At 40.3% G+C, this 72089-nt stretch overlaps 1 long non-coding RNA gene across 2 annotated transcripts; it reads left to right on the plus strand.

Moving 5' to 3' along the window:
* Nucleotides 1-973: 973 nt before the first annotated feature.
* Nucleotides 974-36320, plus strand: LOC143818002 (uncharacterized). Of its 2 annotated transcripts, none has more exons than XR_013224252.1 (7): nt 974-988; nt 4940-4965; nt 28316-28416; nt 32277-32456; nt 33298-33558; nt 34871-35131; nt 36113-36320. It is a non-coding gene; the product is annotated as an uncharacterized LOC143818002 (long non-coding RNA). The 2 variants fall into 2 exon arrangements; XR_013224253.1 differs by having other exon boundaries at nt 28316-28367; nt 32303-32456; nt 36113-36318.
* Nucleotides 36321-72089: the final 35769 nt, after the last annotated feature.

A 72089-nucleotide genomic window follows, 5' to 3' on the forward strand; every position in this document is an offset into this window, starting at 1 on the left:
TGCGCATACGCAGGCCCCCTTTTGTTTCGGACAGATGGGGTTCCAGCAGTGGACCTGTGCCTATTGAATATTTCCTGTAAAGAACCCCTTTAAATAGAGATGCACGAGTCCAGCGGGGGCTACAGGGCTCCTGCCAGTGTGCGTGCCCCCAATGAGAAAGCAAAAGCCTTTACTATTCTGATGCGGCAAGTGCTTGTTCCGCTAACCCATATCCCCCAAGAACAAAACGACTGGACACGCTGAAAGATAACTGTCAGGGGAAATCAAGAAGCCCCCAAACATATCGGGTGGTCCGCCAATCAGGATCAAACCTGAAAACAACATGTCCGGCTATACTCCCTATAATATTTCCATCAGAGTCTTCCTCCGGTGGGCCCCGCCCCTGCCTCCGGTGGGCCCCGCCCCTGCCTCCGGTGGGCCCCGCCCCTGCCTCTTTCATTTGTCCCTGACCAAGCGGTGCACACTTTATTCTATAGCCGGCTCACAGGCTGGACGGAAAAAATGATGCGACGTGCAGCTCCTTCACCACGTGATCATCACCTGCTGGCTACTGCTGCCCACGCCCACTGTGCTATTGCTGGCCCGTGCGCAGCGTGCGTGTGTGCCGACCTCACTTCCGCCAGCACAGCCAGAGGAACAGCTGCCTGTGTGAGGCTGACTCGCCTGAGTCAGAGAGGAGACAGATAGACACACGCACGCACTGCACACAACAGCCTCAGCAGACCCACCACAGTCAGCTGTTTCTTGTTGCATTGCATCTTCTCTGCCTCTTCGTCATCAAAACTGTGGACTAAAGTGTTCTAATGCTGATTGGTTGACATGCAGCCAATCAGCATTAGTTTTCTTTGTGTGACCTCACAGCACACCTCAGGCAATGAGCTGTGCTGTGATTGGTCGGCTGTCCTGGCCAAGCAGCACGGGCACACAGCAGTATCATAAAGTCGGAGGCTGGAGCTGAGGGACATTGGATGATTGCAGACAGTAATGTGTAAGTAAAATATGCCTTCAGGCAGCCTGCAGCATAGTTCTCCAGCCACTGAGGCAGTCATGGGAGCCCCCCCCCCCTGCAATCTAAAGGTGACACAAGGCGGGGGTCCCCCATAGAAAATGTCTAATTTCCTGTGGTCCCCCTTTCCCACTGTCTCCTAATTTACTGTGGGTCACCTTTCCCACCATTTCACCTCTGGGGAAGGGGGCCCTCAAGAAATTAGGTGACACAGTGGGTAAAGGGTCCTCAGGAAATCAGGTGACACAGTGAGGAAGGGAGCCCTCAGGAAATTATGTGATAATGTGACACAGTGGGGAAGGGGTCCTCAGGAAATCAGGTGACACAGTGAGGAAGGGAGCCCTCTGGAAATTATGTGATAATGTGACACAGTGGGGAAGGGGTCCTCAGGAAATTAGGTGACACAGTGAGGAAGGGGTCCTCAGGAAATTAGGTGACACAGTGAGGAAGGGGTCCTCAGGAAATTAGGTGACACAGTGAGGAAGGGGTCCTCAGGAAATGAGGTGACACAGTGAGGAAGGGACCCTCAGGAAAGTATGTGACACAGTGGGGAAGGGGTCCTCAGGAAATTAGGTGACAGTGAGGAAGGGGGCCCTCAGGTAATTATGTGACAGTGGGGAAGGGGGCCCTCAGGAAATTAGGTGAAACTGGAGAAGGGGGCCCTCAGGAAATTAGGTAACGCTGCGGAGAAAGGGGCACACAGGAAATTAGGTGATGCTGTGGTGAAGGGGGCCCACAGGAAATTAGGTGACACAGTGGGGAAGGCGCCCTCAGATATTTGACCCCTTCTCGACATCCGCCTTACATGTATGGCGCATGTTAAATGCCACTGTAATCTCTGACAGCTGCATTTAACATGTGTCGCCGACATGCGTGTGCATCATTCTTTTTGCCCAATGGAGCACCTGTTACTTGATCGCGGGTCGCCGATGGGTTGCCATGACACCAAAGGGTCAGCTGTTGACCCCTGTGCCTGTCATTACGGAGCTCCTTTGAAACACCACAGGAGATTGTGATTCCTGCAATATACGGCGATGCTTTGGCATCACTAATAAAGCTGCTGCAAGAAATGACATAAGGCATTTTGCAAAACCTATGCCTTTGTACAAAATAGCGAGGACAAAAAAAAACAAGCTGTGTGCATGAGATTTCTGAAATCTCATAGACTTTGCTGCTACTGTTAAACACAGCTGAAAATTTGCATTAAAAAGCGAAGAAAAACTCAACGTGTGAACGTAGCCTATACAGCAAAAAAATCAAGAATGTGAAATTTCCTTTTTTCTGGTTGGCACAATTCCACAAAAAATCTGTATCAAGCGATCAAAAATTCACATCTATCCTAAAATTGTACTAATAAATCGTTATCTAGCCCTGCAAAAAATAAGCTATCACGCAGCTCCATCGGCCGAAAAATAAAAACGTTACTGGTCTCATAAGGTGACACAAAATCTTTTTTATCCTCAAATTTCTATTTTTTTTTTTCACTACTAAAATAATAAAAAAAGACGTTTGGTATCGCCGTTATCATACTGATGAGCCGAATGATATTGCAAGGTTATTTTTATCACAAAATGCTCAATTAAAAACAAAAAATCCAAATTTATTTATTTATTTTTTCCTCACAATTTCACTGAACTTGGAACTTGTTTCCCTTTTGCAAGTACACTATGTGTAAAAATCAATGGTGTCATTCAAAAGTACAACTCATCCTGCCAAAAACAAGCCCTCATATGTCTATTTTAGACCTGGGCAAAGTGTGGCCCGCGGGCCACATCTGGCCCTCTGGCTGTCTCAGTCCATCCCGCGGACCAAGTCAGCCGTGGGGCTGGAAATCAGAGGTCCATGAGCCGCACAGTGCCCGCCCGCTCGCTGTCTCTCCATCTGTGGCTCTGCGCTGCGCCGCTGATTCCTTTTGTGGAGGAGGGGCCTCCTGCCAATTCCTCCACCAATCAGCGTGTGAAACAGCTGATGCGATGACGTCACTTCATTACGTCAGCTGTGTACCCCGAAGAGTCAGCGCACTGGAGGCAGGGAGAGAAGCAGAGCGCCAGGGAACGGGACCGAGGGGAGTATGTGGTGTTCATTTTTTTTCCTCATGTGTATGGGCTATTTGGGTGGGCATGGGGAGGCTATGGGGGTGTGACATGGAGCTGCATAAGGGGGTGACATGCTGTACATCGTGCTGCCTTTGGAGGAGACATGCTGCACATGAGGAAGTTATGGGGGCGACATGCTGCACATGGGGAGGTTATGGGGGCGACATGCTGCACATGGGGAGGCTATGGGGGCAACATGCTGCACATGGGGAGGCTATGGGGACAACATGCTGCACATGGGGAGGCTATGGGGCAACATGCTGCACATGGGGAGGCTATGGAGATGATATGCTGCACATGGGGAGGCTATGGGGGCAACATGATGCACATGGGAGGCTATGGGGATGACATGCTGCACATGGGGAGGCTATGGGGGCAACATGATGCACATGGGGAGGCTATGGAGATGATATGCTGCACATGGGGAGGCTATGGGGCGACATGCTGCACATGGGGAGGCTATGGGGATGACATTCTGCACATGGGGAGGCTATGGGGGCAACATGATGCACATGGGGAGGCTATGGGGGCAACATGATACACATGGGGAGGCTATGGGGATGACATGCTGCACATGGAGAGGCTATGGGAGCAACATGATGCACATGGAGAGGCTATGGGGGTGACATACTGCACATGGGGAGGATATGGGGGCGACATGCAGTGTATATGGGGAGGCTGTGTGGGGCTCATGCCGCATATGGGGGAGGCTCATACGATATACAAGATATATAAGGGGCTGTGCTCAGGTTCAAATGATATATAGGGGGATGTCAACATACTTAATTCTGCTAATTAGTTTTGACCTATTGGTTCGGCCCTCCACAGCAGCCACAGTCTCATGTGGCCCCTTGAGAAAATTGCCCACCCCTGGTCTATATGGACATAAAAATAAAAATGATGGCTCTTGAAAAAAGGAAGCACAAAACTAGAGCTCAAAGCTGGAAAATTTCCCCATCATGTAAGGGTTAACAAAATAAATAATAATAAAGGGGATGGGGGAACTACAATACCCAGAGAGATTAGCAAAATTAGGATTATTTAGTCTAGAAAAAAGACGACTGAGGGGCGATCTAATAACCATGTATAAGTATATAAGGGGACAATACAAATATCTCTCCGAGGATCTGTTTATACCAAGGAAGGTGACGGGCACAAGGAGGCATTCTCTGCGTCTGCAGGAGAGAAGGTTTTTCCACCATCATAGAAGAAGATGAAGAATGGCCCAACTATCTATGTATGGGGTGGTGTATGAGATGGTACAAAGATAGCGGGGCCATTCTTCATCAATGGAAACCTAAATGCCACTGGATATCTGAAATAGCTACATGATGATGTGTTGCCCTCTTTATGCACTGAAGATGGCACAATCCCTGAGTTTTTCCAGCAAGATGGTGCACCACATTATGGGTGTCAGGTCCGAACATTCCTACATCAATAGTTTCCTGGAAAGTGGATTGGTCGTCGTGGGCTAGTTGAATTGCCACCAAGGTCTCCCTATCTGACCCTGTTAGACTTTTCTCTTTGGGGTCATCTAAAGGCAATTGTCTATGCTGTGAAGATACGAGATGTGCAGCATCTGAAACAACGGATACTGGAAGCCTGTGCTAGCATTTCCTCTGCGGTGTGCTACCAGTGTGTCAAGAGTGGGAGAAAAGTTTCCCCCTCCCATATACTAATGTGCCACAAACAGGATGTTGATATCACCAACCATTCCCATTTTATTTATGTGTATCCATATAAATGGCCCTCCCTGTATAGGAAGCCTAATGTCATTATGTCAGGAGCTTGACCTGTATTTTGTTTTCTGCTCACATCTATCTTTTTCTTGCCATAGTGAGCCGACACCAGACAATCTAACAGGTGAGTTCAATTTTGAGATCTCAGCCTCAGAATTGTAAGTAGTGCCCCTGTTTCCATTATTAATAATGATCATTCATGTTTTTATAGATGGGATGTCATTGTTTTCTTGATGTTCACATTTAGGATCAGGGTTTTCTACATCTTCAATCATGTACAATATACTAGCGAAAAAGGGAGCACAGACACCAAAGCGTATAAAAATTGTATAGATATTTTATTTTATTCCCGAAATCAAAAATAACATACAAACAGATAAATACATGACAGAATACATAAAAAATTCCAACATTTGGGGAGGAGGAAAAACCAACCAGTACACTTACGGTAGGGCACACATCCACAGTACGACCTGGGTAAGTATCAAGGGTCACTGAATTACCAAGGCGTCATTATGCAGCGCACATGTGGGCGAAATATCACCTATGGTACCTAATATCCATCCGCGCTGCATATATTTTAGACACAATAAGAATTAGGCAGTGTTGGGTAAGTTAAAGTGCGCATGCGCGCTACTCGCGGTCACGTTCCCGGAACCACACAGCAATCTGAACCGGAACTAGTTCGGCCATGATCAAAATCACAGTGCACATGCGTATGGCCAAAATATCCCCTCTCTGGAGCCGCACTGGTACTCCAACGCCATGGTAATCTCGATCGCAGTGCGCACAATCAACTACAGTACCGCCGAACTAGAAACATGGGTTAGTAGGTAATAGCATTACATAAATTACTTACACATATGCGTACTATGCAAGATCCAAACATCAAAAAAAGTGCCATGAGCTACATACAATCCACCGTTGTGCATCAATATATTATAAGTAACCAGAAAATAAAAAATCTATGTCGGCAGTTTGTCTAAATGACATATGAGTCATCTCGCCCATGTATTAATGCACAATATTAAAGGGCCACTGTCACCCCCTCCAGCCGTTATAAACTAAAATAGCCACCTTGTGCAGCAGTAATGCTGCAGTCTAACAAGGTGGCTCTTTTAGTTTTTGCTTCTGTTATTCCCTCAATAAAGCGTTTTATAATTTTCCCTAAATCTTTGTACCTGGAGGCAGGTCTGAAGCCTCCTCTGTGAAGCGCCCAACTGCCGTCACTCATCTCTTCTGGGGTGATGGTCGCCGCCCCCTGCGCGCTGTTTTTCTTAAATCCGGCGCCTGCGCTGTGCGTGCCTGCCTGGGGCAGGCGCAGTGTTCATTGGCCGTCATAGCTCAGATGCCGGGTGCCTGAATGCGCCTGCGCGGGCAGTGCGGCCACCCTGTTACTGAATCCCCGCCCCGCACTGTGTTATGCATTATGCACAGTGCGGGGCTGGGATTCCTGGGCAGATTCCTCCAGAGACCGACGCTGGAAGGCGGGGAACCTGGGGGAGCGTCTGACAAGCGCAGTGCGCATGCCCAGGAATCCCAGCCCCGCACTGTGCATAATGCATAACAGTGCGGGGCGGAGATTCAGTAACAGGGTGGCCGCACTGCCCGCGCAGTCAGGCACCCGGCATCTGAGCTATGACGGCCAATGAACACTGCGCCTGCCCCAGGCAGGCACGCACCGGATTTAAGAAAAACAGCGCGCAGGGGGCGGCGACCATCACCCCAGAAGAGATGAGTGACGGCAGTTGGGCGCTTCACAGAGGAGGCTTCAGACCTGCCTCCAGGTACAAAGATAGGTATTTAGGGAAAATTATAAAACGCTTTATTGAGGGAATAACAGAAGCAAAAACTAAAAGAGCCACCTTGTTAGACTGCAGCATTACTGCTGCACAAGGTGGCTCTTTTAGTTTATAACGGCTGGAGGGGGTGACAGTGGCCCTTTAAAGATTCAATCAGGAGGGGAGGGGGAGAGGGAAAGGAGAAAGAGAACCACAGTGGGGATCTATTGAGATATATACAGTTAGGTCCATATATATTTGGACAGAGACAACATTTTTCTAATTTTGGTTATAGACATTACCGCAATGAATTTTAAACAAAACAATTCAGATGCAGTTGAAGTTCAGACTTTCAGCTTTCATTTGAGGGTATCCACATTAAAATTGGATGAAGGGTTTAGGAGTCTCAGCTCCTTAACATGTGCCACCCTGTTTTTAAAGGGACCAAAAGTAATTGGACAGATTAAATAGTTTTAAATAAAATGTTCATTTCTAGTACTTGGTTGAAAACCCTTTGTTGGCAATGACTGCCTGAAGTCTTGAACTCATGGACATCACCAGACGCTGTGTTTCCTCCTTTTTGATGCTCTGCCAGGCCTTCACTGCGGTGGTTTTCAGTTGCTGTTTGTTTGTGGGCCTTTCTGTCTGAAGTTTAGTCTTTAACAAGTGAAATGCATGCTCAATTGGGTTGAGATCAGGTGACTGACTTGGCCATTCAAGAATATTCCACTTCTTTGCTTTAATAAACTCCTGGGTTGCTTTGCCTTTATGTTTTGGGTCATTGTCCATCTGTAGTATGAAGCAACGACCAATCAGTTTGGCTGCATTTGGCTGTATCTGAGCACACAGTATGGCTCTGAATACCTCAGAATTCATTCGGCTGCTTCTGTCCTGTGTCATATCATCAATAAACACTAGTGACCCAGTGCCACTGGCAGCCATGCATGCCCAAGCCATCACACTGCCTCCGCCGGGTTTTACAGATGATGTGGTATGCTTTGGATCATGAGCTGTATGACGCCTTCGCCATACTTTTCTCTTTCCATCATTCTGGTAGAGGTTGATCTTGGTTTCATCTGTCCAAAGAATGTTCTTCCAGAACTGTGGTAGCTTTTTTAGATGTTTTTTAGCAAAGTCCAGTCTAGCCTTTTTATTCTTGATGCTTATGAGTGGCTTGCACCGTGCAGTGAACCGTCTGTATTTACTTTCATGCAGTCTTCTCTTTATGGTAGATTTGGATATTGATACTCCTACCTCCTGGAGAGTGCTGTTCACTTGGTTGGCTGTTGTGAAGGGGTTTCTCTTCGCCATGGAGATTATTCTGCGATCATCCACCACTGTTGTCTTCCGTGGGCGCCCAGGTCTTTTTGCATTGATGAGTTCACCAGTGCTTTCTTTCTTTCTCAGGATGTACCAAACTGTAGATTTTGCCACTCCTAATATTGTAGCAATTTCTCGGATGGATTTTTTTCTGTTTTCACAGCTTTAGGGTGGCTTGTTTCACCTGCATGGAGTACTCCTTTGACCGTATGTTTACTTCACAGCAAAACCTTCCAAATACAAGCACCACACCTCAAATCAACTCCAGGCCTTTTATCTGCTTAATTGAGAATGATATAACGAAGGGATTGCCCACACCCGTCCATGAAATAGCCTTGGAGTCAATTGTCCAATTACTTTTGGTCCCTTTAAAAACAGGGTGGCACACGTTAACCCCTTCCCGACCTGTGACACAGCGTATGCGTCATGAAAGTCGGTGCCAATCTGACCTGTGACGCATATGCTGTGTCACAGAATGATCGCGTCCCTGCAGATCGGGTGAAGGGGTTAACTCCCATTTTACCCGATCTGCAGAGACAGGGGGAGTGGTACTTCAGCCCAGGGGGGGTGGCTTCACCCCCCCGTGGCTACGATCGCTCTGATTGGCTGTTGAAAGTGAAACTGCCAATCAGAGCGATTTGTAATATTTCACCTATGAAAATGGTGAAATATTACAATCCAGCCATGGCCGATGCTGCAATAGCATCTGCCATGGCTGGAGACCCCGATCTGCCCCCACCCCACCCCACCGATCGCCCCCCCAGTCGTCCTTTTTGCCCCGATCTCCGTTCCGCTCCCCTCCTCCCTCCTGTCCGCTCCCCCGGTCCTCCTGTCCGCTCCCCAGGTCCTCCGATCCCCCCCCCCGTGTTCCGGTCCCACCCCCCCATACTTACCTAGCTCCGATGTCCCTCCCGGTGTCCGGCCGTCTGCTTCATGGGCGCCGCCATCTTGGAAAATGGCGGGCGCATGCGCAGTGCGCCCGCCGAATCTGCCAGCCGGCAGATTCGTTCCTGCACATTTTGGTCGCTGTGATAAGTTCTATCACAGCAATCAAAATAAAAAAAATAGTAAATAAATCACCCCCTTTATCACCCCCATAGGTAGGGACAATAATAAAATACAGAAAATATAATTATTTTTGTTTTTCCATTAGGGTTAGGGTTAGGGGTAGGGTTAGGGGTACGGTTACGGGTACGGTTAGGGGTAGCGTTAGGGGTAGGGTTAGGGGTAGGGTTGCACTTAGGGTTGCACTTAGGGCTAGGGTTGCACTTAGGGTTGCACTTAGGGCTAGGGTTGCACTTAGGGTTGCACTTAGGGTTGCACTTAGGGTTGCACTTAGGGCTAGGGTTGCACTTAGGGTTGCACTTAGGGCTAGGGTTGCACTTAGGGTTGCACTTAGGGTTGCACTTAGGGCTAGGGTTGCACTTAGGGCTAGGGTTGCACTTAGGGCTAGGGTTGCACTTAGGGCTAGGGTTGCACTTAGGGCTAGGGTTGCACTTAGGGTTGCACTTAGGGTTGCACTTAGGGCTAGGGTTGCACTTAGGGTTGCACTTAGGGCTAGGGTTGCACTTAGGGTTGCACTTAGGGCTAGGGTTGCACTTAGGGTTGCACTTAGGGTTGCACTTAGGGCTGGGGTTGCACTTAGGGTTGCACTTAGGGTTGCACTTAGGGCTAGGGTTGCACTTAGGGTTGCACTTAGGGCTAGGGTTGCACTTAGGGCTAGGGTTGCACTTAGGGCTAGGGTTGCACTTAGGGTTAGAATTAGGGTTAGAATTAGGGTTAGAATTAGGCTATGTGCACACGGTGCGGATTTGGCTGCGGATCCGCAGCGGATTGGTCGCTGCGGATTCGTATCAGTTTTCCATCACGTTTACAGTACCACGTAAACCTATGGAAAACCAAATCCGCTGTGCCCATGGTGCGGAAAAGGTTGCAAGGTACACAGAAAGCTAGCACTCAATCACTGTGGTTCACGGTGCCAGTGAACAGGGCCTGAAGTCCCATAGACCATGTATAGAAAAAGATCACTGCACTCGTGTAGTTCAAATTGCTTATAAAGAGTTTATTCAGATCAAAAAGTTCATGGAAACTAGGCGATATTATATTTTAACGTTTCGGCCAGCCCGTGGCCTTGTTCACAAAATCGCTGAAACAAGCAGAGAGACAAACAAAATTACAAAAGGAACAATATACATATTTACATATTTACATAGATGAATGCATGTCACAAGCTAGTAGTCGTGGAAAGGCATATCCATCCAGATTCAAGGGCATATCTTATATAAGGTTCATGGAACCAAGGAGGAGCCTGAGATCAATGAGAATGGTTTAAAGAGATGCAGTATATGGTGTTAAGACAAAAAGGCAGGCAGACATACCCCAAAATAACTTCATTACAGTAAGGACACTGTGAGCTTGGTGAGCTTGGTAAAGAACGCAGTTGTGTAACCTGCAAAGAATGATACAATTGTAGTGCATGAATAATGTAACCCAAATAAATGCTAGTCGGGATGCTATCTGACAAATAGCCCCCTAAGACATAGGGTGTCTCTTGCGACTTGTCCCTCTAAAACAACATGTCATGGGATACTATGTACAGAGTTCAAGGAGGCATAGGGATGAGCTATGCCCATTAGAGTCCCACAGACAATTCCCCAAGAGGTAATACTAACCAAACTGGTATGGTATAGGTGCTTGCCAGTACAGTACAAACGTAGTTCCAGCTGGGATCCAGTCTATAGTGGTAAAATGACCAAAAATGTCAGAGAGTTAAGTCAGGTCAGCACGGGGAGCTTATTCCGAACTCTAGATCTGTGGGTGCATGAGAACCAATACCTGGTTTGTGTTTTAGAGTCTGGGGTACAGTTCAAATTGTGCAGTCCCCGTGTGGTCTGGTATTTCCCAGTAGGAGCAGGGAGGAATAGTGCTGTGGACAAGAGGATGGTATAGGACTAAGAAACTGCAGCACAGTATTAAGCTGAGGTCCCAAGAATATAATCAATAGGTAAAAATTACCTGTCTCATGTACAGAGTCAGGGGCACTTTTCAGACTATATAGTCCCTGTAGTATTTGGCATATCACAGAGGGAACAGGGGGTGATAGCACTGTAGGCAAGAGAATATGTATAAGTAGCTAAAAGCGTTGTTTTACTTATCTGTCATATGCGCTGTGGTCTTACATCCAAATCACCTTGTTGTCCTGCACCAGAGGCAAGCGTTGGTGGCCAAGTGGAGGGAGCCGACACTATAATGTGTCCAGGCAGTGGATAGGCTAGTGCTGGTACTGGTTGGGTTTTTTTTTAAAGCTCCACAGTCGGTCATGTGACCGGATATACAGGGAGACGCCGGCGCTTGCGCAGAGGGTGCTGTGCATAAGGCTTCAGCGCGCGCGTGCCGAATATTGAGATCAGGCCAGCGCTTACCTAGTATGCCGGTCATGTGACCGGATTCATGAGGGGACGCCCATATCTGCGCAAAATGTGTTGTGCGCACTACTAGGTCCTGGGATGTCGGCGCCTGCGCACTGAGTGTTGAATTTGGTGCCTGTGCAATGTGTTCATGTTGCCAGCGTTTATCTGTGTGGGAGAATGAAAGGTGTCCCTTATTGTTAGGCTATACTGCGTGTGGACATGTCATTGTCCTCCTGGGTGTACCTGCTAGCTACTGCATCCCCGAGCATGTGCTATTGGTTATGTTATACATATGAGTGTATCATATAGGATATTACACGTCACAGGGTGACCATAAACATAACAAGTTGACCATAAACATAACAAGTTAAGCAATATTCAAATAAAATGGTAGGAGTCCAAACTGAAAACAAATGGTGGAAAAAAAAGAAAACAAGTGAAAATAGAGGCAAAAGGAAAATAATAGATGAAATGAACGAAATGAATGAAAGGATGATGAACTGAATTAATGAGAAAACGAAATAAATGAAAAAAATGAAAAAATGAAAAATGAAAAAACGAAATGAAAAAAATGATGAATGAAAAAAAATTAAATGGGAAGAAAATTAAATGGGGAACAAAACCTGGAGGAATTCCTGATAAAAAATGAAACTTATACAGGAGCTACTGGGGTATATCTGTCTTACCAGCCCGAATGTGCAAGTTGTCGAGGTTGCTAGTGCATACGGTCATTAAATCTACATAGGAAATAAAATTACGTTAGCCAGTCGATCTCACGATTTAAACCACGTGGATGCAAGGTGTCAAGAGTGTAGATCCAAAAAGTCTCACGTTGTTTTAATAGTCTCACATGGTTGCCACCTCTCCTGGGACGGGGGACCTTTTCAATGATCTGGAACCTCAGTTGAGCTACACTATGCTTGGCTTCTTTGAAATGAAGGGGAAGGGGGAGCCACAGTTTCTCACACCGGATTGTGGATTTGTGGCTGGATATACGATCCCTTATTGCCTGGGTGGTCTCTCCTACGTACAATAACCCACAGGGACATTTTACGATGTAGACTACAAAATTAGTCTCGCAGGTGTAGTAATCTTTTATTTTGTACGATTTGCCAGTTCGAGGGTGCACCACTTCATTGCCCTTTATAACGTTTGAGCAGCTCATACAGCTCAAGCATGGAAATGTCCCAGTACGTTTTTGTCCTGAGAGTGTTTTAATTCCTGATGTTCTTTGTGTACCGAGGTCAGCTTTCACGACCCTGTCCCTTATGTTTTTTGGCCTTCTAGTGCACATCAAGGGAGGTTCTTTGAAGATGGGAATGGTTGGGTAGGCTTTATTTAAAAGTGGCCAGTGTGCCCGAATTAAATTATGTATTTTGCGCATTGTGGGATGGTGTCCGTGCACAAATGGAAGTCTCGGATTTTTATGGGAATTAGTCACTTCATCCCCTGCCATCTCAAGTGCTCTAGTTGACTCTGTGTTGAGAAGGTCAGTGGGATAATTACGGGCTTTAAATTTATCCGCCATTTCTTGTAGTCTAGTTGCCTTGATGTTGGGGTTGGAAACAATTCTAGAGACCCTTTTAAATTGTGACCTCGGAAGGCTATCCTTTGTAGATTTTGGATGGCAACTGTTGTAGAGCAGGAGGCTGTTGCAGTCAGTTGGCTTGGAGTAGATGTCGGTATCAAGGTTGCCCAAGTGATCCTTTAGTATCTTAGTATCTAAAAAGGTAACCTCGTTGTTATGGTACAAGAGTGTGAAAGTTAATTCTGGCCTGGTAGTGTTAATGTTGTTGTGAAACTCCTGGAGACTGGTATGGTCCCCTTGCCAGATACAGAATATATCATCTATATATCTGTACCAGGTCAATGCATGTTTCTGAAAAATGGGATTTGGATATACGTGTTCCTTCTCGAAGTGATCCATGTACAGATTTGCATACGCCGGGGCCACATTGGACCCCATGGCGGTCCCACAGGTCTGTACAAAGAAGTCATCCTCAAAGAGGAAGAAGTTCTCCCTTAGTACTAGATTCAATAAGTCTAAACAAAGATCCTGGGTGTTTCTATCCATACCGGCTTCCTGTAAAGTAAGTGAGACAGCTGAAATGCCCCTGTCGTGTGCTATGGATGTATAAAGACTATTCACGTCTAGTGTACATAGAAGGCTATCAGGTGGAATTCTGGAAATGTTGCGGATTTTCGATAGAAAATCACTGGTGTCCAATATGAATGATTTGGTCAATCGAGTGTACGGTGTGAGTACTTTTTCCAGGAACTTGGATAGGGGGTTCAGTATAGAATCGGTTGATGCCACAATGGGGTGGCCAGGTGGATTCTGGAGGTTCTTGTGTATTTTTGGGAGAATATATAGGACCGAGGTTACTGGATGATGGTTCATGAGATACGTTTTAGTTTTGGTGTCAATGGTTCCCAAATCAGTGTGTTTGTTAATCACCATATTAATTTTCCGTTGTATAGAGTAAGTAGGGTCCCCTTGTAATTTTTTGTAAGTGTCCTCATCGGATAACTGTCTCCTAACCTCCATGACATAATGGCTTTTGTTCATGACAACGATGGCTCCTCCCTTGTCCGCTGGTTTAATCACAATGTTTTTGTTCTCACTCAGTGAGTTCAATGCCTGTTTTTCCAAGTGGTTAAGATTATGTCGGACAGGGAGGAGACCAAGACGCTGTTCATGTAAAGTACCTTTGATGTCCCTATCCAGTAGATTAATAAATGTTTCCACTCCATGATTAGATTTTGGTGGAACAAAAGTGCTGGGATTTCTTAGGCCCAATGTTCCTATCGTAATTTTAGTTTCATCTCTCAGAGTTGGTGTTAGGCCCAATCTATTGCCAGTTAGATTGGGGGTCTCCTCAAAGTGTACCTTCAACCTAATGTTCCTGTAAAAACGCTAAAGGTCCCTCTCTAGTTGATACGAATCCCATCTTGGAGTAGGGCAAAAAGATAGACCCATGTTTAAGACTTTAAGTTCTAAAGGAGAGAGGGTATAGTCAGAGATATTTATTACAGAGTTTGGACTCCTACCTGAGATCGTAGTGTCATGTGACGCTCCCCATTGTGCGGAAAATACAGCGCGGAAACGCTGCGTTGTATTTTCCGCAGCATGTCAATTCTTTGTGCAATTCTGCAGCGTTTTACACCTGCTCCATAATAGGAATCCGCAAGTGAAATCCACACAAAAAACACTGGAAATCCGCGGTAAATCCGCAGGTAAAGCGCAGTGCGTTTTACCTGCAGATTTTTCAAAAACTGCGGAAAAATCCACACAAATCCGCAACGTGAGCACATAGCCTTAGGGTTGGAATTAGGGGTAAGACTAGGGTTAGGGGTGTGTTGGGGTTAGGGTTGTGGTTAGGGTTGGGATTAGAGTTAGGGGTGTGTTGGGGTTAGTGTTGGAGTTAGAATTGAGGGGTTTCCACTTTTTAGGCACATCAGGGGGTCTCCAAACGCGACACGGCGCCACCATTGATTCCAGCCAATCTTGCGTTGAAAAAGTAAAATGGTGCTCTCTCCCTTCCGAGCCCCGACGTGTGCCCAATCAGTGCTTTACCCCCACATATGGGGTACCAGCGTACTCAGGAGAAACTGAGCAACAACTTTTGGGGTCCAATTTCTCCTGTAACCCTTGGGAAAATAAAAAATTGCGGGCTAAAAAATTATTTTTGAGGAAAGAAAAATTATTTTTTATTTTCACGGCTCTGCGTTATAAACTTCTGTGAAGCACTTGGGGGTTCAAAGTGCTCACCACACATCTAGATAAGTTCCCTTGGGGGTTTAGTTTCCAAAATGGGGTCACTTGTGGGGAGTTTCTACTGTTTAGGCACATCAGGGGCTCTGCAAACGCAACGTGATGCCCGCAGAGCATTCCATCAAAGTCTGCATTTCAAAACGTCACTACTTCACTTCCGAGCTCCGGCATGTGCCCAAACAGTGGTTTACCCCCACATATGGGGTATCACCGTACTCAGGAGAAACTGGACAACAACTCTTGGGGTCAAATTTCTTCTGTTACCCTTGGGAAAATAAAAAAATCAGGGCTAAAAAAAATTTTTTGAGGAAAGAAAACGTATTTATTATTTTCACGGCTCTGCGTTATAAACTTCTGTGAAGCACTTAGGGGTTCAAAGTGCTCACCACACATCTAGATAAGTTCCCTTGGGGGTTTAGTTTCCAAAATGGGGTCACTTGTGGGGGGTTTCTACTGTTTAGGCACATCAGGGGCTCTGCAAACGCAACGTGATGCCCACAGAGCATTCCATCAAAGTCTGCATTTCAAAACATCACTACTTCACTTCCAAGCCCCAGCATGTGCCCAAACAGTGCTTTACCCCCACATATGGGGTACCAGCGTACTCAGAAGAAACTGATCAACAACTTTTGGGGTCCAATTTCTCCTGTAACCCTTGGGAAAATAAAAAATTGCGGGCTAAAAAATTATTTTTGAGGAAAGTAAAATGATTTTTTATTTTCACGGCTCTGCGTTATAAACTTCTGTGAAGCACTTAGGAGTTCAAAGTGCTCACCACACATCTAGATAAGTTCCCTTGGGGGTTTAGTTTCCAAAATGGGGTCACTTGTGGGGGGTTTCTACTGTTTAGGCACATCAGGGGCTCTGCAAACGCAACGTGATGCCCACAGAGCATTCCATCAAAGTCTGCATTTCAAAACATCACTACTTCACTTCCAAGCCCCGGCATGTGCCCAAACAGTGGTTTACCCCCACATATGGGGTATCAGCATACTCAGGAGAAACTGGACAACAAATCTTGGGGTCAAATTTCTCCTGTTATCCTTGGGAAAATAAAAAAATCAGGGCTAAAAAATTTTTTTTTGAGGAAAGAAAACGTATTTATTATTTTCACGGCTCTGCGTTTAAACTTCTGTGAAGCACTTAGGGGTTCAAAGTGCTCACCACACATCTAGATTAGTTCCTTGGGAGGTCTAGTTTCCAAAATGGGGTCACTTATGGGGAAGCTCCAATGTTTAGGCACACAGGGGCTCTCCAAACGCGACATGGTGTCCGCTAATGATTGGAGCTAATTTTCCATTCAAAAAGCCAAATGGCGTGCCTTCCCTTCCAAGCCCTGCCGTGCACCCAAACAGTGGTTTACCCCCACATATGGGGTATCATCGTACTCAGGACAAACTGGACAACAACATTTGGGGTCCAATTTCTCCTGTTACCCTTGGGAAAATAAAAAATTCTGGGCTAAAAATCATTTTTGAGGAAAGAAATTTTTTTTTTTATTTTCACGGCTCTGCGTTATAAACTTCTGTGAAGCACTTGTTGGTTTAAAGTGCTCACTATGCATCTAGATAAGTTCCTTGGGGGGTCTAGTTTCCAAAATGGGGTCACTTGTGGGGGAGCTCCAATGTTTAGGCACACAGGGGCTCTCCAAACGCGACATGGTGTCCGCTAACGATTGGAGCTACTTTTCCATTCAAAAAGTCAAATGGCGCGCCTTCCCTTCCGAGCCTTGCCATGCGAACAAACAGTGGTTTACCCCCACATATAAGGTATCGGCGTACTCAGGAGAAATTGCCCAACAAATTTTAGGATCCATTTTATCCTGTCGCCCATGTGAAAATTAAAAAATTGAGGCTAAAAGAATTTTTTTGTGAAAAAAAAGTACTTTTTCATTTTTACGGATCAATTTGTGAAGCACCTGAGGGTTTAAAGTGCTCACTATGCATCTAGATAAGTTCCTTGGGGGGTCTCGTTTCCAAAATGGGGTCACTTGTGGGGGAGCTCCAATGTTTAGGCACACGGGGGCTCTCCAAACGCGACATGGTGTCCGCTAAAGATTGGAGCCAATTTTTCATTCAAAAAGTCAAATGGCGCTCCTTCCCTTCCGAGTTCTGCCATGCGCCCAAACAGTGGTTTACCCCCACATATGAGGTATCAGCGTACTCAGAACAAATTGGACAACAACTTTCGTGGTCCAGTTTCTCCTTTTACCCTTGGGAAAATAAAAAAATTGTTGCTAAAAGATCATTTTTGTGACTAAAAAGTTAAATGTTCATTTTTTCCTTCCATGTTGCTTCTGCTGCTGTGAAACACCTGAAGGGTTAATAAACTTCTTGAATGTGGTTTTGAGCACCTTGAGGGGTGCAGTTTTTAGAATGGTGTCACTTTTGGGTATTTTCAGCCATATAGAACCCTCAAATTGACTTCAAATGTGAGGTGGTCCCTAAAAAAAATGGTTTTGTAAATTTTGTTGTAAAAATGAGAAATCACTGGTCAAATTTTAACCCTTATAACTTCCTAGCAAAAAAAAATGTTGTTTCCAAAATTGTGCTGATGTAAAGTAGACATGTGGGAAAAGTTATTTATTAACTATTTTGTGTCACATAACTCTCTGGTTTAACAGAATAAAAATTCAAAATGTGAAAATTGCAAAATTTTCTAAATTTTCGCCAAATTTCCATTTTTTTAACAAATAATCGCAGAAATTATCGACCTAAATTTACCACTAACATGAAGCCCAATATGTCACGAAAAAACAGTCTCAGAATCGCTACGATCCGTTGAAGCGTTCCCGAGTTATTACCTCATAAAGGGACACTGGTCAGAATTGCAAAAAACGGCAAGGTCATTAAGGCCAAAATAGGCTGGGTCATGAAGGGGTTAAGGAGCTGAAACTCCTAAACCCTTCATCCAATTTTAATGTGGATACCCTCAAATGAAAGCTGAAAGTCTGAACTTCAACTGCATCTGAATTGTTTTGTTTAAAATTCATTGCGGTAATGTCTATAACCAAAATTAGAAAAATGTTGTCTCTGTCCAAATATATATGGACCTAACTGTATATATATATATATATATACATATTTTAATACAAGTGAGAAAGTGATAAGATCCTAGACAAAAACCTATACATATAAATAAAACCCAAAATCCAAAAAGCTATAATATAGCATAATACTTCCAAATTATCCACATATAGTGACGACAAACAATGAATATATAGTGAAAACTATAATATACAATAAATTATAGTGTATAATAGGATGCATATACAGCATTAAAAAAAAATCAGCATTATATAAATATCCCCCTAAAATCTTCTTCCCATCCTTCTCCATTCAGTCCAGATCCCAGCAGAATATCACCCAAATAAGGAATTGATAGAATCTTTTGCGTGATGTAGAAAATCTTGATGGCCGGGATCCAAAAGCAGTGCAGAGATTGCGGATCACATGTAGGGAATTCGAAGTATCAATACTAAATACCAAACAGAGACACACATAATTAAAAACGTACCATGATTCCAAATTACATCTGTTATCAGTTACCTATACTCTAAATGCACAAGAGAAAACTCTGTGGGGACAGGACACCCTAGTCCAATAAAGGGGAACATAACACTCAATTTCCAGATTATAAAAATTCACAAAAACGGTACAAACGTTAGTTTTTCATTTAGACCCTTAGGTGATATAGTATCAAGGGTAACGATCCACCTACATTCGCGTTGAGCAAGGACTTGTTTCAGATTACCACCCCTGATACCTCCATGAACACGGTCGATTCCCCTAACTCTCAGGCCCCTGGGATCACATCCATGGCGTTCCTTGAAATGTCTTGGCAAGGTCTTAAGTAGGGTTGAGCGACTTTTACTTTTTTAGGATCGAGTCGGGTTTCGCGAAACCCAACTTTGTCAGAAGTTGGGTCGAGTGAAATCGGCCGATTATCGCGAAAAGTCGGGGGATCGACCGAAACACGAAACCCAATGTAAGTCAATGGAGAATCAAAGTCGGCAGTGAGTGGAGGACAGGAAAACACCTACAGTGCCCATTTTATTGTCAAAAATATCAATTCTTGTCACTTAAGCTTGTGAATCTTAATTTACCTTATAATAATAGTTAGGCATTGAAAATTGGGGGTCATTTGGCTAAAGTTGTGGGGGGGTAGGGCTGGCTCAAGTTTTTCATGGGCCCAGGAAACGCGGACTACGTCATGGCGGTGGAGCAGGGAGAGGTCAGTATTTCAACTTTGCAAGTGCTGTGATCCTGAGCAAGCAGGGGGGGCCCACTCGTTCGCATTGGCACTGGCACAGGGCCCCTGAAAGTACGGCATTGTGTCTGACGGCGGGGGCGCCTCCCACCGGCAGAGACACTTTTGCGTACTATGAGGGGCCCTGTGACAGTGACGTCGCCAACGAGTATGCCCTCCCCACCTGATGAAGGGACCTGCACTCTCATCTGCGCCTTCCTCTTTGTCCCTGTGTAAGGTGGTATAGTATTCAGGAAGGGGAACCTGTTTTTCAGCAGTGTCAGATTCTGGCTGTGTAGAGTGCAAGGGGAATGTAGTGGTCTGGGTCAATGTACCAGCAGACTCATGTAGCACTGGCTGGGCAATGGGCAGGATGAGGAGGAAACACAAATATAGGCCCAAATAATAAAGTGGGCTAAATGCAGTTCAAAATTGGTAACAGGTGTGGAGATTATTTTTGTAAACTCTGCGTGGACTTTTAGTTTTTAATACTGACCGCACAGTGTCCTTTCCTATTCTGTCTATCTAGATTAGTAGTGGCCTCCTTTGCTAAAATCTGTTTTCATTTCTGTGTATGTCATTTCCCTCTCCACTCACAGTCAATATTTGTGGGGGGGGGGGCTATCTTTCCTTTTGGGGAGTTTCTCTGAGGCAAGATAGCTTTCAGTTTCCATTTTTAGGGGTAGTTAGTTCTCAGGCTGTGACGAGGTGTCTAGGGAGGGACAGGAACATCCCACGGCTACTTCTAGTGTTGGTGTTAGGATTTGGAACTGCGGTCAGTACAGATCCCACCTCCTCAGAGCTCGTCCCATGATGCTCCTTAACCACCAGGTCATAACAGGGACCTATTCAAGATTGTCTTCCTAGAGCCCCAACTAGCGGTGTTGGAGCCAAGGGTCAGCAGGGGGAGCAGAGTGTAGGCCGAAGCCTGCACTGTAGTCAGCTTAGTGTCTGTTGTGTCTGCGTTGCGTTTGCATGACACGTTGCCGGCTACACAGCAGGGGAACAGCAGACGTCACTGAACCCCACTGACAGAGTGGCGAGTGTTTATCTCTGTGCAGCCAGCACTTCCGAGCACCAACTGGCGGTGTTAGAGCCCAGGGAATCAAGAAAGAGCAGAGTGTAGGCCGAAGCCTAATTGGAGAAAATTGAAAGGCAGCCTTTAAACCCCCCCAGGCGTTAGTAACTAGAAGAGCCACATTGTGCAGCAGTAATGCTGCACAAGGAAAAGGTGGCTCTTTTAATTATGTTCCTTGCACACGCTGAATGAAACACTTCTAAAATTTTGCCCCTCATATCGTGAAACCGTCTCGGAGGCTGGACTTTCCTTCTTAATGAGACGAAGCACAGCTGTCAAAAATACCCCCTTGGTGCTGGGCCCAGCCTCCTGAGCGTTGCTTTTGTGTGTTCCGGAGTCTGCACTGTTGTGTTATCCCTTGGCCATGCGCTGTTACTGCGCATGCCCATGAATCCCAGCCCCACAGTGTCTTCTGATTTATTCACACTGCAGGGCTGGGATTCAGGGCCTTGCGCAGTAAATATCTTCGCCTCTCACTCATGTCCTTACGCCTGCTTCAGACTGTGCGGCATCAGCTGATCCCTTATCGCATGCCACGGCCGTGAAGCCGCACAGTCTGAAGAAGGCGGAAGGAGATGAGTGAGAGGCAAACAGATGCACTGCGCATGCCCATGAATCCCAGCCCCACAGTGAGAATAAATAAGACACTGCGGGGCGTGATCTCGGGCAGGGCGGTCACACAGGCGCAGCCATCCTGACAACAAATGATGTCAGAAGACGGGCAGCGCTAACTGCGCATGGCCAAGGGATAACATAACAGCGCAGGCTCTGGGACAGGTTCAAACAACGCTAAGGAGGCGGCGCACGGCGCCAAGGGGGTTGCAACGAGTCATTACGAAGGAAAGTCACACCTCCGGGATGGTTAATCGGTATCAGGGGACACATTTTATAAGTGTTTAGTTCTGCGTGTGCAATGAGTATAACAAAAAGAGCCACCTTGTCCAAATGCAGCATTTGTGCTGCACAAGGTGGCTCTTTTAGTTACAAACGCCAGGGGGGGGGCAGGTTCCCTTTAATTTTTGTTGTAGTGTCTGCGTGGCGTTTGCAGGACACGTTGCCGGCTACACAGCAGGGGAACAGCTGGCGTTACTGAACCCCACTGACACAGTGGCGAGTGTTTTTCTCTGTGCAGCCAGCACTTCCGAGCACCAACTGGCGGTGTTAGAGCCCAGGGACAACAGGAGGAGCAGAGTGTAGGCCGAAGCCTGCACTGGAGGCAGCTTATTGTCTGTTGTGTCTGTGTGGCGTTTGCAGGACACGTTGCTGGCTACACAGCAGGGGAACAGCTGGCGTTACTGAACCCCACTGACACAGTGGCGAGTGTTTTACTCTGTGCAACCAGCACTTCCGAGCACCAACTAGCGGTGTTAGAGCCCAGGGACAACAGGAGGAGCAGAGTGTAGGCTGAGGCCTAATTGGAGCAAGTTGAAAGGTAACCTTTAACCCCCCCCAGGCGTTTGTAGCTGAAAGAGCCAACTTGGGCAGCACTAATGCTGCAAAAGTTGTCTCTTTTAATTATGCTCCTTGCAAACGCAGAACTAAACACTTATAAAATGTGTCCCCTGATACAGTGAAACCGTCCCGGAGGTGGGACTTTCCTTCGTAATGGGACACAGCACAGCCGTTATTCCTACCCCCTTGGCGCCGTGCGCCGCCTCCTCAAGCATTGTTTGAATCTGTCCTGGAGCCTGTGCTGTTATGTTCAACCGTGGCCATGCACAGTTAGCCCTGCCCGTCTTCTGACATCATTTGGTGTCAGGCTGGCTGCGCCTGTGCTTCCGCGCTGCCAGAGATCCCGCCTCTCAGTCTCTTCTGATTTAATCATACTGCGGGCCTGGGATCCATGGGCATGCGCAGTGCATATCTTCACCTCAGGCTCTCACTCATCTCCCTCCGCCTTCTTCAAATGGTGCGCCATCAGCTGATCCCTAATAGCATGCCACGGCCGTGACGCCGCACACTCTGAAGAAGCCGAAAGGAGGTGAGTGAGAGGCGAAGATATGCACTGCACATGCCCATGGATCCCAGGCCCGCAGTGTGATTACATTAGTCGACACTGCGAGGCGAGATCCTGGGCAGGGCGGCCGCACAGGCGCAGCTAGCCTGACACCAAATGATGTCAGACGACGGGTATCGCTAACTGCGCATGGCCAAGGTTGAACATAACAGTGCAGGCTCTGGGACAGATTCAAACAACGCTAAGGAGGAGGCGCACGGCGCCAAGGGGGTAACAGCGCATGGCCAAGGTTGAACATAACAGCGCAGGCTAAGGGACAGATTCAAACAACACTAACGTCAATATTTGTGGGGGGCTGTCTATCCTTTGGGGATTTTCTCTGAGGCAAGATAGTTTTCCGTTTCTTTCTCTAGGGGTATTTAGTCCTCCGGCTGTGACGAGGTGTCTAGGGAGTGTCAGGAACATCCCACGGCTACTTCTAGTTGCGGTGTTAAGTTCAGGGTCTGCGGTCAGTACAGGTACCACCTTCTCCAGAGTACGTCTCATGCTGCTCCTAGGCCACCAGATCATAACAGTCCTCCACTGAACAAAGCAATGCCGCCTGTGTAGTCCTGTTACCAATTTTGAACTGCATTTAGCCTACTTTCTTATTTGGGCCTACTAACTGTGTCTGCTACTCATTACAGTTGTCCGCCACTGAACAAAGCAATGCCGCCTGTGTAGTCCTGTTACCAATTTTGAACTGCATTTAGCCTACTTTCTTATTTGGAATAGACTTTAATCCGAAAAGGAAAATATCCCACAATAATAAATAAATAAACTTCAAGCAGATAAACAAACTATTATACAACCAAAAAACTACTTGAAATAATTAAAGAAGAATCATATAAAATTTTAAATATTTTATTTAACACCAATAAAGCAATACACAAGAAAATTTAAAAACAAGAGGGGCAGTTGATGGCACTCAAAAGCAATATGAATAAATCCATAACAAATGTTTCTTTTGTAGCATTAAGTACTGGTAGTAAGAGAAAAATATTTATTTATTCCGCTATAATACCAAATTGGTATATATCCCCAGTGGGGCAAAAATAAAAGAAGGTGCAATTTAATAAATATACCAAGAAAAAATTAGTGGCATTTCAAATGCAGAAACAATCAACTTCAAGAGTAATTAGAAAGTGCATAGTGCTAGTGCATAAAGAAATGTATACTAAGCAGTACTCATAGTAAGCGTGCTGACACTGCCACCTCACACTCCAACGCGCGTTTCACACGTCTTGATCACTCCCTGAGGAAGCAAGACGTGTGAAACGCACGTTGGAGTGTGAGGTGGCAGTGTCAGCACGCTTACTATGAGTACTGCTTAGTATACATTTCTTTATGCACTAGCACTATGCACTTTCTAATTACTCTTGAAGTTGATTGTTTCTGCATTTGAAATGCCACTAATTTTTTCTTGGTATATTTATTAAATTGCACCATCTTTTATTTTTGCCCCACTGGGGATATATACCAATTTGGTATTATAGCGGAATAAATAAATCTTTTTCTCCTACTACCAGTACTTAATGCTACAAAAAGAAACATTTGTTATGGATTTATACATATTGCTTTTGAGTGCCATCAACTGCCCCTCTTGTTTTTAAATTGTCTTGTGTATTGCTTTATTGGTGTTAAATAAAATATTTAAAATTTTATATGATTCTTCTTTAATTATTTCAAGTACCGTAGTTTTTTGGTTGTATAATACTTTCTTATTTGGGCCTATATCTGTGTTTCCTCCTCACCCTGCCCATTGCTCAGCCACTGCTAGATGAGTCTGCTGGTACATTGACCCAGACCACTACATTCCCCTTGCACTCTACACAGCCATAATCTGACCCTGCTGAAAGTCAGGTTCCCCTTCCCGCATACCATACCACCTTACACGGGAACAAAGAGGAAGATGCAGATGAAAGTGCAGGTTCCTTCATCAGGTGGGGGGCCCACTCGTTGCCACTGGCACAGGGCCCCTCATAGTACGCAAAAGTGTCTCTGCCAGTGGGAGGCGCCACCCACCGTCAAACACACCGCCACACTATGAGGGGCCCTGTGCCAGTGCCAACGAGTGGGCCCCCCCTGCTTGCTCAGGATCACAGCACTTGCAAAAGTTGAAATACTTACTCTCCCTGCTCCACCGCCGTGACGTAGTCCGCATTTCCAGGGCCCACGAAAATCTTGAGCCAGCCCTACCCCCCCCCCCACAACTTTAGCCAAATGACCCCCAGTTTTCAATGCCTAACTATTATTATAAAGTAAATTAAGATTGACAAGCTTTAGTAAGAAGAATTGAGGTTTTTGGCATTAAAATGGGCACTGTAGGGTAGGTGTTTTCCTGTCCTCCACTCACTGCCGACTTTGATTCCCCATTGACTTGCATTGGGTTTCGTTTTTCAGTCGGCCCCCGACTTTAAGCAATAATCGGCCGATCTCACCCGAAACGACTTTTGAGAAAGTCGGGTTTTGCGAAACCCGACTCGATCCTAAAAAAGCAAAAGTCGCTCAACTCTACCTGCCACTATAAAGGGGCCCTGGCTTACCCTTATCTCAGGGGTACCTATAATGGTTAGGAAGCCTGAGCCGCCAGCGTATCCCTGTCTCCTGTGCAGGCCCTATCAGTGGCCCCCTCTCCTTCCCCAGGGAGGAGGACTGCACCAGTATATAAATATGACAAGTAAACAGGGTATGCAGACAAGGTAACTAAAAACTCAAACTCACCAAATGCTCAAACAGCCACAGAGGAAACACAGAGAAGGGAAGAGAGGGGAAAAACCTAGGAAGGAAAACAGGTTTAACATGCAACCAAAACAGCAGACAACAATCTCTGTAGATAAACCTCCAAGCTCCTAACACCACGCTCCTTCCCACTTCAAGCCAGGCAGCAGAACTGATCACTGACAACAGTTGTAGTCAAAGCTGAGTCTATATAGGAGAGGAGAGTACAAAAACCATTTCAGCTGAGAGACCAAGCTCTCAGCAACAAGGTTTAACTCCTGCCCTGCTGGCACAAGACAGCCAGGTCAGAATTGAGGAGTAGAGCTTCTGTTCACCGTGTGTGAACGAGGCCCAGAGTGCTGCGGTTCTCTGGAATCTCTCTGTCGCGGTAGCAGCGTGACACTGCCAGACAGCCTGATAGAGAAGTAGAGCAGGGGCCGACACCTTTGTTAGTGAAGTGCTGTGATCTGCATTTCAAAAGCAAAAGGGTTATGTAATCTAATCTGTGTAAGGATATTGCTTTAGAACATTGGCCAAAATTTGCATAACAAACACAGTTATCCCGCATGTAATCAGAGTAAATGAAGGACGGAGGAGTTTCGGTGGAGAAGTGCAGGCTCACAGGCCACTGCAATGCATGATAGAACTTGTAGTATTAGATCACAGGCTGAGGACAGGAAGTGATCGATGTAAACATCAGAGCTGCAGCTGTCAGACACCAAGTGATGCTATCTGCATGACAGGGGCAGCCATACCGCCGATGCAGCTGCATCGGGGCCCGGAGGTGGAGGGGAGCCTTTGCTGGCTTCACCACCCAGCGTGTACTGTGAGCCCCCCATACTTACCTCTTCCTCTTCCCCCGCAGGTGAGATCTCTTCCACGTCTTGTGACTCTCTGACGTCTCAGGGCAGATGGAAGAGAAAGGACTAGGAGACAAAAAGGAGCGCAATAGGGTTTTAGCCGATGATAACGGGAGAATATTAATGTGAGTCCATTCACCTGATGTGGTTGCAAATCGCAACCTGAGATAGGCACGTAAAGCAGCTGCTGCAGGTCACCGGTCACGAATGTGCCCAGAGTAAATGGAAAGTAGGAAGGAGGTGTATTCAACTGTGCTGCTGATAAGGACTGAGTTGCAGAATATCCATTGATGTTTTTATAATTCTTTTCAAATATTTCCACTCATGTTTTCAGTTTTTATTTTTTGGTTTTAATTCTTTTTAATATTTTATCAGTTTGATAATATTTACTGGTAATAAAAATGTGTTAAAAACTTTAAATAATTTCAAAACGTTAGAAATCATACAAATGTTTTAACATCAATACGTATCTGGAGTCACTATTTGAACTTTGACACAGTCATGTGCCCGGTTTGGCGGTTTTATATAAAATAAAGACTGCTTATAAGACAAACACTCTTGATAGTCACTCATAGGGTTTTGTCCTAATGAAGGGGTCATGTGTGACCTTGAAACGTGTTGACCTGTAAAACTTTTAATAAAATGTGTTGATTTTATCCTGCAACTCAGTCCTTATCAGCAGTGCAGTTGAAGACTCCTCAGGCTCGGGGCAGATGGCGCCATGACGTCACTACAGCGTGCCCTCTTCGCTGAGCAGTGCAGGGAGTCAGAAGATGCTGAGGAGACCAGCCCTATAGCGAAAAAGAGGGAGAGATAAGTATTTGATTTTTTTTTTAATTTATGGAGCACAATATGGGCCCATTCTGTGTGGAGCACAGTATGTATGGAGCACAATGTGGGGCCCATTTTGTGCGGAGCACTATCTGGGACTCATTCTGTTTGGAGCACTATATGGGGCCCATTTTGTATGGAACACTGTATAGGGTCCATTCTGTTTGGAGAACTATATGGGGCCCATTTTGTATGGAGCACTGTATGGGGTCCATTATGTATGGAGCTCTATATGGGGCCCATTCTGTATGGAGCATTATATGCGGCCTATTCTGTATGGAGCACAATATGGGGCACATTCTGAATTGAGCAATATATGGGGCTCATTCTGCGTGGAGCATTGTATGTGGCCCATTCTGTATGGAGAAACATGTATGGAGCAATATATGGGGCTCATTCTGTTTGGATCAGTATATGGGGCCCATTTTTTATGGCGCAATATGTGGTTCTCATTCTGTATGGAGCATTATATGGCACCCATTCTGTATGGACAAATATATGGGGCCCATTCTGTATGGATCACAATATGGGGCACATTCTGTATGGAGCAATATTTTGGGCCCATTCTGTATGGAGCATTATATGGGGCTCATTCTATATGGAGCATTATGTGGGGACATTCTGTATGGAGCACAATATGGGGTGCATTCTGTACTAAGCAGTATATGGGGCTCATTCTCCTGTATTGAGCATTATTTAGGACTCATTCTGTATGGAACACTATATGGGACCCATTTTGTATGGAGAATTATATAGGACCCATACTGTATGGATCACAATATGGGGCACATTCTGTATGGAGCAATATATGGGACCCATTCTGTACGTAGCATTGTTTGGAGAGCAATTTGGGACCCATTCTGTATAGAGCACAATATGGGCCACTTTCTGTAGGGAGCACAATATGGAGCACTTTCTGTATGGAGCATTATATGGGCCTATTCTGTATTGTGCTTTAAATGGGGCCTATTCTGTGTTTAGCACTATATGGGGCCCATTTTGTATGGAGCATTAAATGGGGCTCATTATACTTTATGGTTCAATATGTGGAGATCATTGTACTGTATGGAGCATTATATGGGGCTCATTGTACTGTATGGAACATTATATAGGGCTTGTTATACTGTATGGAGCAATATATGAAGCTCACTATACTGTATGGAGTAATATATGGGGCCCATTGTACTGTATGGAACACTATATGGGGTCCATTATACTGTATGGAGCATTATATGGGACTCATTATACTGTATGGAGCAATATATGGAGCTCATTATACTGTATGAATTAATATATGGGGCCCATTATCATGTATGTAGCACTATACGGGGCTCACTATACTGTATGGAGGACTATGTAGGAGGAAATTGACTTTCATAAAGAGTACACTGCTGAGGACAGTTTATACTGGTAGGATACATTTATCAATATCCCGTTTACGTCTAATACTGCAGGAACTGAAATCCTGAAACCTGTGGACCCTCAATCACCTGAATCTCCTTTGCTGTACGGTATTGTAGAATTTACAATAGATGTCACTCATATAATGTAAGATGTAAGTGAAATCGTTGGCATTGTACTATACCTATATTTCTCTGCCATATCAATGCATCATGAATCGTGGTATGTTTTAAAGGGGCCCACAAAAGTCTGTCTGTCTGCGTGTGTGGATGTTTATACATATGTGTGCATGTATGTGTGTGTATGTATGTTTTTATGCATGTGTGTATGTGTGCGTTTGTGTGTGTATGCATATATGTGTGTGGTATATGTTTGTGTGTACGTATGTCTATGTATGTACATGTGTGAGTGTGTATATCTATGTGTATATGAGTGTATGTATGTGTGTGATTTTATGTATTGTGAGGGGGTGACACTCTTAGCTGCTTCTTCAGATAGACACAGGAACACTTTGATGAAACACCTGCTGGTTTATAAACGTCAGCATACACCGAGGCAGAGTTCAGAAAAACAAAAGTAGAGCCGTCCTTTCTCTGCAGGTTCCAACCTGCAGTTAATCTGCACAGCCTTTAGCCCCCCAGGAGCTATCTGGGCGTCCTCCCCCAAGAAACACCACTGACTCTCATGGCCAGGCATTTAACAACCCGTGTGATGATCACATGACCTTGATATCACACAGGTCCTGTCAGGACTGTGCAGGTGGAGATACGGTGGGCCCCCTCATGCCCGCTCTATGGAGGTCCACTAAAACCAGCCCATAACATAGGTTCCTATTAACCCTCTCAGCACTTAGCATGCTGGAGGCAAAAACACTGGTTTTACATCACTGACCCACGTGTGACACGCATCTCCCTTCACATACTATGCCAGTGACTCGGTCACAGTATGTATATACCTACAGTATATGTGTGTGTATCTATGTGTATGTAGGTATATGTGTGTGTATATGTATCTATGGGTGAACATACAGTGATTGAAGGAAATAAGTATTTGATCCCTTGCTGATTTTGTAAGTTTGCCCACTGACCAACACACGAACAGTTTATAATTTTAAGAGTAGGTTAATTTTCACATTGAGAAATAGAATTTGAAAAATAAAATCCGGAAAATCACTGTTAGGTGTCGAGTTCCTGCCTCTGCACAGGGGGAATCTCGAACCATCTCCGCTGCGGTCTCCCATTCTTTTCCAGACGCAGTGGAGTCTGCTCAGCGGAGATGTCAGACCCAGCGTCTTGCTCAGTCTCACTCAGTGCATAGGGTTACTGCTGCTTTTCCAGCTTCTGCCATTGAAGCTAGTGCTGGGCAGCGGCGAGCAGACGCTTTTGGGACCAAGTCCTGCTTTTCCCCTTCTGAGCATGCCCAGGGCAAGATCTCCCATTGGAGATCGAGGGTCACATGCTCAGATACTGCAGCAGGTCCCATTGGTCCTCCAGGAAGGTCCTGAAGGTGCTCAACTTCTGTGGCAGCCTCCCATTCATCCTTCTGGGAAGGTCCTGTACATGCTGCAGCTATAAAAGGTTCGCATCACTGCACGGCCATGCGCTAGTGTAAACATGTGTGTGTGTTGATGTGTGAAAGTCGTTCATTAATTATCCCCTCCCTTGTGTATGACTGCTCGCGTAAGGTGGATGATTGCTATCTAGCGCCCGGCTTAGCCATCAGCACGTAACACACAAAGCAGCGTCTATTGCTGTGACTGCCAGTGCGGCGCCGTGCGCTTTCACAGCGCTTTCCTGACCCAAGCCTGGGTGGTTAGTGGCGTCCGCCAGTGCGGCACCACACGCACTCTCGTGCATCTTTATTAATATTATTTCTTTCACTCTGACACCCCAGTTGCGGTGTCGAGCGCAAGAGGTCAAAATGAACTCAAATACTGTGTCTTGGGATTGAGTTCTGAGACTCCTTGCTTGCGCTCTTGGTGTGGTACCGCGGCCCTGTGACGCAACAGGGTTTGCTTCCTTCACACAGGGTGAAGTTAACCCGTGTGTGTATCCACATTGTACCGCCATATAGTCCGTCATTACTTAGCAGCAGGTTCCATCTCTGCACGGTGGACCCCGGGCTGCGAACGCACCTTATACCATCTCTCTAATTATTTGGTGCGTTCCGCTAGCCATAACAATCACATTGTATAAATTCTAGAAATGTATTTGTATTTTGCAGTGAGAAATAAATATTTGTTCCCTCTGGCAAACAAGACTTACTTGGTGGCAAAACCCTTGTTGGCAAGCACAGCAGTCAGATGATTTTTGTAGTTGATGATGAGGTTTGCGCACATGTCAGGAGGAATTTTGTCCCACCCCTCTTTGCAGATCATCTCTAAATCATTAAGATTTGGAGGTTGTCGCTTGGCAACTCGGAGCTTCAACTCCCTCCATAAGTTTTCTATGGGATTAAGGTCTGGAGATTTGCTAGGCCACTCTATGACTTTAATGTGCTTCTTTTTGAGCCACTCCTTTGTTGCCTTGGCACTATGTTTTGGGTCATTGTCTTGCTGCAAGACCTAGCCACGATTTTTAATGTCCTGGCGGAGGGAAGGAGGTGGTCACTCAGGATTTTACAGTACATGGCTCCATCCATTCTCCAGTTGATGCGGTGAAGTAGTCTTGTGCCCTTAGCAGACAAACACTCCCCAAATAATGTTTCCACCTCCATGCTTGACAGTGGGGACAGTGTTCTTTGGGTCATAGGCAGCATTTATCTTCCTCCAAACAGGGCGAGTTGAGTTAATGCCAAAGACCTCAATTTTTGTCTCATCTGACCACAGCGCCATCTCCCAATCACTCACAGAATCATCCAAGTGTTCATTGGCAAACTTCAGATGGGCCTGCATATGTGCCTTCTTGAGCAGGGGGTCCTTGCGGCCACTGCAGAATTTTAAACCTTTACGGCGCAATGTGTTACAAATGGTTTTCTTGGTGACTGTGTTCCCAGCTGCCTTGAGATCATTAAGTTCCCCCGTGTAGTTTTAGGCTGATCTCTCAACTTCCTCATCATCAAGGATACCGGATGAGGTGAGAGTTTGCATACCCCAGATCGCTGTCGATTGACAGTCATTTTGTATTTCTTCCATTTTCTTACTATTGCACCAACAGTTGTCTCGTTCTCACCCAACGTCTTACTTTGGTTTTGTAGCCCATTCCAGCTTTGTGCAGGGCTATGATCTTGTCCCTGACATCCTTATAAAGCTGTTTGGTCTTGCCCATGTTGTAGAGGTTAGAGTCTGACTGATTGAGTCTGTGGACAGGAGTCTTTTATAAAGGTGACTATGTAATGCTACGTTCACATTTGCGTTGTGCGCCACAGTGTCGGCGATGCAACGCACAACGCAGGAGCAACGCATGCACAACGCTGCGTTTTGCGACGCATGCGTTCTATTTTTGAACGCAAAAAAAAAGCATCATGCTGCGTCCTCTGCGCCATGACACTTGCGCCAAAAAGGACGCATGCGTCCCAAAACGCAACGCAACGCATGTCCATGCGCCCCCATGTTAAATATAGGGGCGCATGACGCATGCGGCGACGCTGCAGCGCCCGACGCTGCGGCGCACAACGCAAATGTGAACGTAGCATAAGACAGCTGTCTTTAATGCAGGTAGCGAGTTGATTAGGAGCATCTAACTGGTCTGTAGGAGCCAGAACTCTTAATGGTTGGTAGGGGATCAAATACGTATTTCTCACTGCAAACTACAAATAAATGTATATAATTTATACAATGTGATTTTCTGGATTTTATTTTTGATAATCTATCTCTCAATGTTAAAATTAACCTACCCTTTTTTATGTCTTTGTCAGTGGGCAAACTTACAAAATCAGCAAGGGATCAAATACTTATTTCCCCCGCTGTACTTGTTTTTGATTCATGTATGATACTGTAATTGTAAAGAATAAGAAAATCAACCAGGCTTTTAAAAGGGTTATTGACCAAATAATCAAGTTCTCTCCAATCCATAGGATCCAACCACTGCCCCTTCCTCCAGAGATTCTGAGAACAGGGGTCTGCAGTCTTGTCCTGGATGGAGCAGATATATATAGAGCTGCAGAGCGCCGTGCTCGCTATTTCCATGAGTTCCATAGACAATGACTAGAGCAGAAGTGAAGCATGTGGCCCTCCAATCTATTCAGACATATACGGTAATTTAATATATAATATATACATTGGGATTCGGTTGGGCTCAGCAGAACTGAATCCTAACATAGATATATATCTCCATCTCAGTAAAAAATTTTTTTTATATTTTTAGAAGTGTGGGGAGGCCCAAATAGAACTTTTGCTATGGTGCCCTGTGAACTTTGCTTGCAGGGTGGTGATAGTGAGGGTAATCTGGCCTGTTGCTCAGAGCCCAAGGCTCTGGGAGTCCCATGGCCAGATTGTCCTCATCATAATCGGCACGCTGGGCAGGGAGAGAGGCCCAGACATGTTTCTTCAATCACTTGTAGGTCCGCCCCCTGGACATGTATGAGTCTGCTCAGCTTCTCTATATTATCATTTCCATAGATCACACTGCCCGTACAACGTGACAGGTTCCCTTTAACGTGTAACTGTCATTTGAGGTGAGCAGGCAGCAGGATGTCTGTGCTGCCTCTAGCTCCTCCCTCCTCCCCGCTCCATAGACTCTCATGAGCAGCAACTATTATCTCATTGGTTATTAACATGGAAATCTGTAGTTACTGAATAAAGAGTTTACCTGTAAATTCAGAGTGAAAGAGCAATCCAGAAGGCGTAAGAAATAGATTTGAATAATTTGATACTGGAAGATCCACAATATTATGTTACACCCCTCATCTGCTGCAGATTATTACTGTATAGATAATAATCACTTTTATTATATAAAATATATATTTTTTCTTATAGTATATACGGTAAGTGTTGCAGCTACATATAGAAAACTGAGCCTTGATTGGATGTTGATCAATGACATCACAAAGGGATGGAATTCTATGCATGACATCACAATGGGATTCTGTTCTTTAGGAGCCTCAGCGCTGAGGTCAGGCCTCTCATTCCTGCCGCAGCTCTACACAGAGAGGAACACGACTCAGACCAGGAGGAGAAACCATCATGAGATGTCACAGGCGGTCCCGATCATCACAAGCAGACCACAAGTCATGACCTTATCAGCCTCCATGTTGTTTGGCACATTTCTTGTAGCCGGACTGAGAACATTTGCTGAAAAGTGGAGAACAATGATTAGGAATTGTACCTTCCAGTACAGGACATCAACCACAGCAAAAGGTTAGTGACTCAGAAGAGAAAAACATAGCGGGGGATTTATGAAGACCGACATGTTATACGCTCGTCTTAAACCAAAACTCTCCTGCGGTGAGGTGGGCAAAATTAATTTGGCCTATCTGTGGGCCATCTATGCACCAAAATGTACGAATTCCCCCAGTTATGAGCTGGCCTAGATTTCAGCTACAATGGACACCAGTTATGCGGAAAACCTATTTATAAGCAGCTAGTGTGGAAAGTACTTATAATACTTCCCAGTTCAATGAATACAGGGGTCCCAAAGGCAAAGACCACATGAATATGCGCTTTCTTAAAGGGGAACTGTTCTTTTCAGTAACTTGTTAGAATGATCTGCTTTGTGTGTATGAGATCCAACACTATTTCCGGTCAGTATATAACTTGTGTCCGCACTGGTTCTCCAGTTTTCCCCTCTGAAAGCTCATTCTGTAATATGCAATTGACTGTAAGCTTCTAGGAGGAGACTCGCCAATATAATGTCTCCAATACACTAAACACACAGAAAAGAAGATTTCCTTCTCTCTTTCCAGCTTTTGGCAGCACACAGACATGTTAATAGATCTGACCAGCTGGCTGGGACTCATAGAGCAGGAGGAGCTGATCATATTTCTATACATTGTTGTGGGAAACGTTTCAGTAAAATTAGCATTATATTCATTGAAATCCCTGATGTTTACATACAAATATCCCAGTGTGTGGTGCTAGTAGTGATTGGCAGTCTTCCCTGTATGATGGTGCATGCAGAAACAGCTGTCAATCACTTGTAGGTCCGCCCCCTGGACATATACGAGTCTGCTCAGCTTCTCTATGTTATCATTTCCATAGATCACACTGCCCGTACAACGTGACAGGTTCCCTTTAACGTGTAACTGTCATTTGAGGTGAGCAGGCAGCAGGATGTCTGTCCTGCCTCTAGCTCCTCCCTCCTCCCCGCTCCATAGACTCTCATGAGCAGCAACTATTATCTCATTGGTTATTAACATGGAAATCTGTAGTTACTGAATAAAGAGTTTACCTGTAAATTCAGAGTGAAAGAGCAATCCAGAAGGCGTAAGAAATAGATTTGAATAATTTGATACTGGAAGATCCACAATAATATGTTACACCCCTCATCTGCTGCAGATTATTACTGTATAGATAATAATCACTTTTATTATATAAAATATATATTTTTTGTTATAGTATATAAGTGTTGCAGCTACATATAGAAAACTGAGCCTTGATTGGATGTTGATCAATGACATCACAAAGGGATGGAATTCTATGCATGACATCACAATGGGATTCTGTTCTTTAGGAGCCTCAGCGCTGAGGTCAGGCCTCTCATTCCTGCCGCAGCTCTACACAGAGAGGAACACGACTCAGACCAGGAGGAGAAGCCATCATGAGATGTCACAGGCGGTCCCGATCATCACAAGCAGACCACAAGTCATGACCTTATCAGCCTCCATGTTGTTTGGCACATTTCTTGTAGCCGGACTGAGGACATTTGCTGAAAAGTGGAGAACAATGATTAGGAATTGTACCTTCCAGTACAGGACATCAACCACAGCAAAAGGTTAGTGACTCAGAAGAGAAAAACATAGAGGGGGATTTATGAAGACCGACGTGTTATACGCTCGTCTTAAATCAAAGCTCTCCTGCGGTGAGGTGGGCAAAATTAATTTGGCCTATCTGTAGGCCATCTATGCACCAAAATGTACGAATTCCCCCAGTTATGAGCTGGCCTAGATTTCAGCTACAATGGACACCAGTTATGCGGAAAACCTATTTATAAGCAGCTAGTGTGGAAAGTACTTATAATACTTCCCAGTTCAATGAATACAGGGGTCCCAAAGGCAAAGACCACATGAATGTGCGCTTTCTTAAAGGGGAACTGTTCTTTTCAGTAACTTGTTAGAATGATCTGCTTTGTGTGTATGAGATACAACACTATTTCAGGTCAGTATATAACTTGTGTCCGCACTGGTTCTCCAGTTTTCCCCTCTGAAAGCTCATTCTGTAATATGCAATTGACTGTAAGCTTCTAGGAGGAGACTCGCCAATATAATGTCTCCAATACACTAAACACAGAAACACTCGTTTCAGTAAAATTAGCATTATATTCATTGAAAATCCCGAATGTTTACATACAAATTTCCCAGTGTGTGGTGCTAGTAGTGATTGGCAGTCTTCCCTGTATGATGGTGCATTCAGAAACAGCTGTCAATCACTTGTAGGTCCGCCCCCTGGACATATACAGTATGAGTCTGCTCAGCTTCTCTATATTATCATTTCCATAGATCACACTGCCCGTACAACGTGACAGGTTCCCTCTTTGGAGTAAATCTTCCTCTATGTTACAGAATTGCTTATTTTCATGAGTACTATTGATTTCTGAAATAAAAAATTAAAATAGCGATTACAGTTTAAGGTTCTAAGCACATTATACAGTAGGTCTATACAATGTTCTATTCATGAATAGCGAAAGTTGATATGTTACCAAGTTTCTTACTCATTTATTAGTATTGTGTTATTCAATTTTTATATGGTTGTCCAGGATTTGTAAAAAATGGCTCTTGGAAGAAAAGGAGGTAAAAACGAAAACCCGAAGATCGCGTGGCGGTGAGCGGGTTAATGTGTGTGTTCATTTAATGTAGTGTGAGCGTATAATATACTCTCCTACCGCTTTTGGTGTCCAGTGCCGTTGTTCTCTGCTTCTCAGTGACCTCACTGACCTGCAGACTGTCCGGGTCACCCTGTGCTCTGCGGGTAATATACAAGATAGGTAACCATTTTTGGTTATTCCCTACAATTTCAAGATATACCAGTGATATGGTAATTTTTAGTGATATCGTAAAATAATAGGGTTGTAATAGACAATCTTCAGTGTCATGTATTACTTCTTTAATCTTCTAAGTACATTATAGGTCAAGAGTATTTTCTAATCAAGTATATCTAAAACGTATACGTTGCCAAGTTTTCTACTCATCCATTAGTATTGTGATATTAAATTTGTTATGTTTGACCCATTATTCTGCACCTGTTACATTTTTAAGTGGTTTTCCAGGATTTGTGGCAAAAAATGTCCAAAGAGTAGTGAAAAACCAAAAGTCATAACTTATCTTTGGATTCAGAACTCATTCTAATGCCGCAGCTCCATTAATCCAACCAGTCTTTGGCAAGTTGCCTGCAGTGATGATGTTCTTTGCATAGGTATATAGGTACAATTTAGGTTGTACAGTATTTTTAAAAAATGGACACAAAGGAGGGAATGCCAAAAATTATTACTTACCTTGTAATTCTACTTTAAATTCCATTGCTGCTGGCCCGGTAGTCCTGCCGGTCTCTAAGTACCCAACAGCAATGGGGTCTCAACAATGCCCTCTTGACAGATGTAGCTAATCAATGACCTCTACATTTATGAGCCATATGATAACTGGTGAAGCCTGTGATTGGCAATAGCTGTCACATGTGTATGTTCAGCTTACCAGTCCCAGATAGGTTTCCAAAGTCCAGAGAGACCATTAAAATAGCAATTTTTTTCAGCAGTGTGGAGTTTTTAGTTTGATGCATTTCCTGCTTTGTGGCCAGGTTTGATAAATGTTGACAGTCTTTAAAATATAGAAATGTGATATGTAACCTTAATAACACCCAGTTCACAGGCTAGAGGAGTCCTGAAGACAAAGATTACATCAATTCAAGGTTTCTTAAATTATGAGAAAATGGATGAAACTTTTTTTGGCTAAAATGGCATAAAGCACACCTCTCTTGGAGATGGAATGGACAGCTAGAGGGGTCATGGAGGAGGCTGATTGTTTAATATATTTTTTTTACTAGGTGTGTTTAATCTGTTTGCTCATAATTTAGGAAAAATAGCTAAGAGTAGACTGTAAATGTAATACATTTCTTGTACTAAACCACAGTAGTGACCAAAAATGAAGAGTTATCATGTAATATTATTTAGGCTTTTAGACCAAATCATCAGTGATATGGTAATTTTTAGTGATATCGTAAAATAATAGGGTTGTAATAGACAATCTTCAGTGTCATGTATTACTTCTTTAATCTTCTAAGTACATTATAGGTCAAGAGTATTTTCTAATCATGTATATCTAAAACGTATACGTTGCCAAGTTTTCTACTCATCCATTGGTATTGTGATATTAAATTTGATATGTTTGACCCATTATTCTGCACCTAAGTTACATTTTTAAGTGGTTTTCCAGGATTTGTGGCAAATAGTGTCCAAAGAGTAGTGAAAACCCAAAAGTCATTACTTATCTTTGGATTCAGAACTCATTCTAATGCCGCAGCTCCATTAATCCAACCAGTCTTTGGCAAGTTGCCTGCAGTGATGATGTTCTTTGCATATGTATATAGGTACAATTTAGGTTGTACAGTATTTTTAAGAAATGGACACAAAGGAGGGAATGCCAAAAATTATCACTTACCTTGTAATTCTACCCTAAATTCCATTGCTGCTGGCTCGGTTGTCCTGCCGGTCTCTAAGTACCCAATAGCAATGGGGTCCCAACAATGCCCTCTTGACAGATGTAGCTAATCAATGACCTCTACATTTATGGGCCATAGGATAACTGGTGAAGCCTGTGATTGGCAATAGCTGTCACATGTGTATGTTCAGCTTACCAGTCCCAAATAGGTTTCCAAAGTCCAGAGAGACCATTAAAATAGCAATTTTTTAGCAGTGTGGAGTTTTTAGTTTGATGCATTTCCTGCTTTGTGGCCAGGTTTGATAAATGTTGACAGTCTTTATAATATAGAAATGTGATATGTAATCTTAATAACACCCAGTTCACAGGCTAGAGGATTCCTGAAGACAAAGATTACATCAATTGAAGGTTTCTTAAATTATGAGAAAATGGATGAAACTTTTTTTTGCTAAAATGGCATAAAGCACACCTCTCTTGGAGATGGAATGGACAGCTAGAGGGGTCATGGAGGAAGCTGATTGTTTAATATATTTTTTTTACTAGGTGTGTTTAATCTGTTTGCTCATAATTTAGGAAAAATAACTAAGAGTAGACTGTAATTGTAGTACATTTCTTGTACTAAACCACAGTAGTGACCAAAAATGAAGAGTTATCATGTAATATTATTTAGGCTTTTAGACCAAATCATCAGTGATATGGTAATTTTTAGTGATATCGTAAACTAATAGGGTTTTAATAGACAATCTTCAGTGTCATGTATTACATCTTTAATCTTCTAAGTACATTATAGGTCAATAGTATTTTCTAATCATGTATATCTAAAACGTATACGTTGCCAAGTTTTCTACTCATCCATTGGTATTGTGATATTAAATTTGATATGTTTGACCCATTATTCTGCACCTGTTACATTTTTAAATGGTTTTCCAGGATTTGTGGCAAAAAATGTCCAAAGAGTAGTGAAAACCCAAAAGTCATTACTTATCTTTGGATTCAGAACTCATTCTAATGCCGCAGCTCCATTAATCCAACCAGTCTTTGGCAAGTTGCCTGCAGTGATGATGTTCTTTGCATAGGTATATAGGTACAATTTAGGTTGTACAGTATTTTTAAGAAATGGACACAAAGGAGGGAATGCCAAAAATTATCACTTACCTTGTAATTCTACCCTAAATTCCATTGCTGCTGGCCCGGTAGTCCTGCCGGTCTCTAAGTACCCAACAGCAATGGGGTCTCAACAATGCCCTCTTGACAGATGTAGCTAATCAATGACCTCTACATTTATGGGCCATAGGATAACTGGTGAAGCCTGTGATTCGCAATAGCTGTCACATGTGTATGTTCAGCTTACCAGTCCCAAATAGGTTTCCAAAGTCCAGAGAGACCATTAAAATAGCAATTTTTTAGCAGTGTGGAGTTTTTAGTTTGATGCATTTCCTGCTTTGTGGCCAGGTTTGATAAATGTTGACAGTCTTTAAAATATAGAAATGTGATATGTAACCTTAATAACACCCAGTTCACAGGCTAGAGGAGTCCTGAAGACAAAGATTACATCAATTCAAGGTTTCTTAAATTATGAGAAAATGGATGAAACTTTTTTTTGGCTAAAATGGCATAAAACACACCTGTCTTGGAGATGGAATGGACAGCTAGAGGGGTCATGGAGGAGGCTGATTGTTTAATATATTTTTTTACTAGGTGTGTTTAATCTGTTTGCTCATAATTTAGGAAAAATAGCTAAGAGTAGACTGTAATTGTAGTACATTTCTTGTACTAAACCACAGTAGTGACCAAAAATGAAGAGTTATCATGTAATATTATTTAGGCTTTTAGACCAAATCATCAGTGATATGGTAATTTTTAGTGATATCGTAAAATAATAGGGTTGTAATAGACAATCTTCAGTGTCATGTATTACTTCTTTAATCTTCTAAGTACATTATAGTTCAAGAGTATTTTCTAATCATGTATATCTAAAACGTATACGTTGCCAAGTTTTCTACTCATCCATTAGTATTGTGATATTAAATTTGATATGTTTGACCCATTATTCTGCACCGAAGTTACATTTTTAAGTGGTTTTCCAGGATTTGTGGCAAAAAATGTCCAAAGAGTAGTGAAAACCCAAAAGTCATTACTTATCTTTGGATTCAGAACTCATTCTAATGCCACAGCTCCATTAATCCAACCAGTCTTTGGCAAGTTTCCAGCAGTGATGATGTTCTTTGCATAGTTATATAGGTACAATTTAGGTTGTACAGTATTTTTAAGAAATGGACACAAAGGAGGGAATGCCAAAAATTATTACTTACCTTGTAATTCTACCTTAAATTCCATTGCTGTTGGCCCGGTTGTCCTGCCGGTCTCTAAGTACCCAACAGCAATGGGGTCCCAACAATGCCCTCTTGACAGATGTAGCTAATCAATGACCTCTACATTTATGGGCCATAGGATAACTGGTGAAGCCTGTGATTGGCAATAGCTGTCACATGTGTATGTTCAGCTTACCAGTCCCAAATAAGTTTCCAAAGTCCAGAGAGACCATTAAAATAGCAATTTTTTTCAGCAGTGTGGAGTTTTTAGTTTGATGCATTTCCTGCTTTGTGGCCAGGTTTGATAAATGTTGACAGTCTTTAAAATATAGAAATGTGATATGTAACCTTAATAACACCCAGTTCACAGGCTAGAGGAGTCCTGAAGACAAAGATTACATCAATTCAAGGTTTCTTAAATTATGAGAAAATGGATGAAACTTTTTTGGCTAAAATGGCATAAAGCACACCTCTCTTGGAGATGGAATGGACAGCTAGAGGAGTCATGGAGGAGGCTGATTGTTTAATATATTTTTTTTACTAGGTGTGTTTAATCTGTTTGCTCATAATTTAGGAAAAATAGCTAAGAGTAGACTGTAATTGTAATACATTTCTTGTACTAAACCACAGTAGTGACCAAAAATGAAGAGTTATCATGTAATATTATTTAGGCTTTTAGACCAAATCATCAGTGATATGGTAATTTTTAGTGATATCGTAAAATAATAGGGTTGTAATAGACAATCTTCAGTGTCATGTATTACTTCTTTAATCTTCTAAGTACATTATAGGTCAAGAGTATTTTCTAATCATGTATATCTAAAACGTATACGTTGCCAAGTTTTAAACTCATCCATTGGTATTGTGATATTAAATTTGATATGTTTGACCCATTATTCTGCACCTAAGTTACATTTTTAAGTGGTTTTCCAGGATTTGTGGCAAAAAGTGTCCAAAGAGTAGTGAAAACCCAAAAGTCATTACTTATCTTTGGATTCAGAACTCATTCTAATGCCGCAGCTCCATTAATCCAACCAGTCTTTGGCAAGTTGCCTGCAGTGATGATGTTCTTTGCATAGGTATATAGGTACAATTTAGGTTGTACAGTATTTTTAAGAAATGGACACAAAGGAGGGAATGCCAAAAATTATCACTTACCTTGTAATTCTACCCTAAATTCCATTGCTGCTGGCTCGGTAGTCCTGCCGGTCTCTAAGTACTCAATAGCAATGGGATCCAAACAATGCCCTCTTGACAGATGTAGCTAATCAATGACCTCTACATTTATGGGCCATAGGATAACTGGTGAAGCCTGTGATTGGCAATAGCTGTCACATGTGTATGTTCAGCTTACCAGTCCCAAATAGGTTTCCAACGTCCAGAGAGACCATTAAAATAGCAATTTTTTAGCAGTGTGGAGTTTTTAGTTTGATGCATTTCCTGCTTTGTGGCCAGGTTTGATAAATGTTGACAGTCTTTAAAATATAGAAATGTGATATGTAACCTTAATAACACCCAGTTCACAGGCTAGAGGAGTCCTGAAGACAAATATTACATCAATTGAAGGTTTCTTAAATTATGAGAAAATGGATGAAACTTTTTTTTGCTAAAATGGCATAAAGCACACCTCTCTTGGAGATGGAATGGACAGCTAGAGGGGTCATGGAGGAAGCTGATTGTTTAATATATTTTTTTTACTAGGTGTGTTTAATCTGTTTGCTCATAATTTAGGAAAAATAACTAAGAGTAGACTGTAATTGTAGTACATTTCTTGTACTAAACCACAGTAGTGACCAAAAATTAAGAGTTATCATGTAATATTATTTAGGCTTTTAGACCAAATCATCAGTGATATGGTAATTTTTAGTGATATCGTAAACTAATAGGGTTTTAATAGACAATCTTCAGTGTCATGTATTACATCTTTAATCTTCTAAGTACATTATAGGTCAATAGTATTTTCTAATCATGTATATCTAAAACGTATACGTTGCCAAGTTTTCTACTCATCCATTGGTATTGTGATATTAAATTTGATATGTTTGACCCATTATTCTGCACCTGTTACATTTTTAAATGGTTTTCCAGGATTTGTGGCAAAAAATGTCCAAAGAGTAGTGAAAACCCAAAAGTCATTACTTATCTTTGGATTCAGAACTCATTCTAATGCCGCAGCTCCATTAATCCAACCAGTCTTTGGCAAGTTTCCAGCAGTGATGATGTTCTTTGCATAGTTATATAGGTACAATTTAGGTTGTACAGTATTTTTAAGAAATGGACACAAAGGAGGGAATGCCAAAAATTATTACTTACCTTGTAATTCTACCTTAAATTCCATTGCTGTTGGCCCGGTTGTCCTGCCGGTCTCTAAGTACCCAACAGCAATGGGGTCCCAACAATGCCCTCTTGACAGATGTAGCTAATCAATGACCTCTACATTTATGGGCCATAGGATAACTGGTGAAGCCTGTGATTGGCAATAGCTGTCACATGTGTATGTTCAGCTTACCAGTCCCAAATAGGTTTCCAAAGTCCAGAGAGACCATTAAAATAGCAATTTTTTAGCAGTGTGGAGTTTTTAGTTTGATGCATTTCCTGCTTTGTGGCCAGGTTTGATAAATGTTGACAGTCTTTAAAATATAGAAATGTGATATGTAACCTTAATAACACCCAGTTCACAGGCTAGAGGAGTCCTGAAGACAAAGATTACATCAATTCAAGGTTTCTTAAATTATGAGAAAATGGATGAAACTTTTTTGGCTAAAATGGCATAAAGCACACCTCTCTTGGAGATGGAATGGACAGCTAGAGGAGTCATGGAGGAGGCTGATTGTTTAATATATTTTTTTTACTAGGTGTGTTTAATCTGTTTGCTCATAATTTAGGAAAAATAGCTAAGAGTAGACTGTAATTGTAATACATTTCTTGTACTAAACCACAGTAGTGACCAAAAATGAAGAGTTATCATGTAATATTATTTAGGCTTTTAGACCAAATCATCAGTGATATGGTAATTTTTAGTGATATCGTAAAATAATAGGGTTGTAATAGACAATCTTCAGTGTCATGTATTACTTCTTTAATCTTCTAAGTACATTATAGGTCAAGAGTATTTTCTAATCATGTATATCTAAAACGTATACGTTGCCAAGTTTTAAACTCATCCATTGGTATTGTGATATTAAATTTGATATGTTTGACCCATTATTCTGCACCTAAGTTACATTTTTAAGTGGTTTTCCAGGATTTGTTTCAAAAAGTGTCCAAAGAGTAGTGAAAACCCAAAAGTCATTACTTATCTTTGGATTCAGAACTCATTCTAATGCCGCAGCTCCATTAATCCAACCAGTCTTTGGCAAGTTGCCTGCAGTGATGATGTTCTTTGCATAGGTATATAGGTACAATTTAGGTTGTACAGTATTTTTAAGAAATGGACACAAAGGAGGGAATGCCAAAAATTATCACTTACCTTGTAATTCTACCCTAAATTCCATTGCTGCTGGCTCGGTAGTCCTGCCGGTCTCTAAGTACTCAATAGCAATGGGATCCAAACAATGCCCTCTTGACAGATGTAGCTAATCAATGACCTCTACATTTATGGGCCATAGGATAACTGGTGAAGCCTGTGATTGGCAATAGCTGTCACATGTGTATGTTCAGCTTACCAGTCCCAAATAGGTTTCCAACGTCCAGAGAGACCATTAAAATAGCAATTTTTTAGCAGTGTGGAGTTTTTAGTTTGATGCATTTCCTGCTTTGTGGCCAGGTTTGATAAATGTTGACAGTCTTTATAATATAGAAATGTGATATGTAATCTTAATAACACCCAGTTCACAGGCTAGAGGATTCCTGAAGACAAAGATTACATAAATTGAAGGTTTCTTAAATTATGAGAAAATGGATGAAACTTTTTTTTTGCTAAAATGGCATAAAGCACACCTCTCTTGGAGATGGAATGGACAGCTAGAGGGGTCATGGAGGAAGCTGATTGTTTAATATATTTTTTTTACTAGGTGTGTTTAATCTGTTTGCTCATAATTTAGGAAAAATAACTAAGATTAGACTGTAATTGTAATACATTTCTTGTACTAAACCACAGTAGTGACCAAAAATGAAGAGTTATCATGTAATATTATTTAGGCTTTTAGACCAAATCATCAGTGATATGGTAATTTTTAGTGATATCGTAAAATAATAGGGTTGTAATAGACAATCTTCAGTGTCATGTATTACTTCTTTAATCTTCTAAGTACATTATAGGTCAAGAGTATTTTCTAATCATGTATATCTAAAACGTATACGTTGCCAAGTTTTCTACTCAACCATTGGTATTGTGATATTAAATTTGATATGTTTGACCCATTATTCTGCACCTAAGTTACATTTTTAAATGGTTTTCCAGGATTTGTGGCAAAAAATGTCCAAAGAGTAGTGAAAACCCAAAAGTCATTACTTATCTTTGGATTCAGAACTCATTCTAATGCCGCAGCTCCATTAATCCAACCAGTCTTTGGCAAGTTGCCTGCAGTGATGATGTTCTTTGCATAGGTATATAGGTACAATTTAGGTTGTACAGTATTTTTAAGAAATGGACACAAAGGAGGGAATGCCAAAAATTATCACTTACCTTGTAATTCTACCCTAAATTCCATTGCTGCTGGCTCGGTAGTCCTGCCGGTCTCTAAGTACCCAATAGCAATGGGATCCCAACAATGCCCTCTTGACAGATGTAGCTAATCAATGACCTCTACATTTATGGGCCATAGGATAACTGGTAAAGCCTGTGATTGGCAATAGCTGTCACATGTGTATGTTCAGCTTACCAGTCCCAAATAGGTTTCCAAAGTCCAGAGAGACCATTAAAATAGCAATTTTTTAGCAGTGTGGAGTTTTTAGTTTGATGCATTTCCTGCTTTGTGGCCAGGTTTGATAAATGTTGACAGTCTTTAAAATATAGAAATGTGATATGTAACCTTAATAACACCCAGTTCACAGGCTAGAGGAGTCCTGAAGACAAAGATTACATCAATTCAAGGTTTCTTAAATTATGAGAAAATGGATGAAACTTTTTTTTGGCTAAAATGGCATAAAACACACCTGTCTTGGAGATGGAATGGACAGCTAGAGGGGTCATGGAGGAGGCTGATTGTTTAATATATTTTTTTACTAGGTGTGTTTAATCTGTTTGCTCATAATTTAGGAAAAATAGCTAAGAGTAGACTGTAATTGTAGTACATTTCTTGTACTAAACCACAGTAGTGACCAAAAATGAAGAGTTATCATGTCATATTATTTAGGCTTTTAGACCAATTCATCAGTGATATGGTAATTTTTAGTGATATCGTAAAATAATAGGGTTGTAATAGACAATCTTCAGTGTCATGTATTACTTCTTTAATCTTCTAAGTACATTATAGGTCAAGAGTATTTTCTAATCATGTATATCTAAAACGTATACGTTGCCAAGTTTTCTACTCATCCATTAGTATTGTGATATTAAATTTGATATGTTTCACCCATTATTCTGCACCGAAGTTACATTTTTAAGTGGTTTTCCAGGATTTGTGGCAAAAAATGTCCAAAGAGTAGTGAAAACCCAAAAGTCATTACTTATCTTTGGATTCAGAACTCATTCTAATGCCACAGCTCCATTAATCCAACCAGTCTTTGGCAAGTTTCCTGCAGTGATGATGTTCTTTGCATAGTTATATAGGTACAATTTAGGTTGTACAGTATTTTTAAGAAATGGACACAAAGGAGGGAATGCCAAAAATTATTACTTACCTTGTAATTCTACCTTAAATTCCATTGCTGTTGGCCCGGTTGTCCTGCCGGTCTCTAAGTACCCAACAGCAATGGGGTCCCAACAATGCCCTCTTGACAGATGTAGCTAATCAATGACCTCTACATTTATGGGCCATAGGATAACTGGTGAAGCCTGTGATTGGCAATAGCTGTCACATGTGTATGTTCAGCTTACCAGTCCCAAATAGGTTTCCAAAGTCCAGAGAGACCATTAAAATAGCAATTTTTTAGCAGTGTGGAGTTTTTAGTTTGATGCATTTCCTGCTTTGTGGCCAGGTTTGATAAATGTTGACAGTCTTTAAAATATAGAAATGTGATATGTAACCTTAATAACACCCAGTTCACAGGCTAGAGGAGTCCTGAAGACAAAGATTACATCAATTCAAGGTTTCTTAAATTATGAGAAAATGGATGAAACTTTTTTGGCTAAAATGGCATAAAGCACACCTCTCTTGGAGATGGAATGGACAGCTAGAGGAGTCATGGAGGAGGCTGATTGTTTAATATATTTTTTTTACTAGGTGTGTTTAATCTGTTTGCTCATAATTTAGGAAAAATAGCTAAGAGTAGACTGTAATTGTAATACATTTCTTGTACTAAACCACAGTAGTGACCAAAAATGAAGAGTTATCATGTAATATTATTTAGGCTTTTAGACCAAATCATCAGTGATATGGTAATTTTTAGTGATATCGTAAAATAATAGGGTTGTAATAGACAATCTTCAGTGTCATGTATTACTTCTTTAATCTTCTAAGTACATTATAGGTCAAGAGTATTTTCTAATCATGTATATCTAAAACGTATACGTTGCCAAGTTTTAAACTCATCCATTGGTATTGTGATATTAAATTTGATATGTTTGACCCATTATTCTGCACCTAAGTTACATTTTTAAGTGGTTTTCCAGGATTTGTTTCAAAAAGTGTCCAAAGAGTAGTGAAAACCCAAAAGTCATTACTTATCTTTGGATTCAGAACTCATTCTAATGCCGCAGCTCCATTAATCCAACCAGTCTTTGGCAAGTTGCCTGCAGTGATGATGTTCTTTGCATAGGTATATAGGTACAATTTAGGTTGTACAGTATTTTTAAGAAATGGACACAAAGGAGGGAATGCCAAAAATTATCACTTACCTTGTAATTCTACCCTAAATTCCATTGCTGCTGGCTCGGTAGTCCTGCCGGTCTCTAAGTACTCAATAGCAATGGGATCCAAACAATGCCCTCTTGACAGATGTAGCTAATCAATGACCTCTACATTTATGGGCCATAGGATAACTGGTGAAGCCTGTGATTGGCAATAGCTGTCACATGTGTATGTTCAGCTTACCAGTCCCAAATAGGTTTCCAACGTCCAGAGAGACCATTAAAATAGCAATTTTTTAGCAGTGTGGAGTTTTTAGTTTGATGCATTTCCTGCTTTGTGGCCAGGTTTGATAAATGTTGACAGTCTTTATAATATAGAAATGTGATATGTAATCTTAATAACACCCAGTTCACAGGCTAGAGGATTCCTGAAGACAAAGATTACATAAATTGAAGGTTTCTTAAATTATGAGAAAATGGATGAAACTTTTTTTTTGCTAAAATGGCATAAAGCACACCTCTCTTGGAGATGGAATGGACAGCTAGAGGGGTCATGGAGGAAGCTGATTGTTTAATATATTTTTTTTACTAGGTGTGTTTAATCTGTTTGCTCATAATTTAGGAAAAATAACTAAGATTAGACTGTAATTGTAGTACATTTCTTGTACTAAACCACAGTAGTGACCAAAAATGAAGAGTTATCATGTAATATTATTTAGGCTTTTAGACCAAATCATCAGTGATATGGTAATTTTTAGTGATATCGTAAACTAATAGGGTTTTAATAGACAATCTTCAGTGTCATGTATTACTTCTTTAATCTTCTAAGTACATTATAGGTCAAGAGTATTTTCTAATCATGTATATCTAAAACGTATACGTTGCCAAGTTTTCTACTCAACCATTGGTATTGTGATATTAAATTTGATATGTTTGACCCATTATTCTGCACCTAAGTTACATTTTTAAATGGTTTTCCAGGATTTGTGGCAAAAAATGTCCAAAGAGTAGTGAAAACCCAAAAGTCATTACTTATCTTTGGATTCAGAACTCATTCTAATGCCGCAGCTCCATTAATCCAACCAGTCTTTGGCAAGTTGCCTGCAGTGATGATGTTCTTTGCATAGGTATATAGGTACAATTTAGGTTGTACAGTATTTTTAAGAAATGGACACAAAGGAGGGAATGCCAAAAATTATCACTTACCTTGTAATTCTACCCTAAATTCCATTGCTGCTGGCTCGGTAGTCCTGCCGGTCTCTAAGTACCCAATAGCAATGGGATCCCAACAATGCCCTCTTGACAGATGTAGCTAATCAATGACCTCTACATTTATGGGCCATAGGATAACTGGTAAAGCCTGTGATTGGCAATAGCTGTCACATGTGTATGTTCAGCTTACCAGTCCCAAATAGGTTTCCAAAGTCCAGAGAGACCATTAAAATAGCAATTTTTTAGCAGTGTGGAGTTTTTAGTTTGATGCATTTCCTGCTTTGTGGCCAGGTTTGATAAATGTTGACAGTCTTTAAAATATAGAAATGTGATATGTAACCTTAATAACACCCAGTTCACAGGCTAGAGGAGTCCTGAAGACAAAGATTACATCAATTCAAGGTTTCTTAAATTATGAGAAAATGGATGAAACTTTTTTTTGGCTAAAATGGCATAAAACACACCTGTCTTGGAGATGGAATGGACAGCTAGAGGGGTCATGGAGGAGGCTGATTGTTTAATATATTTTTTTACTAGGTGTGTTTAATCTGTTTGCTCATAATTTAGGAAAAATAGCTAAGAGTAGACTGTAATTGTAGTACATTTCTTGTACTAAACCACAGTAGTGACCAAAAATGAAGAGTTATCATGTCATATTATTTAGGCTTTTAGACCAATTCATCAGTGATATGGTAATTTTTAGTGATATCGTAAAATAATAGGGTTGTAATAGACAATCTTCAGTGTCATGTATTACTTCTTTAATCTTCTAAGTACATTATAGGTCAAGAGTATTTTCTAATCATGTATATCTAAAACGTATACGTTGCCAAGTTTTCTACTCATCCATTAGTATTGTGATATTAAATTTGATATGTTTCACCCATTATTCTGCACCGAAGTTACATTTTTAAGTGGTTTTCCAGGATTTGTGGCAAAAAATGTCCAAAGAGTAGTGAAAACCCAAAAGTCATTACTTATCTTTGGATTCAGAACTCATTCTAATGCCACAGCTCCATTAATCCAACCAGTCTTTGGCAAGTTTCCTGCAGTGATGATGTTCTTTGCATAGTTATATAGGTACAATTTAGGTTGTACAGTATTTTTAAGAAATGGACACAAAGGAGGGAATGCCAAAAATTATTACTTACCTTGTAATTCTACCTTAAATTCCATTGCTGCTGGCCCGGTTGTCCTGCCGGTCTCTAAGTACCCAACAGCAATGGGGTCCCAACAATGCCCTCTTGACAGATGTAGCTAATCAATGACCTCTACATTTATGGGCCATAGGATAACTGGTGAAGCCTGTGATTCGCAATAGCTGTCACATGTGTATGTTCAGCTTACCAGTCCCAAATAGGTTTCCAAAGTCCAGAGAGACCATTAAAATAGCAATTTTTTAGCAGTGTGGAGTTTTTAGTTTGATGCATTTCCTGCTTTGTGGCCAGGTTTGATAAATGTTGACAGTCTTTAAAATATAGAAATGTGATATGTAACCTTAATAACACCCAGTTCACAGGCTAGAGGAGTCCTGAAGACAAAGATTACATCAATTCAAGGTTTCTTAAATTATGAGAAAATGGATGAAACTTTTTTTTGGCTAAAATGGCATAAAACACACCTGTCTTGGAGATGGAATGGACAGCTAGAGGGGTCATGGAGGAGGCTGATTGTTTAATATATTTTTTTACTAGGTGTGTTTAATCTGTTTGCTCATAATTTAGGAAAAATAGCTAAGAGTAGACTGTAATTGTAGTACATTTCTTGTACTAAACCACAGTAGTGACCAAAAATGAAGTGTTATCATGTAATATTATTTAGGCTTTTAGACCAAATCATCAGTGATATGGTAATTTTTAGTGATATCGTAAAATAATAGGGTTGTAATGGACAATCTTCAGTGTCATGTATTACTTCTTTAATCTTCTAAGTACATTATAGGTCAAGAGTATTTTCTAATCATGTATATCTAAAACATATACGTTGCCAAGTTTTCTACTCATCCATTAGTATTGTGATATTAAATTTGATATGTTTCACCCATTATTCTGCACCGAAGTTACATTTTTAAGTGGTTTTCCAGGATTTGTGGCAAAAAATGTCCAAAGAGTAGTGAAAACCCAAAAGTCATTACTTATCTTTGGATTCAGAACTCATTCTAATGCCACAGCTCCATTAATCCAACCAGTCTTTGGCAAGTTTCCTGCAGTGATGATGTTCTTTGCATAGTTATATAGGTACAATTTAGGTTGTACAGTATTTTTAAGAAATGGACACAAAGGAGGGAATGCCAAAAATTATTACTTACCTTGTAATTCTACCTTAAATTCCATTGCTGCTGGCCCGGTTGTCCTGCCGGTCTCTAAGTACCCAACAGCAATGGGGTCCCAACAATGCCCTCTTGACATATGTAGCTAATCAATGACCTCTACATTTATGGGCCATAGGATAACTGGTGAAGCCTGTGATTCGCAATAGCTGTCACATGTGTATGTTCAGCTTACCAGTCCCAAATAGGTTTCCAAAGTCCAGAGAGACAATTAAAATAGCAATTTTTTTCAGCAGTGTGGAGTTTTTAGTTTGATGCATTTCCTGCTTTGTGGCCAGGTTTGATAAATATTGACAGTCTTTAAAATATAGAAATGTGATATGTAACCCTAATAACACCCAGTTCACAGGCTAGAGGAGTCCTGAAGACAAAGATTACATCAATTCAAGGTTTCTTAAATTATGAGAAAATGGATGAAACTTTTTTTTGGCTAAAATGGCATAAAACACACCTCTTGGAGATGGAATGGACAGCTAGAGGGGTCATGGAGGAGGCTGATTGTTTAATATTTTTTTTTACTAGGTGTGTTTAATCTGTTTGCTCATAATTTAGGAAAAACAGCTAAGAGTAGACTGTAATTGTAGTACATTTCTTGTACTAAACCACAGTAGTGACCAAAAATGAAGAGTTATCATGTAATATTATTTAGGCTTTTAGACCAAATCATCAGTGATATGGTAATTTTTAGTGATATTGTAAAATAATAGGGTTGTAATAGACAATCTTCAGTGTCATGTATTTCTTCTTTAATCTTCTAAGTACATTATAGGTCAAGAGTATTTTCTAATCATGTATATCTAAAACGTATACGTTGCCAAGTTTTCTACTCATCCATTAGTATTGTGATATTAAATTTGATATGTTTCACCCATTATTCTGCACTTAAGTTACATTTTTAAGTGGTTTTCCAGGATTTGTGGCAAAAAATGTCCAAAGAGTAGTGAAAACCCAAAAGTCATTACTTATCTTTGGATTCAGAACTCATTCTAATGCCGCAGCTCCATTAATCCAACCAGTCTTTGGCAAGTTGCCTGCAGTGATGATGTTCTTTGCATAGTTATATAGGTACAATTTAGGTTGTACAGTATTTTTAAGAAATGGACACAAAGGAGGGAATGCCAAAAATTATTACTTACCTTGTAATTCTACCCTAAATTCCATTGCTGCTGGCCCGGTAGTCCTGCCGGTCTCTAAGTACCCAACAGCAATGGGGTCTCAACAATGCCCTCTTGACAGATGTAGCTAATCAATGACCTCTACATTTATGGGCCATAGGATAACTGGTGAAGCCTGTGATTCGCAATAGCTGTCACATGTGTATGTTCAGCTTACCAGTCCCAAATAGGTTTCCAAAGTCCAGAGAGACCATTAAAATAGCAATTTTTTAGCAGTGTGGAGTTTTTTGTTTGATGCATTTCCTGCTTTGTGGCCAGGTTTGATAAATGTTGACAGTCTTTAAAATATAGAAATGTGATATGTAACCTTAATAACACCCAGTTCACAGGCTAGAGGAGTCCTGAAGACAAAGATTACATCAATTCAAGGTTTCTTAAATTATGAGAAAATGGATGAAACTTTTTTTTGGCTAAAATGGCATAAAACACACCTGTCTTGGAGATGGAATGGACAGCTAGAGGGGTCATGGAGGAGGCTGATTGTTTAATATATTTTTTTACTAGGTGTGTTTAATCTGTTTGCTCATAATTTAGGAAAAATAGCTAAGAGTAGACTGTAATTGTAGTACATTTCTTGTACTAAACCACAGTAGTGACCAAAAATGAAGAGTTATCATGTAATATTATTTAGGCTTTTAGACCAATTCATCAGTGATATGGTAATTTTTAGTGATATCGTAAAATAATAGGGTTGTAATAGACAATCTTCAGTGTCATGTATTACTTCTTTAATCTTCTAAGTACATTATAGGTCAAGAGTATTTTCTAATCATGTATATCTAAAACGTATACGTTGCCAAGTTTTCTACTCATCCATTGGTATTGTGATATTATATTTGATATGTTTGACCCATTATTCTGCACCTGTTACATTTTTAAATGGTTTTCCAGGATTTGTGGCAAAAAATGTCCAAAGAGTAGTGAAAACCCAAAAGTCATTACTTATCTTTGGATTCAGAACTCATTCTAATGCCGCAGCTCCATTAATCCAACCAGTCTTTGGCAAGTTGCCTGCAGTGATGATGTTCTTTGCATAGGTATATAGGTACAATTTAGGTTGTACAGTATTTTTAAGAAATGCACACAAAGGAGGGAATGCCAAAAATTATCACTTACCTTGTAATTCTACCCTAAATTCCATTGCTGCTGGCTCGGTAGTCCTGCCGGTCTCTAAGTACCCAATAGCAATGGGATCCCAACAATGCCCTCTTGACAGATGTAGCTAATCAATGACCTCTACATTTATGGGCCATAGGATAACTGGTGAAGCCTGTGATTGGCAATAGCTGTCACATGTGTATGTTCAGCTTACCAGTCCCAAATAGGTTTCCAAAGTCCAGAGAGACCATTAACATAGCAATTTTTTAGCAGTGTGGAGTTTTTAGTTTGATGCATTTCCTGCTTTGTGGCCAGGTTTGATAAATGTTGACAGTCTTTATAATATAGAAATGTGATATGTAATCTTAATAACACCCAGTTCACAGGCTAGAGGATTCCTGAAGACAAAGATTACATCAATTGAAGGTTTCTTAAATTATGAGAAAATGGATGAAACTTTTTTTTGCTAAAATGGCATAAAGCACACCTCTCTTGGAGATGGAATGGACAGCTAGAGGGGTCATGGAGGAAGCTGATTGTTTAATATATTTTTTTTACTAGGTGTGTTTAATCTGTTTGCTCATAATTTAGGAAAAATAACTAAGAGTAGACTGTAATTGTAGTACATTTCTTGTACTAAACCACAGTAGTGACCAAAAATGAAGAGTTATCATGTAATATTATTTAGGCTTTTAGACCAAATCATCAGTGATATGGTAATTTTTAGTGATATCGTAAACTAATAGGGTTTTAATAGACAATCTTCAGTGTCATGTATTACATCTTTAATCTTCTAAGTACATTATAGGTCAATAGTATTTTCTAATCATGTATATCTAAAACGTATACGTTGCCAAGTTTTCTACTCATCCATTGGTATTGTGATATTAAATTTGATATGTTTGACCCATTATTCTGCACCTGTTACATTTTTAAATGGTTTTCCAGGATTTGTGGCAAAAAATGTCCAAAGAGTAGTGAAAACCCAAAAGTCATTACTTATCTTTGGATTCAGAACTCATTCTAATGCCGCAGCTCCATTAATCCAACCAGTGTTTGGCAAGTTTCCAGCAGTGATGATGTTCTTTGCATAGTTATATAGGTACAATTTAGGTTGTACAGTATTTTTAAGAAATGGACACAAAGGAGGGAATGCCAAAAATTATTACTTACCTTGTAATTCTACCTTAAATTCCATTGCTGTTGGCCCGATTGTCCTGCCGGTCTCTAAGTACCCAACAGCAATGGGGTCCCAACAATGCCCTCTTGACAGATGTAGCTAATTAATGACCTCTACATTTATGGGCCATAGGATAACTGGTGAAGCCTGTGATTGGCAATAGCTGTCACATGTGTATGTTCAGCTTACCAGTCCCAAATAGGTTTCCAAAGTCCAGAGAGACCATTAAAATAGCAATTTTTTAGCAGTGTGGAGTTTTTAGTTTGATGCATTTCCTGCTTTGTGGCCAGGTTTGATAAATGTTGACAGTCTTTATAATATAGAAATGTGATATGTAATCTTAATAACACCCAGTTCACAGGCTAGAGGATTCCTGAAGACAAAGATTACATCAATTGAAGGTTTCTTAAATTATGAGAAAATGGATGAAACTTTTTTTTGCTAAAATGGCATAAAGCACACCTCTCTTGGAGATGGAATGGACAGCTAGAGGGGTCATGGAGGAAGCTGATTGTTTAATATATTTTTTTTACTAGGTGTGTTTAATCTGTTTGCTCATAATTTAGGAAAAATAACTAAGAGTAGACTGTAATTGTAGTACATTTCTTGTACTAAACCACAGTAGTGACCAAAAATGAAGAGTTATCATGTAATATTATATAGGCTTTTAGACCAAATCATCAGTGATATGGTAATTTTTAGTGATATCGTAAACTAATAGGGTTTTAATAGACAATCTTCAGTGTCATGTATTACTTCTTTAATCTTCTAAGTACATTATAGGTCAATAGTATTTTCTAATCATGTATATCTAAAACGTATACGTTGCCAAGTTTTCTACTCATCCATTGGTATTGTGATATTAAATTTGATATGTTTGACCCATTATTCTGCACCTAAGTTACATTTTTAAGTGGTTTTCCAGGATTTGTGGCAAAAAATGTCCAAAGAGTAGTGAAAACCCAAAAGTCATTACTTATCTTTGGATTCAGAACTCATTCTAATGCCGCAGCTCCATTAATCCAACCAGTCTTTGGCAAGTTGCCTGCAGTGATGATGTTCTTTGCATAGGTATATAGGTACAATTTAGGTTGTACAGTATTTTTAAGAAATGGACACAAAGGAGGGAATGCCAAAAATTATCACTTACCTTGTAATTCTACCCTAAATTCCATTGCTGCTGGCCCGGTAGTCCTGCCGGTCTCTAAGTACCCAACAGCAATGGGGTCTCAACAATGCCCTCTTGACAGATGTAGCTAATCAATGACCTCTACATTTATGGGCCATAGGATAACTGGTGAAGCCTGTGATTCGCAATAGCTGTCACATGTGTATGTTCAGCTTACCAGTCCCAAATAGGTTTCCAAAGTCCAGAGAGACCATTAAAATAGCAATTTTTTAGCAGTGTGGAGTTTTTAGTTTGATGCATTTCCTGCTTTGTGGCCAGGTTTGATAAATGTTGACAGTCTTTAAAATGTAGAAATGTGATATGTAACCTTAATAACACCCAGTTCACAGGCTAGAGGAGTCCTGAAGACAAAGATTACATCAATTCAAGGTTTCTTAAATTATGAGAAAATGGATGAAACTTTTTTTGGCTAAAATGGCATAAAACACACCTGTCTTGGAGATGGAATGGACAGCTAGAGGGGTCATGGAGGAGGCTGATTGTTTAATATATTTTTTTACTAGGTGTGTTTAATCTGTTTGCTCATAATTTAGGAAAAATAGCTAAGAGTAGACTGTAATTGTAGTACATTTCTTGTACTAAACCACAGTAGTGACCAAAAATGAAGAGTTATCATGTAATATTATTTAGGCTTTTAGACCAAATCATCAGTGATATGGTAATTTATAGTGATATCGTAAACTAATAGGGTTTTAATAGACAATCTTCAGTGTCATGTATTACATCTTTAATCTTCTAAGTACATTATAGGTCAATAGTATTTTCTAATCATGTATATCTAAAACGTATACGTTGCCAAGTTTTCTACTCATCCATTGGTATTGTGATATTAAATTTGATATGTTTGACCCATTATTCTGCACCTGTTACATTTTTAAATGGTTTTCCAGGATTTGTGGCAAAAAATGTCCAAAGAGTAGTGAAAACCCAAAAGTCATTACTTATCTTTGGATTCAGAACTCATTCTAATGCCGCAGCTCCATTAATCCAACCAGTCTTTGGCAAGTTTCCAGCAGTGATGATGTTCTTTGCATAGTTATATAGGTACAATTTAGGTTGTACAGTATTTTTAAGAAATGGACACAAAGGAGGGAATGCCAAAAATTATTACTTACCTTGTAATTCTACCTTAAATTCCATTGCTGTTGGCCCGGTTGTCCTGCCGGTCTCTAAGTACCCAACAGCAATGGGGTCCCAACAATGCCCTCTTGACAGATGTAGCTAATCAATGACCTCTACATTTATGGGCCATAGGATAACTGGTGAAGCCTGTGATTGGCAATAGCTGTCACATGTGTATGTTCAGCTTACCAGTCCCAAATAGGTTTCCAAAGTCCAGAGAGACCATTAAAATAGCAATTTTTTAGCAGTGTGGAGTTTTTAGTTTGATGCATTTCCTGCTTTGTGGCCAGGTTTGATAAATGTTGACAGTCTTTAAAATATAGAAATGTGATATGTAACCTTAATAACACCCAGTTCACAGGCTAGAGGAGTCCTGAAGACAAAGATTACATCAATTCAAGGTTTCTTAAATTATGAGAAAATGGATGAAACTTTTTTGGCTAAAATGGCATAAAGCACACCTCTCTTGGAGATGGAATGGACAGCTAGAGGAGTCATGGAGGAGGCTGATTGTTTAATATATTTTTTTTACTAGGTGTGTTTAATCTGTTTGCTCATAATTTAGGAAAAATAGCTAAGAGTAGACTGTAATTGTAATACATTTCTTGTACTAAACCACAGTAGTGACCAAAAATGAAGAGTTATCATGTAATATTATTTAGGCTTTTAGACCAAATCATCAGTGATATGGTAATTTTTAGTGATATCGTAAAATAATAGGGTTGTAATAGACAATCTTCAGTGTCATGTATTACTTCTTTAATCTTCTAAGTACATTATAGGTCAAGAGTATTTTCTAATCATGTATATCTAAAACGTATACGTTGCCAAGTTTTAAACTCATCCATTGGTATTGTGATATTAAATTTGATATGTTTGACCCATTATTCTGCACCTAAGTTACATTTTTAAGTGGTTTTCCAGGATTTGTTTCAAAAAGTGTCCAAAGAGTAGTGAAAACCCAAAAGTCATTACTTATCTTTGGATTCAGAACTCATTCTAATGCCGCAGCTCCATTAATCCAACCAGTCTTTGGCAAGTTGCCTGCAGTGATGATGTTCTTTGCATAGGTATATAGGTACAATTTAGGTTGTACAGTATTTTTAAGAAATGGACACAAAGGAGGGAATGCCAAAAATTATCACTTACCTTGTAATTCTACCCTAAATTCCATTGCTGCTGGCTCGGTAGTCCTGCCGGTCTCTAAGTACTCAATAGCAATGGGATCCAAACAATGCCCTCTTGACAGATGTAGCTAATCAATGACCTCTACATTTATGGGCCATAGGATAACTGGTGAAGCCTGTGATTGGCAATAGCTGTCACATGTGTATGTTCAGCTTACCAGTCCCAAATAGGTTTCCAACGTCCAGAGAGACCATTAAAATAGCAATTTTTTAGCAGTGTGGAGTTTTTAGTTTGATGCATTTCCTGCTTTGTGGCCAGGTTTGATAAATGTTGACAGTCTTTATAATATAGAAATGTGATATGTAATCTTAATAACACCCAGTTCACAGGCTAGAGGATTCCTGAAGACAAAGATTACATAAATTGAAGGTTTCTTAAATTATGAGAAAATGGATGAAACTTTTTTTTTGCTAAAATGGCATAAAGCACACCTCTCTTGGAGATGGAATGGACAGCTAGAGGGGTCATGGAGGAAGCTGATTGTTTAATATATTTTTTTTACTAGGTGTGTTTAATCTGTTTGCTCATAATTTAGGAAAAATAACTAAGATTAGACTGTAATTGTAGTACATTTCTTGTACTAAACCACAGTAGTGACCAAAAATGAAGAGTTATCATGTAATATTATTTAGGCTTTTAGACCAAATCATCAGTGATATGGTAATTTTTAGTGATATCGTAAACTAATAGGGTTTTAATAGACAATCTTCAGTGTCATGTATTACTTCTTTAATCTTCTAAGTACATTATAGGTCAAGAGTATTTTCTAATCATGTATATCTAAAACGTATACGTTGCCAAGTTTTCTGCTCAACCATTGGTATTGTGATATTAAATTTGATATGTTTGACCCATTATTCTGCACCTAAGTTACATTTTTAAATGGTTTTCCAGGATTTGTGGCAAAAAATGTCCAAAGAGTAGTGAAAACCCAAAAGTCATTACTTATCTTTGGATTCAGAACTCATTCTAATGCCGCAGCTCCATTAATCCAACCAGTCTTTGGCAAGTTGCCTGCAGTGATGATGTTCTTTGCATAGGTATATAGGTACAATTTAGGTTGTACAGTATTTTTAAGAAATGGACACAAAGGAGGGAATGCCAAAAATTATCACTTACCTTGTAATTCTACCCTAAATTCCATTGCTGCTGGCTCGGTAGTCCTGCCGGTCTCTAAGTACCCAATAGCAATGGGATCCCAACAATGCCCTCTTGACAGATGTAGCTAATCAATGACCTCTACATTTATGGGCCATAGGATAACTGGTAAAGCCTGTGATTGGCAATAGCTGTCACATGTGTATGTTCAGCTTACCAGTCCCAAATAGGTTTCCAAAGTCCAGAGAGACCATTAAAATAGCAATTTTTTAGCAGTGTGGAGTTTTTAGTTTGATGCATTTCCTGCTTTGTGGCCAGGTTTGATAAATGTTGACAGTCTTTAAAATATAGAAATGTGATATGTAACCTTAATAACACCCAGTTCACAGGCTAGAGGAGTCCTGAAGACAAAGATTACATCAATTCAAGGTTTCTTAAATTATGAGAAAATGGATGAAACTTTTTTTTGGCTAAAATGGCATAAAACACACCTGTCTTGGAGATGGAATGGACAGCTAGAGGGGTCATGGAGGAGGCTGATTGTTTAATATATTTTTTTACTAGGTGTGTTTAATCTGTTTGCTCATAATTTAGGAAAAATAGCTAAGAGTAGACTGTAATTGTAGTACATTTCTTGTACTAAACCACAGTAGTGACCAAAAATGAAGAGTTATCATGTCATATTATTTAGGCTTTTAGACCAATTCATCAGTGATATGGTAATTTTTAGTGATATCGTAAAATAATAGGGTTGTAATAGACAATCTTCAGTGTCATGTATTACTTCTTTAATCTTCTAAGTACATTATAGGTCAAGAGTATTTTCTAATCATGTATATCTAAAACGTATACGTTGCCAAGTTTTCTACTCATCCATTAGTATTGTGATATTAAATTTGATATGTTTCACCCATTATTCTGCACCGAAGTTACATTTTTAAGTGGTTTTCCAGGATTTGTGGCAAAAAATGTCCAAAGAGTAGTGAAAACCCAAAAGTCATTACTTATCTTTGGATTCAGAACTCATTCTAATGCCACAGCTCCATTAATCCAACCAGTCTTTGGCAAGTTTCCTGCAGTGATGATGTTCTTTGCATAGTTATATAGGTACAATTTAGGTTGTACAGTATTTTTAAGAAATGGACACAAAGGAGGGAATGCCAAAAATTATTACTTACCTTGTAATTCTACCTTAAATTCCATTGCTGCTGGCCCGGTTGTCCTGCCGGTCTCTAAGTACCCAACAGCAATGGGGTCCCAACAATGCCCTCTTGACAGATGTAGCTAATCAATGACCTCTACATTTATGGGCCATAGGATAACTGGTGAAGCCTGTGATTCGCAATAGCTGTCACATGTGTATGTTCAGCTTACCAGTCCCAAATAGGTTTCCAAAGTCCAGAGAGACCATTAAAATAGCAATTTTTTAGCAGTGTGGAGTTTTTAGTTTGATGCATTTCCTGCTTTGTGGCCAGGTTTGATAAATGTTGACAGTCTTTAAAATATAGAAATGTGATATGTAACCTTAATAACACCCAGTTCACAGGCTAGAGGAGTCCTGAAGACAAAGATTACATCAATTCAAGGTTTCTTAAATTATGAGAAAATGGATGAAACTTTTTTTTGGCTAAAATGGCATAAAACACACCTCTTGGAGATGGAATGGACAGCTAGAGGGGTCATGGAGGAGGCTGATTGTTTAATATTTTTTTTTACTAGGTGTGTTTAATCTGTTTGCTCATAATTTAGGAAAAACAGCTAAGAGTAGACTGTAATTGTAGTACATTTCTTGTACTAAACCACAGTAGTGACCAAAAATGAAGAGTTATCATGTAATATTATTTAGGCTTTTAGACCAAATCATCAGTGATATGGTAATTTTTAGTGATATTGTAAAATAATAGGGTTGTAATAGACAATCTTCAGTGTCATGTATTACTTCTTTAATCTTCTAAGTGCATTATAGGTCAAGAGTATTTTCTAATCATGTATATCTAAAACGCATACGTTGCCAAGTTTTCTACTCATCCATTAGTATTGTGATATTAAATTTGATATGTTTCACCCATTATTCTGCACCTAAGTTACATTTTTAAGTGGTTTTCCAGGATTTGTGGCAAAAAATGTCCAAAGAGTAGTGAAAACCCAAAAGTCATTACTTATCTTTGGATTCAGAACTCATTCTAATGCCGCAGCTCCATTAATCCAACCAGTCTTTGGCAAGTTGCCTGCAGTGATGATGTCCTTTGCATAGTTATATAGGTACAATTTAGGTTGTACAGTATTTTTAAGAAATGGACACAAAGGAGGGAATGCCAAAAATTATTACTTACCTTGTAATTCTACCCTAAATTCCATTGCTGCTGGCCCGGTAGTCCTGCCGGTCTCTAAGTACCCAACAGCAATGGGGTCTCAACAATGCCCTCTTGACAGATGTAGCTAATCAATGACCTCTACATTTATGGGCCATAGGATAACTGGTGAAGCCTGTGATTCGCAATAGCTGTCACATGTGTATGTTCAGCTTACCAGTCCCAAATAGGTTTCCAAAGTCCAGAGAGACCATTAAAATAGCAATTTTTTAGCAGTGTGGAGTTTTTAGTTTGATGCATTTCCTGCTTTGTGGCCAGGTTTGATAAATGTTGACAGTCTTTAAAATATAGAAATGTGATATGTAACCTTAATAACACCCAGTTCACAGGCTAGAGGAGTCCTGAAGACAAAGATTACATCAATTCAAGGTTTCTTAAATTATGAGAAAATGGATGAAACTTTTTTTTTGGCTAAAATGGCATAAAACACACCTGTCTTGGAGATGGAATGGACAGCTAGAGGGGTCATGGAGGAGGCTGATTGTTTAATATATTTTTTTACTAGGTGTGTTTAATCTGTTTGCTCATAATTTAGGAAAAATAGCTAAGAGTAGACTGTAATTGTAGTACATTTCTTGTACTAAACCACAGTAGTGACCAAAAATGAAGAGTTATCATGTAATATTATTTAGGCTTTTAGACCAATTCATCAGTGATATGGTAATTTTTAGTGATATCGTAAAATAATAGGGTTGTAATAGACAATCTTCAGTGTCATGTATTACTTCTTTAATCTTCTAAGTACATTATAGGTCAAGAGTATTTTCTAATCATGTATATCTAAAACGTATACGTTGCCAAGTTTTCTACTCATCCATTAGTATTGTGATATTAAATTTGATATATTTCACCCATTATTCTGCACCTAAGTTACATTTTTAAGTGGTTTTCCAGGATTTGTGGCAAAAAATGTCCAAAGAGTAGTGAAAACCCAAAAGTCATTACTTATCTTTGGATTCAGAACTCATTCTAATGCCGCAGCTCCATTAATCCAACCAGTCTTTGGCAAGTTGCCTGCAGTGATGATGTTCTTTGCATAGTTATATAGGTACAATTTAGGTTGTACAGTATTTTTAAGAAATGGACACAAAGGAGGGAATGCCAAAAATTATTACTTACCTTGTAATTCTACCCTAAATTCCATTGCTGCTGGCCCGGTAGTCCTGCCGGTCTCTAAGTACCCAACAGCAATGGGGTCTCAACAATGCCCTCTTGACAGATGTAGCTAATCAATGACCTCTACATTTATGGGCCATAGGATAACTGGTGAAGCCTGTGATTCGCAATAGCTGTCACATGTGTATGTTCAGCTTACCAGTCCCAAATAGGTTTCCAAAGTCCAGAGAGACCATTAAAATAGCAATTTTTTAGCAGTGTGGAGTTTTTAGTTTGATGCATTTCCTGCTTTGTGGCCAGGTTTGATAAATGTTGACAGTCTTTAAAATATAGAAATGTGATATGTAACCTTAATAACACCCAGTTCACAGGCTAGAGGAGTCCTGAAGACAAAGATTACATCAATTCAAGGTTTCTTAAATTATGAGAAAATGGATGAAACTTTTTTTTGGCTAAAATGGCATAAAACACACCTGTCTTGGAGATGGAATGGACAGCTAGAGGGGTCATGGAGGAGGCTGATTGTTTAATATATTTTTTTACTAGGTGTGTTTAATCTGTTTGCTCATAATTTAGGAAAAATAGCTAAGAGTAGACTGTAATTGTAGTACATTTCTTGTACTAAACCACAGTAGTGACCAAAAATGAAGAGTTATCATGAAATATTATTTAGGCTTTTAGACCAATTCATCAGTGATATGGTAATTTTTAGTGATATCGTAAAATAATAGGGTTGTAATAGACAATCTTCAGTGTCATGTATTACTTCTTTAATCTTCTAAGTACATTATAGGTCAAGAGTATTTTCTAATCATGTATATCTAAAACGTATACGTTGCCAAGTTTTCTACTCATCCATTGGTATTGTGATATTATATTTGATATGTTTGACCCATTATTCTGCACCTGTTACATTTTTAAATGGTTTTCCAGGATTTGTGGCAAAAAATGTCCAAAGAGTAGTGAAAACCCAAAAGTCATTACTTATCTTTGGATTCAGAACTCATTCTAATGCCGCAGCTCCATTAATCCAACCAGTCTTTGGCAAGTTGCCTGCAGTGATGATGTTCTTTGCATAGGTATATAGGTACAATTTAGGTTGTACAGTATTTTTAAGAAATGCACACAAAGGAGGGAATGCCAAAAATTATCACTTACCTTGTAATTCTACCCTAAATTCCATTGCTGCTGGCTCGGTAGTCCTGCCGGTCTCTAAGTACCCAATAGCAATGGGATCCCAACAATGCCCTCTTGACAGATGTAGCTAATCAATGACCTCTACATTTATGGGCCATAGGATAACTGGTGAAGCCTGTGATTGGCAATAGCTGTCACATGTGTATGTTCAGCTTACCAGTCCCAAATAGGTTTCCAAAGTCCAGAGAGACCATTAAAATAGCAATTTTTTTCAGCAGTGTGGAGTTTTTAGTTTGATGCATTTCCTGCTTTGTGGCCAGGTTTGATAAATGTTGACAGTTTTTAAAATATAGAAATGTGATATGTAACCTTAATAACACCCAGTTCACAGGCTAGAGGAGTCCTGAAGACAAAGATTACATCAATTCAAGGTTTCTTAAATTATGAGAAAATGGATGAAACTTTTTTGGCTAAAATGGCATAAAGCACACCTCTCTTGGAGATGGAATGGACAACTAGAGGGGTCATGGAGGAGGCTGATTGTTTAATATATTTTTTTTACTAGGTGTGTTTAATCTGTTTGCTCATAATTTAGGAAAAATAGCTAAGAGTAGACTGTAATTGTAATACATTTCTTGTACTAAACCACAGTAGTGACCAAAAATGAAGAGTTATCATGTAATATTATTTAGGCTTTTAAACCAAATCATCAGTGATATGGTAATTTTTAGTGATATCGTAAAATAATAGGGTTGTAATAGACAATCTTCAGTGTCATGTATTACTTCTTTAATCTTCTAAGTACATTATAGGTCAAGAGTATTTTCTAATCATGTATATCTAAAACATATACGTTGCCAAGTTTTCTACTCATCCATTGGTATTGTGATATTAAATTTGATATGTTTGACCCATTATTCTGCACCTAAGTTACATTTTTAAGTGGTTTTCCAGGATTTGTGGCAAAAAGTGTCCAAAGAGTAGTGAAAACCCAAAAGTCATTACTTATCTTTGGATTCAGAACTCATTCTAATGCCGCAGCTCCATTAATCCAACCAGTCTTTGGCAAGTTGCCTGCAGTGATGATGTTCTTTGCATAGTTATATAGGTACAATTTAGGTTGTACAGTATTTTTAAGAAATGGACACAAAGGAGGGAATGCCAAAAATTATTACTTACCTTGTAATTCTACCCTAAATTCCATTGCTGCTGGCCCGGTAGTCCTGCCGGTCTCTAAGTACCCAACAGCAATGGGGTCTCAACAATGCCCTCTTGACAGATGTAGCTAATCAATGACCTCTACATTTATGGGCCATAGGATAACTGGTGAAGCCTGTGATTCGCAATAGCTGTCACATGTGTATGTTCAGCTTACCAGTCCCAAATAGGTTTCCAAAGTCCAGAGAGACAATTAAAATAGCAATTTTTTTCAGCAGTGTGGAGTTTTTAGTTTGATGCATTTCCTGCTTTGTGGCCAGGTTTGATAAATATTGACAGTCTTTAAAATATAGAAATGTGATATGTAACCCTAATAACACCCAGTTCACAGGCTAGAGGAGTCCTGAAGACAAAGATTACATCAATTCAAGGTTTCTTAAATTATGAGAAAATGGATGAAACTTTTTTTGGCTAAAATGGCATAAAACACACCTCTTGGAGATGGAATGGACAGCTAGAGGGGTCATGGAGGAGGCTGATTGTTTAATATATTTTTTTTACTAGGTGTGTTTAATCTGTTTGCTCATAATTTAGGAAAAACAGCTAAGAGTAGACTGTAATTGTAGTACATTTCTTGTACTAAACCACAGTAGTGACCAAAAATGAAGAGTTATCATGTAATATTATTTAGGCTTTTAGACCAAATCATCAGTGATATGGTAATTTTTAGTGATATTGTAAAATAATAGGGTTGTAATAGACAATCTTCAGTGTCATGTATTACTTCTTTAATCTTCTAAGTGCATTATAGGTCAAGAGTATTTTCTAATCATGTATATCTAAAACGTATATGTTGCCAAGTTTTCTACTCATCCATTAGTATTGTGATATTAAATTTCATATGTTTGACCCATTATTCTGCACCTAAGTTACATTTTTAAGTGGTTTTCCAGGATTTGTGGCAAAAAATGTCCAAAGAGTAGTGAAAACCCAAAAGTCATTACTTATCTTTGGATTCAGAACTCATTCTAATGCCGCAGCTCCATTAATCCAACCAGTCTTTGGCAAGTTGCCTGCAGTGATGATGTTCTTTGCATAGTTATATAGGTACAATTTAGGTTGTACAGTATTTTTAAGAAATGGACACAAAGGAGGGAATGCCAAAAATTATTACTTACCTTGTAATTCTACCCTAAATTCCATTGCTGCTGCCCCGGTAGTCCTGCCGGTCTCTAAGTACCCAACAGCAATGGGGTCTCAACAATGCCCTCTTGACAGATGTAGCTAATCAATGACCTCTACATTTATGGGCCATAGGATAACTGGTGAAGCCTGTGATTCGCAATAGCTGTCACATGTGTATGTTCAGCTTACCAGTCCCAAATAGGTTTCCAAAGTCCAGAGAGACCATTAAAATAGCAATTTTTTAGCAGTGTGGAGTTTTTAGTTTGATGCATTTCCTGCTTTGTGGCCAGGTTTGATAAATGTTGACAGTCTTTAAAATATAGAAATGTGATATGTAACCTTAATAACACCCAGTTCACAGGCTAGAGGAGTCCTGAAGACAAAGATTACATCAATTCAAGGTTTCTTAAATTATGAGAAAATGGATGAAACTTTTTTTTGGCTAAAATGGCATAAAACACACCTGTCTTGGAGATGGAATGGACAGCTAGAGGGGTCATGGAGGAGGCTGATTGTTTAATATATTTTTTTACTAGGTGTGTTTAATCTGTTTGCTCATAATTTAGGAAAAATAGCTAAGAGTAGACTGTAATTGTAGTACATTTCTTGTACTAAACCACAGTAGTGACCAAAAATGAAGAGTTATCATGTAATATTATTTAGGCTTTTAGACCAATTCATCAGTGATATGGTAATTTTTAGTGATATCGTAAAATAATAGGGTTGTAATAGACAATCTTCAGTGTCATGTATTAATTCTTTAATCTTCTAAGTACATTATAGGTCAAGAGTATTTTCTAATCATGTATATCTAAAACGTATACGTTGCCAAGTTTTCTACTCATCCATTAGTATTGTGATATTAAATTTGATATGTTTAACCCATTATTCTGCACTGAAGTTACATTTTTAAGTGGTTTTCCAGGATTTGTGGCAAAAAATGTCCAAAGAGTAGTGAAAACCCAAAAGTCATTACTTATCTTTGGATTCAGAACTCATTCTAATGCCGCAGCTCCATTAATCCAACCAGTCTTTGGCAAGTTGCCTGCAGTGATGATGTTCTTTGCATAGGTATATAGGTACAATTTAGGTTGTACAGTATTTTTAAGAAATGGACACAAAGGAGGGAATGCCAAAAATTATCACTTACCTTGTAATTCTACCCTAAATTCCATTGCTGCTGGCTCGGTAGTCCTGCCGGTCTCTAAGTACCCAATAGCAATGGGATCCCAACAATGCCCTCTTGACAGATGTAGCTAATCAATGACCTCTACATTTATGGGCCATAGGATAACTGGTAAAGCCTGTGATTGGCAATAGCTGTCACATGTGTATGTTCAGCTTACCAGTCCCAAATAGGTTTCCAAAGTCCAGAGAGACAATTAAAATAGCAATTTTTTTCAGCAGTGTGGAGTTTTTAGTTTGATGCATTTCCTGCTTTGTGGCCAGGTTTGATAAATATTGACAGTCTTTAAAATATAGAAATGTGATATGTAACCCTAATAACACCCAGTTCACAGGCTAGAGGAGTCCTGAAGACAAAGATTACATCAATTCAAGGTTTCTTAAATTATGAGAAAATGGATGAAACTTTTTTTTGGCTAAAATGGCATAAAGCACACCTCTCTTGGAGATGGAATGGACAACTAGAGGGGTCATGGAGGAGGCTGATTGTTTAATATATTTTTTTTACTAGGTGTGTTTAATCTGTTTGCTCATAATTTAGGAAAAATAGCTAAGAGTAGACTGTAATTGTAATACATTTCTTGTACTAAACCACAGTAGTGACCAAAAATGAAGAGTTATCATGTAATATTATTTAGGCTTTTAGACCAAATCATCAGTGATATGGTAATTTTTAGTGATATCGTAAAATAATAGGGTTGTAATAGACAATCTTCAGTGTCATGTATTACTTCTTTAATCTTCTAAGTACATTATAGGTCAAGAGTATTTTCTAATCATGTATATCTAAAACGTATACGTTGCCAAGTTTTCTACTCATCCATTGGTATTGTGATATTAAATTTGATATGTTTGACCCATTATTCTGCACCTAAGTTACATTTTTAAGTGGTTTTCCAGGATTTGTGGCAAAAAGTGTCCAAAGAGTAGTGAAAACCCAAAAGTCATTACTTATCTTTGGATTCAGAACTCATTCTAATGCCGCAGCTCCATTAATCCAACCAGTCTTTGGCAAGTTGCCTGCAGTGATGATGTTCTTTGCATAGTTATATAGGTACAATTTAGGTTGTACAGTATTTTTAAGAAATGGACACAAAGGAGGGAATGCCAAAAATTATTACTTACCTTGTAATTCTACCCTAAATTCCATTGCTGCTGGCCCGGTAGTCCTGCCGGTCTCTAAGTACCCAACAGCAATGGGGTCTCAACAATGCCCTCTTGACAGATGTAGCTAATCAATGACCTCTACATTTATGGGCCATAGGATAACTGGTGAAGCCTGTGATTCGCAATAGCTGTCACATGTGTATGTTCAGCTTACCAGTCCCAAATAGGTTTCCAAAGTCCAGAGACCATTAATATAGCAATTTTTTAGCAGTGTGGAGTTTTTAGTTTGATGCATTTCTTGCTTTGTGGCCAGGTTTGATAAATGTTGACAGTCTTTAAAATATAGAAATGTGATATGTAACCTTAATAACACCCAGTTCACAGGCTAGAGGAGTCCTGAAGACAAAGATTACATCAATTCAAGGTTTCTTAAATTATGAGAAAATGGATGAAACCTTTTTTTGCTAAAATGGCATAAAGCACACCTCTCTTGGAGATGGAATGGACAGCTAGAGGGGTCATGGAGGAAGCTGATGGTTTAATATATTTTTTTTTACTAGGTGTGTTTAATCTGTTTGCTCATAATTTAGGAAAAATAACTAAGAGTAGACTGTAATTGTAGTACATTTCTTGTACTAAACCACAGTAGTGACCAAAAATTAAGAGTTATCATGTAATATTATTTAGGCTTTTAGACCAAATCATCAGTGATATGGTAATTTTTAGTGATATCGTAAACTAATAGGGTTTTAATAGACAATCTTCAGTGTCATGTATTACATCTTTAATCTTCTAAGTACATTATAGGTCAATAGTATTTTCTAATCATGTATATCTAAAACGTATACGTTGCCAAGTTTTCTACTCATCCATTGGTATTGTGATATTAAATTTGATATGTTTGACCCATTATTCTGCACCGAAGTTACATTTTTAAGTGGTTTTCCAGGATTTGTGGCAAAAAATGTCCAAAGAGTAGTGAAAACCCAAAAGTCATTACTTATCTTTGGATTCAGAACTCATTCTAATGCCACAGCTCCATTAATCCAACCAGTCTTTGGCAAGTTTCCTGCAGTGATGATGTTCTTTGCATAGTTATATAGGTACAATTTAGGTTGTACAGTATTTTTAAGAAATGGACACAAAGGAGGGAATGCCAAAAATTATTACTTACCTTGTAATTCTACCTTAAATTCCATTGCTGCTGGCCCGGTTGTCCTGCCGGTCTCTAAGTACCCAACAGCAATGGGGTCCCAACAATGCCCTCTTGACAGATGTAGCTAATCAATGACCTCTACATTTATGGGCCATAGGATAACTGGTGAAGCCTGTGATTCGCAATAGCTGTCACATGTGTATGTTCAGCTTACCAGTCCCAAATAGGTTTCCAAAGTCCAGAGAGACCATTAAAATAGCAATTTTTTAGCAGTGTGGAGTTTTTAGTTTGATGCATTTCCTGCTTTGTGGCCAGGTTTGATAAATGTTGACAGTCTTTAAAATATAGAAATGTGATATGTAACCTTAATAACACCCAGTTCACAGGCTAGAGGAGTCCTGAAGACAAAGATTACATCAATTCAAGGTTTCTTAAATTATGAGAAAATGGATGAAACTTTTTTTTGGCTAAAATGGCATAAAACACACCTGTCTTGGAGATGGAATGGACAGCTAGAGGGGTCATGGAGGAGGCTGATTGTTTAATATATTTTTTTACTAGGTGTGTTTAATCTGTTTGCTCGTAATTTAGGAAAAATAGCTAAGAGTAGACTGTAATTGTAGTACATTTCTTGTACTAAACCACAGTAGTGACCAAAAATGAAGTGTTATCATGTAATATTATTTAGGCTTTTAGACCAAATCATCAGTGATATGGTAATTTTTAGTGATATCGTAAAATAATAGGGTTGTAATAGAAAATCTTCAGTGTCATGTATTACTTCTTTAATCTTCTAAGTACATTATAGGTCAAGAGTATTTTCTTATTATGTATATCTAAAACGTATACGTTGCCAAGTTTTCTACTCATCCATTAGTATTGTGATATTAAATTTGATATGTTTGACCCATTATTCTGCACCGAAGTTACATTTTTAAGTGGTTTTCCAGGATTTGTGGCAAAAAATGTCCAAAGAGTAGTGAAAACCCAAAAGTCATTACTTATCTTTGGATTCAGAACTCATTCTAATGCCACAGCTCCATTAATCCAACCAGTCTTTGGCAAGTTTCCAGCAGTGATGATGTTCTTTGCATAGTTATAAAGGTACAATTTAGGTTGTACAGTATTTTTAAGAAATGGACACAAAGGAGGGAATGCCAAAAATTATTACTTACCTTGTAATTCTACCTTAAATTCCATTGCTGCTGGCCCGGTTGTCCTGCCGGTCTCTAAGTACCCAACAGCAATGGGGTCCCAACAATGCCCTCTTGACAGATGTAGCTAATCAATGACCTCTACATTTATGGGCCATAGGATAACTGGTGAAGCCTGTGATTCGCAATAGCTGTCACATGTGTATGTTCAGCTTACCAGTCCCAAATAGGTTTCCAAAGTCCAGAGAGACAATTAAAATAGCAATTTTTTTCAGCAGTGTGGAGTTTTTAGTTTGATGCATTTCCTGCTTTGTGACCAGGTTTAATAAATGTTGACAGTCTTTAAAATATAGAAATGTGATATGTAACCTTAATAACACCCAGTTCACAGGCTAGAGGAGTCCTGAAGACAAAGATTACATCAATTGAAGGTTTCTTAAATTATGAGAAAATGGATGAAACTTTTTTTTGCTAAAATGGCATAAAGCACACCTCTCTTGGAGATGGAATGGACAGCTAGAGGGGTCATGGAGGAAGCTGATTGTTTAATATATTTTTTTTACTAGGTGTGTTTAATCTGTTTGCTCATAATTTAGGAAAAATAACTAAGAGTAGACTGTAATTGTAGTACATTTCTTGTACTAAACCACAGTAGTGACCAAAAATGAAGAGTTATCATGTAATATTATTTAGGCTTTTAGACCAAATCATCAGTGATATGGTAATTTTTAGTGATATCGTAAACTAATAGGGTTTTAATAGACAATCTTCAGTGTCATGTATTACATCTTTAATCTTCTAAGTACATTATAGGTCAATAGTATTTTCTAATCATGTATATCTAAAACGTATACGTTGCCAAGTTTTCTACTCATCCATTGGTATTGTGATATTAAATTTGATATGTTTGACCCATTATTCTGCACCTGTTACATTTTTAAATGGTTTTCCAGGATTTGTGGCAAAAAATGTCCAAAGAGTAGTGAAAACCCAAAAGTCATTACTTATCTTTGGATTCAGAACTCATTCTAATGCCGCAGCTCCATTAATCCAACCAGTCTTTGGCAAGTTGCCTGCAGTGATGATGTTCTTTGCATAGGTATATAGGTACAATTTAGGTTGTACAGTATTTTTAAGAAATGGACACAAAGGAGGGAATGCCAAAAATTATCACTTACCTTGTAATTCTACCCTAAATTCCATTGCTGCTGGCTCGGTAGTCCTGCCGGTCTCTGAGTACCCAATAGCAATGGGATCCAAACAATGCCCTCTTGACAGATGTAGCTAATCAATGACCTCTACATTTATGGGCCATAGGATAACTGGTGAAGCCTGTGATTGGCAATAGCTGTCACATGTGTATGTTCAGCTTACCAGTCCCAAATAGATTTCCAAAGTCCAGAGAGACAATTAAAATAGCAATTTTTTTCAGCAGTGTGGAGTTTTTAGTTTGATGCATTTCCTGCTTTGTGGCCAGGTTTGATAAATGTTGACAGTCTTTAAAATATAGAAATGTGATATGTAACCTTAATAACACCCAGTTCACAGGCTAGAGGAGTCCTGAAGACAAAGATTACATCAATTCAAGGTTTCTTAAATTATGAGAAAATGGATGAAACTTTTTTGGCTAAAATGGCATAAAGCACACCTCTCTTGGAGATGGAATGGACATCTAGAGGGGTCATGGAGGAGGCTGATTGTTTAATATATTTTTTTTA

Source organism: Ranitomeya variabilis, chromosome 3 (genome assembly GCF_051348905.1).
Source record: "Ranitomeya variabilis isolate aRanVar5 chromosome 3, aRanVar5.hap1, whole genome shotgun sequence".
Classification (NCBI taxonomy): domain Eukaryota; kingdom Metazoa; phylum Chordata; class Amphibia; order Anura; family Dendrobatidae; genus Ranitomeya; species Ranitomeya variabilis.